Here is a 72089-nt window from a genome sequence, read left to right as displayed (position 1 = left end):
TTAATTTACCATTGAAATTAGAGCTAGTGCAAGCGTTAAATTCGATTCCAAAAGTACTAATTTAGGGAGGAAGTCACTATGTGTGAGGATTCAGGAAAGACGCCCTTGCTACATAAGGAGAACAGTGAGGGTTTATCAGGCTGATTCCTGGGATGGCTGGTCTGCCATATGAGGACAGACTAAGTCAGTTAGGGTTGTATTCACTGGAGTTTAGAAGAGTGAGAGGAGATCTCATAGAAAATTTTAAATTCTAACAGGGTTAGACAGGGTAGGTTCAGAAAGAATGTTCTCGATGGTGGGGGAGTCCAGAACTAGGGGGTCACAGTTTGAGAATAAGGGGTAAAACTTTTAGAACTGTGAGGAGAAATTTATTCACCCAGAGGCTGGGGAATGTGTGGAATTCACTACCGCAGGAGATAGTTGAAGCTAAAACGTTGTCTGATTTCAAGAAGAAATTAGGTATTGCTCTTGGGGCTCAAGGGATCAAGAGATGTGGGACGAAGGGGGGAATCAAGATATTGAATTCAATGATCAACCATGATCAAAATGAATGGTGGAGCAGGCCCGAAGGGCCAAATGGCCTACTCCTGCTTCTAGTTTCTATGTTTCTATGACTCATCAATATATTCGAATGGAAGTGCCCCTTCAAGCCACTCACCATCCTGACTTGGAAATGTATTAATGCTCCTTTACTGCCGTTGGGTCAAAATCTTGGAATGCCCTCCCTAACAGGATTTGTTCATGCCCATTGTTAGCGGCACCAGTTAGCACCAACTGGAGACTGAAGTGGCATCTGTTATATGCATGCTGTGAGCCACTTTGATGAAAGACAAAAAGGAAGCATCCCAAACCCTTGTCTGAAAGAGGTGTCCATTTGTGTTATAAATGAAAGGCTTCTGGTCCCTGCTGTAACTTAATTTGCTCTGAGGCAGCCTGTGCCAGTTCTGACTGCCTCCAGGAAAATCAGTGCTAAACAACACTTAAGTTAAGGAACTAGTTAAGTGTTTACCATAATCACCACTGCCCCTGGTCCTGAAATACGCTTGTCCACTCTGATCACCCCACAATCCCCTCAGGGTCCATATTCCTCACCCTCCAAACCATCGGTCAGATTCCTGAACAGCCTGAATGGTACTCTCAGGGTTTGTGATCTGCCTATCCGATCTCAGACAACAGTGTCGACACCCCCAATTGCACTCGCAGGGCCTGTAATCTTCCCACCTAATCTCCCACTGAACCCCGATCACAGACTCCAAAGCCCAACTTTTCCTCCTCCTACACGCCCTGTTGAACCAGTTCATCGCTTACCTGGAAACTGGAACTCTAGCTGATGCAGGCTCCTGTGTGCATTAGGATGAAGGCCCAGGCCTAAATTCCAGGCGAGGCTCCTTAGGCCAGTCCATTTGAGCACTTAACACTGTGAGGATAAAGCATCTAAGATTGGGTGTGTCAATTGTCTAGGCTGGTATGTTTATAATGATACGAACAATTTCCCCCTTTTTGTTATTTAACAATATCGTAATTGACCCTGAGTTAGAAAAAGTCTTGACAGGGTTTTCCTTCATAGGTAACAAAGAGAAACTGAAATATTAAAGGAGGTGTCAAAAAAAGAGGCTGATCATGCACAAATATTTGATGGTGATTGGGCAGATTAACAAGGCAGTTAATAAAGCACACAACCCTACAAAATAAGAGAAATGGGCCATTTGGCCCCTCAAGCCTGTGTCATTATTGGAGAAGATCTGTTTGTGTTTCAAATTCCACATTCCCAACTACTTCTGATATCCTTTGGTTCCCTTTCCAAACAAGAACCTATCTAAAAATTCGCCTTAAAAATACTGAATGACCCCAGCTCCACCGCCTTCTGAGCTGGAAAGTTCCACAGTTCTGAGAGTAAAAAAATTCTCTTCATCAGTGTAGGGAACAAGCTGCCGGAGGTTGTAGTATGGCGGGTAGAATTTTATCTTTTGAAAAGCATTTAGATAGTTACGATGGGTATAGAGGGATAGGGGCCAAATGCAGGCAATTGAGATTAGCTTGGAGGGTTTAAAAAAATAATAACGGCAGCATGGACAAGTTGGGCGGAAGGGCCTGTTCCCATGTTGTAAACCTCTATGACTCTATGGCTCTATAGGCAATCCTAGGCTTTATCATGTGAGGCATAGAATATAAAAATGAGGGTATCATTTTAACCATGTATGGAACATCAGTTCAACTCCAGGTAGAGTCCTCCTTCTCCTCCTATCATCCCTGAAGAGGATGTTGATGACTATGCAGTTCCATTGGACTGGCCCATGATTATGCTTGGCAAAGTACTGGAATTTGCCATTGCTTTCTACAGTGTGGCTGAAATTGGGACGCCCAATTTAAATAAAAGATATTCCAACCTCTCCATGGACACTGAAACACCCCACGGATATCAGAAACCTTTCCAGCAGACATCAAGACCCCTCCCATGCGCCTTCAAGGGGCCTATATTTATTTACCTTTGCCAAGGTCATCGCAGCTGGTTTTCAATATTGATAATCACTAATGATACACCCTCGTGGGACATGACGTCGGCTAGGTGGGAAATTAGGACGAGAGTGGAAGAAATGGTGTCAAGGCCATTAATTTTCTGTTACTTTACGCAAAGGCTCATGCCTTTCTTGGCTGCAAACTAATTACATCACCGGTGAGGGGCTTGGGGGCACAGGGAAGATTCCATTTTGAGATCTTGCCGATGCAAATCTCGTTTTTGGCCTCTCATGATATTTAGCAGCCATTCCAAGATTTGTGTTCACGGTCACCATCACTGAGATTAGTTTTTATTTCCAGATTTGCGAATTGAATTTAAAATCCTCCAACTGCCACAGTAAGCTTTGAGCCCATGCCTCAGGGCATGAGCCTAGGCCTGCTGGATCATTCATTCTTAGCAGCACATCGGCTTTGAGCCATTCCAGTCAAAGCTAATATTTCAGAGGAAGTTTGCAGACCGATGGGCTGAAACTCGACCACCTGAATGGGGGCGAACGAGATTCCCAGAATGGAAATCTACGTTGGCCTCGGGCGCAGGATTTTACAATCTCGCCCGAAGAAGGCCTTAAGATCCTGCCTATAGAGTTTGATAAATGAGGCATGTGGGTTCTTAACTGGTCTTTTCCACAATCTTAAGTTGTATAAGCATTCATTAACATTTCCGACTAGGTAGGGTTTCTCTTATCCTCCTATTGTGTGTGCACTTGAAGCATTTCCAGGAGCTGGGACATCCTCTGCTGGATTACAATACAAGTCCATTGTAATTTAATGTTTCTTCTGAATGGATATAACTCTGACAAACCTGATGAGCCCAATCTTTGGTCATCTACACTGGAGGAGTACAGTACTTTTGCCCTCTAAGGAATCATGGAATTGTAGATGCAAAGCGTGTGTCCTCCATCTGATATGTCTAAATTGGAAACTTATAACATGCTGAGACGTCTTGACAGGGTGGATATGGAAAGGATGTTTCCTTTTGTCAGGGGACGTTGAATTATGGATCTTTGTTTAAAAAGTAAAGGGTCACCCATTTAAGGCAGAATTTAGGAGAATTTTTTTTGTCTCTGAGGGTCATAAGTCTCTGCAATTCTCCCTCAAAAGGTAGCGGAAGCAGGATCTTTAAATATTTTTTAAGGCAGAGCTAGCTTCTTGATAAGCAATGGGATGAAAGGTTATTGGGTGTAAGTGGGAGCGTGGGATCGAGGTTACAATCTGATCAGCCATCACTTTATTGAATGGTGGAGCAGGCTCAAGGGACTGAGTGGCCTACTCCTGCTCCTGATTCGTATGTTTGTATGTAAAAATAACTGGGCCTACAGGCACGACCGGCACTCTGACTGATCTCTTAATGTACAAGTACATCTGTCTGGCATATCTCCAAGAATGCTTCTTGTTTCCCTCAGATCCTGCAAGTGAAGAAATGTGCCTATAGGCATACATATAGTATTTCTCTTTAAGTAACACACAATGGCCATTCCTGGGAAAAGATAACAGATGCGGTTTCAGTGAGGCTAAGTTTCATTAACTTTGTTTCTCCCACACGCTAGCACAGAAACAGTATGAGCAACTGTTAACAGAGAAATCTGAAGGCCCAACTAAAATTTAGATGGTTCAGTTTAGCTGCCCCACTTCAAATGAGCATCTGGATCACCAACCAGGCACTCCAGGACACTATGGTGACATTCCATAATTTACACAACAATCACGACCTTTTTGAACATGATGTGCATCTAGAGCTTTGAGATTTGAACTCTACAATGCTTATTGTGCTTTGGACTCTCAGAAGGTCTCATTCTGCTTCCTAAAGAAAGGGGAAGCGATGGCCTAGTGGTCGTATTGTTAGACTATTAATCCAGAAACTCAGCTAATGTTCCGGGGACCCTGCTTCGAATCCCACCAAAGCAGATGGTGGAATTTGAATTCAAGAAAAAATATCTGGAATTAAGAATCTACTGATGATCATGAAACCATTATTGATTGTTGGAAAAACCCATTTGATTCACTAATGTCCTTTAGGGAAGGAAATTTGCCTGGCCTGGCCTACATGTGACTCCAGAGCCACAGCAATGAGGTTGACTCTCAATTACCTTCCAAGGGCAATTAGGAATGGGCAATAAATGCTGGCCAGCCAGCGGCGCCCATGTTTCACGAGTGAATAAAAAAATCTAAATGCACCGAGCCAATACATAATGCACTAACAGCACCAAAAATCATTTGGTTAATTCTTTATCCCTGGTTAATATATTTCTCATGCAGTTGTCAGAGATTTCAGGTACAGAATCAGATCGGTTCCATGCAGTCATGGCACTGTCATACCCATTAAAGATAGTTTGGCCCATTATATCCTACAGGACCATACAGCATGGATGCTGAAGATACAATAGTGTTAATGATATATCCAAAGTTTGTCATGGGGCTGGTGGTAATACAAGATGAGTGATATATCCCATTAATTGGTTGTGATGGTGATGTAAGTTCACTAATGTATGAAAATGGAGGCATTAACAACTTTGGATAGGCTTACCAGTGGTTGTCTAACACTAGTTGCAATGTTGCAACAGGGTTACACATGTGTTGTAGTGAAAAGTCAGTTGTATTTCTGGATGATATAGAACAGACATAGGAATGGGTAACCTAATAGAAGGTTAACTCCGTCTTTGGGTGCTTTAGAGGGTATCAGTGGTAGATCTGTATTGAACATATAATTGAGAGAGAGAAAGGTTTACTGTTCTGTATCATAGATAATCATAGAATCATACAGTGCAGAAGGAGGCCGTTCGGCCCATCACCGACCACAATCCCACCCAGGCCTTATCCCATAACCCCATGCATTTATGCTAGCTAGTGCCCCTGACACTAAGGGGCAATTTAGCATAGCCAATCCACCTAACCTGCGCATCTTTGGACTGTGGGAGGAAACCAGAGCACCTGGAGGAATCCTATACAGACATGAGGAGGATGTGCAAACTCCACAAAGACAGTGACCCAAGCTGGGAATTGAACACGGGTCCCTGGTGCTGTGAGGTAGCAGTGCTAACCACTATGCCACCGCACTAGCCTTCATCAGTTTAATGAAGGATTAGCAATATTTAGGGGGTTTATGTCAGCAAGGTAATTACTGGAATACATCTGAGCTGGGGATTGCTAATGTCATGTAAATTAACAATAAAAGTGAACTTGGAACAAGTATGTGAAAAATCAGCCGTGTGTCTGCGATGTAAGGGCTGGTGGATTTTCTTTGGGTAAAGGCAGTGCTGCGGAGATATCAAGAAGCTCTTTAGTGCATTGAATATTGATAGTGTGGTGAGGAGATAAAAAGAGGTCGAGGATGAGAAAGTATTTAAGAATTACATCTGTGTCTGGACTGGGGAAATGAGGAGTGCACCTGTAAGTAAAGCAGTATAAGACATGCCAACAACAAGTGTAATCTATTAGTTCTAAAGCCCTTTGAAATCAGAAGGATGTAAAAGGTGGTATATTAATTATTTCCTTTCTATAATGGAGCACACTGTGTCAGAACTGGGAAAGGTTATTCTTTGGGCTAGGATGTGGAGATGCAGCTTGTGGACTAAGGTGGGCACAGTAAGAAGTCTCACAACACCAGTTAAAATCCAACAGTTCTATTTGGAACCGCAAACTTTCGGAGCGCTGCTCCTTCATCACTCACCGGAGCGCTCCGAAAGCTCGTAATTCCAAATAAACTTGTTGGACTTTAACCTGGCGTTGTGAGACTTCTTACTGCGCCCTTTGGGCTGGGGGTAGAGTGGTGCTTATTGACAGGTTAGTGGGCTGGGTAGCAACAATGCAATAGAGGGTTAACAGTGCACACAGGCTTTGCCTGATACACTATTAATTTGCTTTCAAGTGCGATGCCATGATGAAAGTACAAAATATAAACAGACAAAGTAAATAAGTAGGACTTTAGAAATGCATGCCCAAATATAGCGTTATTTTGAAAAAATAATTAATCTTTGCCAATGGAATGAACATGAAAGAGAGTGTTGTAAAACTTCAGTGTCTTGGTGGAAGGATGTTGTCATCAATAAACTGAAGCCAGGCACCAGCCTGAGATGCTGAATGTGCTTACTTGTTATTTACAGATTGGACATTTGGGATCAAAGTAAATGCAAACATGGCTCCAGACCCTCACTGTTCCATGTTAAATGTGTCTCTTCTGTCTATTGCAACCCGAACCACATCTGAATCTGACCTGGGTCCAAATTAAAGGGGTAAAAAAAATATATTGTTTAAACCTGCGGCTTATGGGATTAAATGTTCTGACACATTCGGCGTGCCCTGTCTCCAATGCCAAAGTAAATCTGACTGTTTTACTTTGTTAAAAAAAAAGTGAAAGAGGGAGAAAAAAAATCACCAGCTGTTGCTTGTATGCCTCAGGAAACAGGCATAAATTATGGCTCCGGGGTTATTTTTGGCTGGAACGGCTGTGGCAGACGGACCACTGGAGAAGTCACTGAGGCCTGTCCACTTGAAGGGTAAAAGCTGTTTCCTGAACCGCCCTTCTTAACCCGTCAGTTCTGACAGTTTTTTTATATATATTGACAACATGTGACTGGGGCCACGGAGTATCTTAAAGCAGTGGGACTCCAGACGGAACAATAAGCTTGTCAATTGCCTCTTCACCCTCCCCGCCAGCCTCCCTCCCCCCCCTCCTCCTCCTCCTCCTCCTGCCTCCCTCCTCCGCCCCCCCCCCCCAGCCTCCCCGCCCGCCAAGGTTTGAAAAGAGGACCAAGGACAATGGGTTCCCAGCTGGGGTCTATGCTGCTCCAGAGTACGCAGCCCACTCTCTGCATAGCGCAGCATTCAAAACCAAATAAATGGTGCCTGCCCTTTTCTTTCCCTGAGTAGCATTACTAAAGGTGTATGTGGGGATGAATGGGACGGAGGGGCGGCGGGGAGGGGAGGGGGAAGTTTTATAAGTGCTGCTCAGGCAGAACTGGCTTTGCATCCCCTTCCTGCCCTCTGCTAAGAACTCCTCAGCCAGCGTGGACATGGGTGAACTAGCTCTACCCATATTGTGCTAATCATATATAAAAAAAACATCCTGCGCATTGATCACTTGCTGAGAGGGACTGTCCATCATACAGGCGCTTTGTCTTGCGGCCAGTCCCATTTGAATTTGACTGACTGAGGAAGCCTGCATTATTTGTAAAGAACAACAAGCCTTTTCATTCATAATTTCAGTAGGGGACAGGGTGCTAATGACTGGGCATGAATACTGGGGAATCTGGTATTCAGGACAGGAAGAAGTCCAACAGGCTGCCAAATGGGGGAAGTCGGTGAAAGTGATGATGTGAGCAAACATACTGACAAAGGGACCATGCATGTATACAAATATCAATCAGGCACTCAAAAGGTGCAAGACTGTCTGGATTATATGTGGAAGGAGTAGAAAGGAGAAATGTATGAAGCTGTCTCCAATTTTGACAAAAATTCAGTTTGCCTCTGTGTTTAAAACTTCCCTCAATTCCACGACTGCGAAACTAGTCGGTGGCTGGCATTGACAGAAATGCTCTAATTGTCAGTTTATCGCTGTTTTTTTCCCTCCTTCCTACATTTCCTTCGGGAATCACGTTACAGCTGCACTGACCCACGGTTGAGTTGTAATACTCGAGATACGTTTTGTATGTCTGCGTCCAGCAAATCCCCTTAAACGTAGCCCGAATGGCCAAGATTGAGTGAAGCCTGTTCTAACTTGGCCTCAAATAAAAGCAGACCCAGTTTGGGATGCAAAACAATGAGGGACAATCCAGAAATTCAGGGGCTAACTAATGTGTAATAGTAAACCCGGTAGGTCAAAGCAGAGAAGTGGTGTCCCAGTCCCACCTACGTTTAGGTAGTTAAAGTTTTGCCACCGAGATTAATTTCAGTGACGTCCAGGCTATGTACTCATAGTCCTGACCTCTGCTCTTTGTTCCTGAGTGGCTGCCAATCACTAAACCAGAAAGCATAGGGGTGAAAAGTGGAGGTCAGCAGCGTGGGTATACAAACTGATCTTCTCAATTCACTGTGAAAGCCTTAAAGAAGTACAGTCTTCCAGTGTGGGGGGGCGGGGGGGGAGGGTTAGGGGGGGAAACATTTGACAAAGCTGATATTGTTGAGGGAGGGGCAGTGGGTAAAGTGGGCCAGAACAAACTTCTGGACTTTATAAACTGACTGATTCAGCTTTGCTTGTTTCAGGTGTGGTGCTTTTCCCTAACTGTCTAAATACACAATATCGCACTGCTGTAGTCGTTAGCTCGTTAGCCCATAACCAGAGATACACGGAGTATGATACAGCATTTGTCACAGGCACAAACAGTCATGCAATCATACAACGCACTAGGAGGCCATTTGACCCATCGTACCTGTGCTCGTTCTATCCAATCACTGTGCAATTAGTCTTACCCACTCGTGACGGAATTTCCCAGTTTCCCATTGTGCAGTTCGCTGGCTGCACAACCCACTTTTCTCGCCAGGTAATGCAGCACTCTGTCCAATATACAATCTGCAGGCATAGCCCACACCGCCACACTGGTAGGGTGGGGCAGGAGAAAGTCGGCGATGTCAAAATTGGGGAGCCCCTTAGTTTAAAATCATTCTATTTTCTCTCACTTTTAGTGCTTTCTAAAAGTTTATTTTGTTAGTTTCACAAGTAGGCTTACATTAACACTGCAATGGAGTTACTGTGAAAATCCCCTAGTCGCCAAACTCTGCTGCCTGTTTGGGTACACGGAGGGAGAATTTAGCATGGGGCCAATGCACTTGATCAGTATGTCTTTCCGACTATGGGAGGAAACTAGAGCACCTGGAAGAACCCCACACGGAGAAAAGGTGCAGGCTCCGCACAGATAGTGACCTCAGCCAGGAATCGAACCTGAGTCCCTGGCACTGTGCCACTTTAAAAATGGGCACACCAATCTCCGATAAGAGACAAAGAAGCCCCCACCCACCCCCGCCCTCTTGCCGCATCACCACCACATAAGTGGAGAGTCCCCGCACACATGCACAAGGGCACATCCCCCCACCCCCACCCCCACCCCCCCAAAACATGGATGTGGGCGTAAAATCATAGCCTTGGTCTTGTCCATAACACTTACTTGCCCTTCAAAGAACTATCCAGTTCCCCTTTGAACGCTTGTATTGAATACATTCCGCCACCCTTGCAGGCAATGCATTCCATCATAGCAACCCTCTGCCTACTTTTTTTTACTCACTCCCTCTTTTTTTAATATAAGGATGACCTCAAATCAGAATTTTGGTTACTAACACAAGAGCAGTGAAAGTGTTTTTTTTGCCTACTTATTAAAATCCATCATACTGTTCAGGTGGCCAGGGTTTTGGTCACTACAAAAGATGCAAACCTGTTTTTGTAAATGAGGTAGAAAGGCTTCGTACATTGATAGGAGATTTAGAGGATGAATTGCGAATGCAAGTCCTATCTCTGGTTCTGATATTGGATAGAGCAAAGGTTGCAAGTTTGGAGCTTTTCCCTAAACAGATACCATTTTGATCACGAGCACAGGAAAATCACTGTGAATCACGTTTGCTGCTGATGACATTGATTGCTGGTGTACAATCCATGTGAACCAGGCAACCTGCTTTATAGATGCCCAAACATGATCTTATTGAGGGTCACATGCAGGGCCATTAATACTGAAATCCGCCTTTCCATAAATATGGATATAGTTCAAGTAGATACTACCCATAGACCTTTATGTCCTGATTTCAGCCACACCCAAATCTTACTTGAAAAGAATCTGCAATTGATGTATCCAAACTCAGTCGTGGTCCTGGTGGCCACGCAGAATGAGTTCTTAGAATATTTCTTGAAAATAAATTGCAAGGGAAGCCCAAGTAGTGAGTCTAAAGTGGGGGCAATGTTCCCATTATAAGTTTTTAACTTTGATTTATCAATCAGAAGTAGGCTTACATTAACAGTGCAATTAAGTTACTGTGAAAATCCCCTAGTCACCACACGCAGTGGTGCCTGTTCTGGTACACTGAGAGAGAATTTAGCATGACCAATGCACCAATTTATGCCTGTGACAAATGCTGTATTATACTCCGTGTATCTTTGGTTATGGGCTGGCAGGCCTAACGAAATAACGGCTACAGCAGTGCGATATTGTGTATTTAGACAGTTAGGGAAAAGCACCACATCTGAAACAAGCATGTCTTTTGGACTGTGAGAAGAAACAGGAGCACCCGCAGGAAACCAACACAGACACGGAGAGAAGTTGCAGACTCCGCATAATGACCCAAGCTGGGAATCCAACCTGGGTCCCTGGTGTTGTAAGGCAGCAGTGCTAACCTCACTGTGTCATTGTGCCGCCCACATGCCACCATGCCTCCCACGGATGGGGCAATGTGGGAGTGGGAGGCAATGCTACCACTATAAGCAGAATGCACCAACACAAATGTTTCCACACAAGGCATGCACAAGTTTGTCCCTTTTGGTTACTGCGCATTAGAAGCCATGCCAGAGGATTTAAAAGGGCCATGCCCTTAACAAATATCCTCCAAAAGAGAATTAAAGGTCATAAATCACAGAGAAAGTTCTCTGATTCAGCACAATCGGCACAAGACAGTAGCACAGTGGCACAGTGGTTAGCACTGCAGCCTCACAGCACAAGGGACCTGGGTTCAGTTCTGGTCTCGGGTCACTGTTTGTATGGAGTTTGTATGTTCTTCTTGTGTCTGCATGGGTGCTCTGGTTTCCCCCCACATTCCAGAGATGTGTAGGTTAGGTTGGTTGGCCATGCTAAATTGCCTGTCAGTGTTAGGGGATTAGCAGGGTAACTATGTGGGGTTACGGGAATAGGGCCTGGGTGGGATTGTGGTCAGTGCACACACGATGGGCGGAATGGCCTCCTTCTGCACTGTAGGGATTCTATGAAGAGTCTGGTTTTCTGAAATGGTGGAAAGTAGGCGATAGCAGATCTGCAGCATATTTATGACCTTCTGGATTTTTATTTTTGCTATTTGCTATCATCCTTTTCCACTATGGCACAGAGTCAAAATCTACCCCTAAGAAAATGGTGACTCAATCCTCAAATTTTTAAGAAACATCTAATTGGGTGTCTCTGGAAGGGTAACACAAGATGGGATAAATTACATTCCCCATTTACAATTGGCTTGTGATCAAATGAATGCTAGAAATCTGAAATAAATGTAGAAGGTACACAACAGTTTAATCAACAGCAGAATGTGGTGATATGTATCCTTTGTAGTTCTGATTAAGGTTCTCAGCCAAAACATTGAAATACTTGGCCTGTTTGGTCAGCAGGCTTTTCTTATTCTTAAATGGAATGCTAGCATCCTTGGTGAGAGCAGCATTCATTGCTCATCCCTACTTCATAGAATCATGATATAATAGAATCTACCGTGCAGAAGGGGGCCATTTGGCTCATCAAGTCTGCACTGACAACAATCCCACCCAGGGCCTATCCCCGCAACCCCACATATTTAACCCTCTAGTCTGCCCCCACCCCGACACTAAGGTATAATGTATCATGGCCAATCACCCTAACCTGCGCATCTTTGGAGTGTGGGAGGAAATTGGAGCACCCAAAGGAAACTCACGTAGACACAGGGAGAATGTGCAAACTCCACACAGGCAGTGACCTTACAGATACTTATTCTTGAGAAAGTGGTGGTAAGCCACCTTCTTGAGCTATTGTAATCCATCAAGAGTAGATACATCCACAGTGTTGCTCGGAAGGGAGTTCCAGGATATTGACCCAGTAATCAAAATGAAGGTATGATGATACAGTGATATCAGAGAAAACATCCTTCCTGGGTGTATCACAGCTTGGTATGGCTCCTGTTCTGTCCAAGACAGGAGAAACTACAAAGGGTCATGAAAGAATCCCAGTCCATCACGCAAGCCAGCTCCTATACATTGACTCTGTCCACACCCCTGTGCTGTGGTCCTTTGAATGGACCTACTTTATGTTAAGTTGATCTTTCTCTACACCCTAACCATGACTGTAACACTACATTCGGCACCATCTCCTTTACTTTTCTATGTATAGTATGCATTGTATAGCATGCAAGAAACAATATTTTTCGCTGTATACTAATACATGTAACAATAATAAATCAAATCAAATCAAATCGGGGACCTGGGTTCAATTTATGCCTTGGGTTTACATATTCTCCCTATGTCTTGCATGGGTTTCCTCCGGGTGCTCTGGTTTCCTCCCACAGTCCAAAGATGTGCAGGTTAGTTTGATTGGCCGTGCTAAATTGCCCCTCCGTGTTCCAGGATGCATTGATTAGGGTAAATCCTGGGGTTACTGGAAAAGGGTGAGGGTAAGATGGTCTGTTGTAGAGTCAATGCAGGCTAGATGGGTTAACTGGCCTCCTTCTGCAATGTAGGAAAGGCAGCACCAATCTTATGAAGCAACCTGATAGAAGGAAATGCGTGCTCCAAAAGGTTTCATCATGGTTTAAGCAGGATATACAACTGCCAGATGTTACATCTGAAATCTGAAATAAATGTAGAAGGTACACAACAGTTCAATCAACAGCAGAATGCGGTTGTATGTGTCCATAAAATGTGTGCTCCTGTTGCCGATATAATCAGATAGGAATACCAGCAGTCAGATATTAATGAGACCTGGCAGTTAAAATACCCAGAAAGTGAAATTTAGCCCAATGCTTTTCTCTGTATAGCTTTGTGCCCATCGGAAACCGGCAATGTGCTAAAATCACTCTCAATTCTTCACCCCTACAGTTTATGGGGGAAAAATTGTTATTTTCTCCCTATAGTTATCTCCTATGCAGCTGCATGGCGTAACACTCATTTTTGTTTGATAACATCAGCTTTGTGAACCACCTTAGGATGTTTCTCTACATGAAAGGCACGATATAAATGCACGTTGTTTTTTCTTGTACTATAGGACACTGAGAACATCATCATCATATACAGTTCTAAACTAGCCCTGGGAAAAAAAACTGAACACAGTAAGAAGTCTTACAACACCAGGTTAAAGTCCATCTGCTTCTTCATCAGGTGAGTGTTCTCCCACTTACCTGATGAAGGGGCAGCGCTCCAAAAGCTCGTGATTCCAAATAAACCTGTTGGATTTTAACCTGGTGTTGTGAGATTTCTTACCATTCCTGTTACAGGAGTTATTTAGAGGGCCTAATATTATGCTTCTCCTAACTCAATAATACCAAACCCAATTCTATTTTCATGGGGTGTGTGCTGTTTTCCTACATTTCAATTTGGATCATTAACATTGCTGCTGACTTAATTGTCAGTTCTCTCTGTGGTTCATTTTTATCATAGAATCCCTACAATGCAGAAAGAGGCTATTCACCCATCGAGCATGCACTGACAACAATCCCAGCCTTAACCCTGGATCCCTACATATTTATCCTGCTAATCTCCCTGACACAGGGCCAATCCACCTAACCCACACATCTTTGGGGTGTGGAAAGAAACTGGAACACCCAGAGAAAACCCTTGCAGACATGGGGAGAATGTGCAAACTTCACACAGTCACCCAAGGCAAGAAGTGAGCAAGCATTTTCTGTTCTTAATAACATCTCTGCTCTGCTCTCCCAACATCTTCTGTCCTTATTTCAGATCTGAAGCACCTGCAGTGCTTTGTTTTTATTTCAGATTAACCCGAGCCTTGGCTGACCACAACGTTGAGAGAGAGCTGCCAGAATTTTCGGGAAGGCCGTGCATTGAGTGTTATTTTCTCGGTCAGTAACTATATGGCTTTGGTGTCCAAATGATAGCAACAGAGTTCACACTGCAGGAAACCAGGCAGCTAAACTGACAAGATGCAAATGCATTAGAAATGTAACATGAAATGCCTGACCATCATTTTCACCACATGCTCTCCTCGATCCCTTCCTGCGAGGCAGACAGTGTTAAAACTAGGCCTACAGTTCTGATCTCAAGAAAATTACATTGACCTGCCCACACTACTTGTCATCTGACTCTGACCTCTGTGATATGGAAATCAGACACCCACTATTCAATGCATCCATGACATGTCATAACACATCCGGGCAAAGGACTAGACCTGGCAATTTAATGCTGAGACGGTCCCATGGGAGTAAGGAGGGAGTTTATTGTTCAGTCTTGACCCCTGCTGTTTTAGAATGCTCTTAAGACCTCAGTAAGCATACTGATGCACAGAACCAGCTGAACAGGTTTTGTAAGCCTCAGCAGATCTCGAGTGCCGCGCGAAATAAAGTCTCTCTGCTTCACTGGCTATGGGATATTGGGTTGTTCAAACTTGCAGATAACATCAACAGCACAAGCAGCCCACTTGCAGATATAGGCAGCCGCCTTAAGATTGTGTACGAATCTTGATACAAATCTATACCAAGCCTAGGGTGGCACAGTGGTTAGCACTGCTGCATCACAGCACCAGTGACCCAGGTTCACTTTACATTATTGCCGTTTTGCATTATCGCTCCATCTAGATCCCCTTGAGTACTGATTTACAACACAGTTTCCAATATAAATAGGGCTAAAAAGCATTGAAACTGCTTCTATATTGCCTCGCTCAAAGTCAATAATAAGGTTTTCTTTGTGCACTAACACAAATGTTTTATCTCTCTTTGTCCTCATCCAACTCTATGTGATACTCAACAATGTTGATCGCGCCATCTTCGCCCATTGTCTTTTTATTGTTGTACTGGCTCCAGAACGACAGGTGGTCCCACACCAACTTACCCTCAGGACATTTTCAACATTTGCCTTTCCTCTCCAAAGTCCTGAGACATATTGTCGCCTTCCAAGCCTATCTTTCCCACATTCTGCCCCAGTTTAGTTTCTATCTGCCACTGCTCTGAAATAGCCTGCAGAAAAGCCACAGATGACATCCTTTTTTACTGTGACCATGGTAAATCATCATTCTTTTTTCTTTTTGACCTCGAACACAGTTAACCACTCCATCCTCCTTCAGTACCTCTCCTCCAATGTTCAGCTGAATGGAAGGGACCTTGCCTGGTTCCATTGTACCACATCTCTAGCTGAAACTAGAGAATCTTTTCCGATGTCTTCCCTTCCGAGCTTCACGTCATTATTTCCAGAGTTCCCTAAGGATTTATCCTTGGCATCCCTTATATTATGATATGGAGATGCCAGCATTGGACGAGAGTAAACGCAGTAAGAAGTCTCACAACACCAGGTTAAAGTCCAACAGGTTTATTTGGTAGCAAAAGCCACTAGCTTTCGGAGTGTTGCTCCTTGGTCAGGTAAGTGGGAGTTCTGTTCACAAACAGGGCGTATAAAGACATAAATTCAATTTACAAACTAATGGTTGGAATGCGAGTCTTTACAGGTAATCAAGTCTTAAATGTATAGACAACGTGAGTGGACAGACTGTTAAGCACAGGTTAAAGTGATGTGTACTGTCTCCAGGCAGAACAGTTAGCGAGATTGTGCAAGCTCAGGCAATTCATGAGTTACGGATAGTTTGACATGAATCCAAGATCCCGATTGAGGCCATCCTCAGGTGTGCAGAACTTGGCTATCAGTTTCTGCTCAGCGACTCTGCGTTGTCGTGTGTCTTGAAGGCCACCTTAGAGAATGCTTATCCGAACATCAGAGGCCGAATGCCCATGACCGCTGAAGTGTTCCTACCAAATTGACACTATTCTCCCCTGAATCTGGCTAAGTTAGGAGTTCCACTCGCAGACACGCAGGGCAGGGTAGGTGTAGGAGGATGCGGCGGCGCAGGCTCGTTGGGCCGAAGGGCCTGTTTCCCGTGCTCTTTGTTCTTTGTTTATCTCCATCAAGGACAGTCACCTCAAGGGGGATCTCCCAACTGCTGGATGTGAATTTATGTATCGTGAACAACCTGCTGTTCCGAGACTGGATCCCTCCCACAAAAAAAACTGGCGGCCTCCATACTGACCAGAGGAGCATCAGCAATCCCTCATCAAAGAGGGGCATTGTTCTCCAGCCACAAATAATAGGTAACACCCTCCCCACATCACACAGGCACAAGGGTAATCTAATCTGTGCCCCCTCCATTCACACCCACCATCCCCCTTAGAGTTCCCACCCAGTCCCCTTTCCCCCTTAGGCTCGAACTCAGGCTCCCTGCTCCCATCAGACTCCCCATTCAGGTGTCCTTCCCCCTTTGACACTCCCCTCTCAGCCCCCTATAGGCCACACACCTGGGCAGTACCAACAACGCACTGCCCCCTGAGACCCTGACACTGACATCCTTATCTGATACCTTGGGCCCCATGTGGGGGTGAGGGAGATAGATCTAGTGGCCATTTGCCTCTCTTGCTGCTGCCAGGCTGCAGAAGAAGGGTCCTGCAAGGATCCTGGGGTTTTGTGGGCTCAGGCTGGGGGGGCAAGGAATTGACCTTGCAACTCTCCACCAGGGTGGGGGTGTCACATGACTGGACTTCCCCTTCTAGCCCTGCAGACCTGAAGCTTACTCCTAACATGATGATTTCAGGGAGACCCTGTGATCAACATCTGCATTCCTGCCTGTCAGCTCTACAAATTCTGAAGTGACCAGGTCTCTTTAATGTCCATGCCCCCTGGTTGCCTAGCACAATTTCTAATTGCAGCAACACTTCATTCTGCAGCAGAGACTTTCCTTTCTGCCTGTCAAAAACTGAACGTGTGAAATCCTTTGACAGAGAGGAGATATCAATTTCACGGGGGGGACGGAGGTTTCAATTTTGCACAGTTGTGCACTCAGCCCCAATGTACGCACTCAGCTTTGATTTGAAGCTACTGAGGTTTCCCAACAAGCTGAAATCATTGAAACCGCTTCCCCTCCACCGCACTTGAAGCCTTTGATCTGTAATAAATTCAAAGTTGGCTGCCTCACAAACGATTCAGCAGCCAGCTCAATGGATTTCCACAATCCTCCAGCCACCTGTGTTTACTTTTATTTCACTTTACAGTAGATTGCACCTCAAGTACCTCATTGATCCTGATAGCAATGTTGACAGAGTCAAAGCATGAATGAAGTCTGGGGTTTAGCATTCTCTTTCGCAAGCCACTTCTGTGGGGTGGGAAATTGAGGTTGGGAACTAATATAAGCATGTGGCTGAAAAGAGGGGTGGGGCAACGTAAATTGTCAAATGTATGCAAAAACATAATTTTTGCAGCTGGTAAAAAGGGGTGGTGAACATACATGTCAGGTGAACATACACTCTGTGACATATGACATTATTTCATGGCTAATTACCTCTTGTGTTATGATTTCAAACTTATGTTATTTCACTCTCACGTACAGTAAGTATATTCTTTCTGTTTTCAAAGGCACAATTAAACACAGGTTGTTTTTGAAAAGGAGAGGTCCATACAGTGGAAAGAATCTGTTGGAATGTCACTGGAATTCATTAATCTGGTCCAGATAGTATACCTGCCAACTATTCCCATTTAATTGGGACAGTCAGACATAAAAGTATTTCCATGATTCTGATTTATATCAGCATTTTCCAGATTTGTAAAATGTGTTGTATTTTTTATGATTTCATTTACTTGACCATTGAGAATTGCTGGAAAACCATCTAATGTTTTGGATTTAAATTCCACATGTATAATAAATAGCATATATGTAACTATATCATCAATACTGTACTGTTTTACCTGTGTTATCTATTATCCGTTAATTCCCTCTAATTTATACATCTTGGGCCACTAAGGGGCAATTTAGCATGGTCAATCCACCTAAGCTGCACATCCGTGGAGTGTGGGAGGAAACTGGAGCACCCGGAGGAAACCCTTACAGACCACACGGGGAGAAGATGCAAACTCTACACAGACAGTGACCCAAGGCCGGAATCGAACCCTAGTCCCTGGAGCTGTGAGGCAGCAGTGCTAACCATTGGGAACTGCCCCTGTCAGAAAACTCCAAAAGACTAATTATTTTGAGGAATAGAATGAATAGCTGTAAGCTATTTTTTTCTGTGCCTCTAAGCTCAAGGTGCTGTTACTTGATAAGTAAGTTTTTAAAATTAATTTATATGGGCTTTACTGGCTTCAAGACATCATCTGTTGCCCATTCTTGATTGCCTTGGAGAAAGTGAGGGTGAGCTTCCTTCTTGAAAGGCTGCAGTCCCTGGGTGTAGGTATATCCACTGTGCTGTTAGGGAGGAAGTTCCAGGATTTCGATCCACTGATAGTGAAGGAACTGCAAAACATTTCCAAGTCAGGATGGTGAGTGACTTGGAGGAGAACTTCTAGATGGTGGTGTTCCCATGTGCTTGGTTCCCTTATTTGTCTAGCTGATAGCAGTCATGGGTTTAAAATGTGCTGTCTAAGGAGCTTTGGTGAATTTCTGCAGTGCATCTTGTGGCAATGGCATGGTGGTATCATCATTGGACCAGTGAACCAGAGACTCAGGGAAATACTTCCATAACCCACCATGACAGGCAGATGTGGAATTTGAATCCAGTAGAAGTCTCCCTATGCTTTGTATCCAATGCAGGGGGGGGGGCATGGTGGCACAGGGGTTAGCACTGCTGCCTCACAGCACCAGGGAACCGGGTTCAATTTCTGGCTTGGGTTGCTGTCTGTGCAGAGTGTGCACATTCTCCCTGTGTCTACATGGGTTTTCTCCAGGTGCTCCAGTTTCCTCCCACAGTCTGAACGACATGCCGGTTAGGTGTATTGATCTGGGTAGGCACTGGAATGTGGCAACTAGGGAAATTTCACAGTAGCTTCATTGCAGTGTTAATGTAAGCCTTACTTGTGACTAATGAATAAACTTTACAATCAATTCATAGCAGCGTGATGCAGCTTTTTCACCAGCATCAGGAATTGGATGCTCGTCCACAGATTTGGTGAAATGTAACGGTATTGATGCTGACAGAAATAAAATCAACTCAGTTCACACCAAAGAACTTCAGAATCATGAAGGCAGCTGAAGAACAACAGGTACACAAAATCAAAGGAATTTAATAAATATTAGTGAAATCCATAAATGTATGTCTCTATTTCCATTTACACATTCCAATAACATCATAACAGCAATCTGTTGGTGGGTTCAATACACACACACACACACACAATCCAAGTGGAAATCCAGTGGGAGAGGAACAGATTTTAGTTACAAAGTTTAAAGTTTACTTTCAGTATCACAAGTAGGCTTGCATTAACACGGCAGTGAAGTTACTGTGAAGTTGGAATGGCAGCTGTAAATAAAACATTCCTTGTCAAAAGAAAAAAGTGGGATTAATCATCTTGGGTGAATCAGGCAAATTGAAATCTTTGCATGTTTCAAAAGCACCTGGAGGCGTAGAAATAGATGTAGACACACCATTCTGTGCCTCTGGCCTAGGAAGTGTATTACAATTCTCATCTCAACATACCACTTTAACTTTAAGTTCTCTAGGTTTCCAATATGGCATTTAGTGGCACTGTACCATCTGCATGAAAATGCACATGGCAACTTTTCACAGATTTACTGAATCCCTACAGTGCAGAAGGAAGTTATTTGGCCCACTGAATCTGCACCGACGCTCTGATAGAGTTTACCCAAGCCCACTCCCCCACCCCATCCCCACAACCCCACATATTTACCATGGCTAATCCCCCTAACCTACACATCTTTGGACACTAAGAGGCAATTTAGCACGGCCAATCCATCAAACTTGCACATCTTTGGACTGTGAAAGGAAACCGGAGCCCAGGAGGAAACCCCCACAGACACAGGGAGAATGTGCAAACCCCACACAGTCACTCGAATTGAACCCGAGTCCCTGGCGCTGTGAGGCAGCATGCTAACCATTGTGTCACTCTAGTGATTTTTTTTAGTGATATAATTCAAAATGTGTGGTTAAGTTTAAAATTTATTTGTTAGTGTCTCGAGTAGGCTTACATTAACACTGCAATGAAATCACTGTGAAAATTCCCCAGCTGCCATATTCTGGTGCCTGTTCGGGTACACTGAAGGAGAATGTAGCATGGCCAATGCACCTAAACAGCGCATCTTTCAGACTGTGGGATGAAACCAGAGAACCCAGTGGAAACCCACGCAGACACAGGGAGAACTTGCAGACTCCACACAGACAGTGACCCAGAGCAACAAAGCTGCCTTTGTCAAAGATGCTCACATCCTATGAATATGGACATCTATCTTTATCGCATGCCCCTATGAAAAAAAAATCACATAGGGGCAGTATGGTAGCACAGTGGTTAGCTGGTTCAAGTCTAGCCTTGGGTCACTGTCTGTAAGGAGCTTGCACGTTCTCCCTGTGTTTGCATGGGTTTCCTCCGGGTGCTCCGGTTTCCTCCCACAATCCAAAGATATGTGGGTTAGGCTGATTGGATATGCTAAATTGTCCCTTAGTATCAGGGGGTCTAGCAAGGTAAATACACGGGGTTTCGGGAATAGGGCCTGGGTGGGATTTCAGTTGGTGCAGACTCGATGGACCAAATGGCCTCCTTCTGCATTGTAAGGATCCTATGGTTCTTTCTAAATAGATTGGGGCATTTTCACCTTTAGCACAAAATGGGCAATAAAGTTGGCAGAGTGATAGCACTTGGAGTAAAGCGATCCAAAGTAATTTAGGTGAATTTGAATACTTTCGGAGGGCTGCAGCACCATTTGTATCAAGCTAAGAAGGATTTGACCAGTTGGAGTACACAGTGGTTTGTGGGTTCAGTTGATCTCTGAGGAAAAAAATCATAAAATCCCTACAGTGCAGAAGGAGGCCATTCGGCCCATTGTGTCTGCACTGACGCTCCAACCAAACTCCTTGCCCAGGCCAAGTCCCCGTAACCTCACATATTTACCCTGCTGATCCCCCTTTGGACCCTAAGGGAACTGTGGAGGAAACAAGAGCGCACGAAGGAAACCCACGCAGACATGGGAGAGCATGCAAACTCCACACTCTCATGTAGGGGTCAACAGTGTACTGAATATGCTTATGATGTGAGAAAGGACTCTAGATCCAGGTGTCTCCACATTGTGACTCTTTAGCAGAGTAGCGTCCTTTAAGGACAGTTTGTTTAGTCATTCATTGCCTGGTACAAGTGAACAGAGTGTGCACGGTGTAGAAGCACTGGGCTACAATAACTAGCGATCAGGGATAACAACAGTAAAGGTGCATTGATAATACAAAGCAGTTCTTACTTGCTGCATGTTTACTCAGGCCCAGGGGAGAACTCCTGCATTCCCAGCTCATGGCCCCTTTGTACCCTCATCATCCCAGAGTCCCCGTAACCACCTGGCCCACACTTGGTTCACACCCTGCTCACTTATTCTTCTAAAATGGGCGGCACGCTAGCGCAGTGGTTTGCACTGCTTCTTCACTGCTCCAGGGACCTGGGTTCGATTCCCGACTCAGGTCACTGTCTGTGTAGAGTCTGCATGTTCTCCTCGTGTCTGCGTGGGTTTCTTTCAGGTGCTCTGTTTCCTCCCCCAGTCCAAAGATGTGTGGGTTAGGTTGATTGGCCATGCTAAAAATTGCCCCTTAGTGTCCCTGAGATGCGTAGATTAGAGGGATTAGCAGGTAAATGTGTAGGGATGTCGGGGTAGGGCCTGGGTGGGATTGTGGTCGGTGCAGACTCAATGGGCCGAATGGCCTCTTTCTGCACTATAGGGTTCTATGATTCTATGAAAATGACAATCAGGGTCTTACAACAAAGCCCATATTTACAAAACAAACAGGCATGTTTCCTGGTGACTTCCTAGTCCGTCTGAAAATTGCTTTAGGCTTCCAAGGGTCACCCTTCCCCTGATTTTCCAAAGTTGGTTAGCCATAATTCAGACGAAAACCAATTGAAAATGCGCCACATTACTGTGTGACGTGTATGTGATATTATCATGACTTTTTGGTGCCACTCTAATGCAATTGCTCCAGATCCTTTTATCCCTGGAAGTAAACAGCCTCTTAAAGTGCAATTCATTGGGAAGCCATTTCCGCCTTTACATCCTAAATAAAATCTTGATGCATTGGAAACGAAAGTGTGCTGGAACTAGACGCAAATGGAAAATTTATATTGGTTTGGCACCACTAAGCAACATTTCCAGTAACCAAATAAAATTGGTTACAATGCCTCGAGACACTACTAGCATTTATGTGAATGTCAATGCACATTTAAATAGTTACATTCAGTGGTGCAGTTATGACATAAGTTCGGATTTTTTTTCCTGCTGCTTTCATTGAAACCACAAAACCTGGCTACTTCAGTCGACGGATTTATTAAATGGCAGGAATAAAAGGCCTAGGGTCATGTGCGCCTGGTCTGGTTTTGAGAAGCCTTTCCAACAAGGTGGTCTTCAGTTAAGGTTTCTTATTTTCACAGTATCACAGAATATCTACAGCGCAGAAGGAGGCCATTCGGCCCATCAAGCCTGCATTGTCTGTACGGAGTCTACACGTTCTTCCCCCAACTGCGTGGGTTTCCTCTGGGTGCTCTGGTTTCCTCCCACAGTCCAAAACGCATACTGGTTAGGTGCATTGGCCATGCTAAATTCTTCCTCAGTATACCCAAACAGGTACCAGAATGTGAAGACTCAGGGACTTTCACAGTAACTTCATTGCAATGCAATGTAAGCTGACTTGTGACACGAATAAATAAAATTAAACATGTATGGGTGTGTGAAGAATAGAAGTCCACAGTGCGTTTTTTTTTGTATTTGTTGTCACAAGTAGGCTTAAGATCGCAATGAAGTTACTGTGAAAATCCCTTAGTCGCCACATTCCAGCACCTGTTGGTGTCCACTAAGGGAGAATTTAGCACAGCCAATGCACCTAACCAGGATGCATTTCGGACTGTGGGAGGAAACTGGAGCACCTGGAGGAAACCCACATAGACACGGCTGAGGAGGTGCAGACTCTCCACAGACATTGAGCCAAGCTGGGAATTGAACCCATGTGAATCATAGAAACGCTACAGTACAGAAAGAGGCCATTTGGCCCATCGAGTCTGCAGCGACCACAATCCCACCCAGTCCCTACCCCCTTAATATTTACCTGTGAATCCCCCTAACCTATGCATCTCAAGACGCTAATGAGCAATTTTTAGCATGGCCAATCAACCTAACCCGCACATCTTTGGACTGTGGGAGGAAACCGGAGCACCCGGAGGAAACCCATGCAGACACGAGGAGAACGTGCAAACTCCACACAGACAGTGACCCAAGCTGGAAATCGAATCTATGTGCCTGGCACTGTGAGGTAACAGTGTTAACCACTGTGTCACCGTGTCATAATATGTTGATTATTAGTGGTTGAAATGAATGGAGCAGCCAAACCCACAGAAGAAAATTTTCACATTACAACAGAACATGGGAAATGCACTCAAAGAAACTTGAGCCTTGATGACAGAAAGTCACCTTTGAGAGCCTGTCCTGAGTTGCAGTCAGGAAGGAGTCGGATGACTTGCAATGTGTTGGCTCCCACCTGAGTCCATTTCAAGCAGTTCCTGCTCACTCTCCCGGTATCATTCACGCCTCCCTGCTTCCTGTCTAACACCCCTTCAAAGACCTTGTGACAGCAGGAGGTCATTGCTTGAAGCAACACATTCCTGTTGACAAATGCTGCAGAGCATAAGGTTCCTGCTTAATAACATGTCCCATATAAAAATAGGTGGCAGGCCAAGATCAAGCACAGCCTTCAGTTTACAGAAAACATGGTGCACAGCTAGCTCTGTAATAAAATCTTCCCAACATATTTAAAGTGAAGTAAAGTTTATTTATTAGTCACAAGTAAGGCTTACATTAATGCTGCGATGAAGATACTGTGAAATTGCCCGATTTAAAATGAATGTGGTGTTAGAGGACATGTTCAAAAGATTATTTCAAATGTGTGCAAGTAAAAAGTGGTGTGAAGGTGTTAGGAACTGTGAACAAATTATTTATCTGCGCTAATCTGAGGACCCTAACTTTCTCAAGAATTAACTGAAAAGCATCAACAACCGATGAGTTAAAAAGAATTACAGCTCAAACTGATTGAAGAGCATTAATGATTAATTCATGCACATTCGTATCCAATAAAACATTATTTCAGAGATGGGGGGGGAGCTGAGTAGGAAAGCCGATGTATATGCAATATATGCCTTCTATTTTTTTTAATATATTCATTCATGGGACATGAGTTAATCGCTGGCTGGCCAGCATTTATTACACATCACTAGTTGCCCAAGGGCAGTTGAGAATCAACCACATCGCTGTGGCTCCAGAGTCACATGAAGGCCACACTAGGTAAGGATGGCAGATTTCCATCCCTAAGCGACACCAGTGAACCAGATGGGTTTTTCCGGCAATCGATAATAGTTTTATGGTCATCAGCAGATACTTAATTCCAGATAATTTTTATTGAATTCAGATTTCACCACCTGCCCTGGTGGGATTGGAATCCGTGTTCCCAGAACTTTAGCTGAGTTTCTAGATTAATAGTCTAGCAATAACACCACCAGGTCATCGCCTCCCTACTTGAGTGCCTAGTAGATGCATCCCCTGTGGTACATATGACTGTAAAAAGTCTGACAACACCAGGTTTTAGTCCAACCGATTTATTTGATAATATACTCACAAGCTTTCGAGGGGACTGCCTCTTCGTCAGGTGAATGGAGAGTTCTGGCCTCAGACAGAGCATATAAAGCACAGACAGTTTAGAGATTACTGATTAAAATGCGGATCCTTACACCTAACCTGCTGTTCAAGACCTGAAGTGGCTGACAATGTGAGTGGAAGGAGCACTGATCACAGGTTACAGAGATGTGTATTGTCTCCAGACAGTACAGTAAGTGAGGTTTTGCAAACCCAGGCAAGTCACGGGGGTTACTGATAGTGCGACATGAACCCAAGATCCCTGTTGAGACCGTCCTCATGTGTGCGGAACTTGGCTATCAGTCCAACACCGGCATTCCCACATCATGACTACTATTGACACCGCAAACTGCCGGATACAAGTGGAGAGGATCTCCAAGAAGATTGCGCATATCGACACAGACATCAAGGTTTTACAGAGATGAAACTGTCTGTGCTTTGTATGCTCTGTCTGAGGCCAGAACTCTCCATTCACCTGACGAAGAGGCAGTCCCCTCGAAAGCTTGTATTATCAAATAAATCGGTTGGACTAAAACCTGGTGTTGTCAGACTTTTTACTGTGTTTACGCCAGTCCAACGCCGGCATTCCCACATCATGTACATATGACTACCACTGATAGGATAACTTAGGGACCTGATGCCTGTTCCTGGGAAAGTTGGCAGATGTCCTGCACTTACACCAGGATGTTCACCCCTGTGAGTTTTCAGTCATTGAGGTTACAGGATGGTGGGGCCTTAGCACCTTACGTTACTGAATGTGGTGACATTGGCATTCCCATTTGGTTACATGCAGCTTTACCAACGCCAAGAGATAAATATTCCCCCTGGCTTTTTCCCCACCAGACCAGCCTGAATAGAATAGGTGCACATGCTTGCCCATACAACACCAAACTGCAGTATGTTATGCTATTCTGATGTACCTATAACAACCATGGAAAATATGAAGGGACACAGTAGCGCAGTGGTATTGTCACTGGACTAGTAACCCAGAGACCCAGGGTAATGCCCTGGGGCCCCAGGTTCGAACCTCACCACAGCAGTTTGTGGGATTGGAATTTAATAATAAAAGATGGAATTGAAAGTCTAACAATGGCCATGACCTGTTGTTAAAAAAGAACCCAATCTAATTCATTAATGTTCTTTAGGGAATGAAATCCATTGCCCTTACCTGATCTCGCCTACATGTGACTCCAGACTCAAAGCAATGTGGTTGACTCCAAAGTGCCCTCTGGGATGGGAAATAAATGCTGGAAGGAAATTTGTAAGTGAACAATGAAATAATTCAAACATAAACTTCACCAAGTAAAGGGTCATCCTTAGGATGTGGTGGATGCCATGGTGTAGGTGTAATATCCAAAGTCCTAGGTAAATGCTTTGGGGACACAGATTAAAACCTCATAGAGGTTTGACTTTAAATTCAATGAAGAAATCTGGAAATTAAAAGCTAATCTCAGCAATGAAAAGCATTGTCAAATGCCATAAAGGCCCATATGGTTCATTCATGCCCTTCAGGGGAGGGAATCTGTCATCCTTGATGGTTTGACCACATGTGACCACAGCAATATGGCCAATCAAGCTGCTAAAAAGCCTCACAGAAATGAAACTGGACGGACCACCCAGCATCAACCAAAGTACAGGAAATGACAATGGCAAACCCAACCCTGCCAAGTCCTCCTTAGTGATATCTAGGACCCTGTGCAAAAAGTGGGAGAGCTGTCTCAGAGACTAGGCAAACAGCGGCTTGACATTGTCATACCTTACAGATCATTCCCAGATACCACCATCACCATCCCTAGGTATGTCCTTTTCCACAAGCAGAACAGACCCACCAGAGGTGGTGGCAGCACAATGGTATGCAATCAGAAGGGAACTTCCCAGGGAGTCCTCAAAACTAACTCTGAACCCCAAGAAATCTCATTGCATCAGTCAAAAATAGGCAAGGGAAACTCCTGTTGATTACCACCTACCACCCACCCTCAGCTGAAGTATCAGTTAGACACCAGTGGAAGAAGCACGAAGGGTGACAAGAACACAGAACATACACTGAGGGGAGGACTTCAAAGTTCATCACAAAGACTGGCTTGGCTGAATCCTAAAAGGTATAATTGTTAGACAAGATTTGCAGCGAGGGAATCAGCAAAAAGGAAATACCTATTTGATCTCATCCTCACCAATCTACTTGTCACAGGTTCATCTGTCCATGACTGTGTTGGTAGGAGTGACGACTTTACAATTCTGGAAGTTTCACTTTCACATTGATGCTGCCCTCCATTGTGCTGTGTGGCACCACCACCATGCTAGATGGATTGATGAACAGATCAAGTGACTCAAAACTGGGCATCCATGAGGCACTGTGGACCATCGGCAGCAACAGGTTTATACTCATACTCACCATCTGCAACCTCAATGTTGAGCATTAAAAATGTAAATTACATGTATTTATTAGTGTCACAAGTAGGCCCACATTAACACTGCAATGCAGTTACTGTCACCACACTCTGGCGCCTGTTTGGATACACTGAGGGAGAATTTAGTACAGCCAATGCACCTAACTAGCATGTCTTTCGGACTGTGGAAGGAAACCGGAGTACCTGGAGGAAACCCACACAGGCACTGGGAGACCGTGTAGACTCCGCACAGACAGTGACCCAAGCCGGAATCAAACACAAGTCCCTGGTGCTGTGAGGCAGCAGTGCTAACCACTGTGCCACCATGCCGCCCCATTTCCCATCCAAAGGCCTTTCCCGCCTCTTGGAAATTCTACCCTGTATCACTGAAAATGCAAGCTAAATACACACTGAAATAATCTCAATAAACCCGCCTGCATAAAGGACTAACAGAAAAATTTAAATTGATATGAAGAGAACAAATAACCTCTATCTCGGGGGAAAAAGGGCAAAGGGTTCACTTGGGACAATATCAGTAATAGCAAAAACTATGTGAAAAGGGAGATCACTCGGGCAAAGGGAAAACCCTATAAAAAGGTGTTGCACCAGATGCTGAATATAGTACAAAAAGTCAATTCCACAGAGGTGAGAGGGCAGAAGAGATAAGAACCATAATAAGTGCAAACAGAACCAAAGCAGAGGATAAGCACAAGATAATCAATATTCTAAAAGATTACTTCCTCAAAGGCAAACATGAGCAGCATGGCCTCTTCTAAGGAGTTTAAATTTATTTATTAGGGTCACATGACTGTTTACATGAACACTGCAATGAAGTTACTGTGAAAATCCCTTAGTTACCACAAACTCTGGCACATATTTGGGTACACTAAGGGAGAATTTAGCACGGCCAATGGACCTAACAAGCATGTCTTTCGGACTGTGGGAGGAAACCGAAGCACCTGGAGGAAACCCATGCAGACACAGGGAGAATGTGCAGACTCCGCACAGAGTGACCTGAGGTCAGAATTGAATCTGGGTCACTAGTACTATGAGGCAGCAGTGCTAATCACTGTGCCACCATGCACAATGTTAACCAAAGTTGAACAAAAGGATCACAATGTAACTGGCAGAGGAACTGGAGACACTAAAAGTAGTAGAGTTGTAGAGCTCTGTGATCAGACTGCACCTTCAATACTTCATCCAGTCCTGCTTAACTCAGTTATAAGGGGGTTATTGAAAGCTGGAGACAGTGGGGTGGTGTCAAAGGTCTAAGATGTGAGGAAAGACTTGAGAAGACTTGGGCTTTTAGTCTGTTAAAGAGGCTCCCAAGGGAACTCATCATCAGAAAATGATTAAGATAGTTGTAATGGGAATCATAGAAGCTTACAGCATGGAAATAGGCCATTCCTTCTATTGAAAGAGCTGTCCAATTTAGCCCCGAACCCCAACTTATCCCCCTTGAACCTGCAATTTAATCCTCTTCAAAAACTTTCCTTTTCAAAATTACCCCAATTTATGAAGGCACCTAAAACGATGGCACTGTGGTTAGCATTGCTGCCTTACAATGCCAAGGACCTGAGTTCAATTCCGGCCTTGGGTGACTGTGCACATTCTCCTGCGTGTGTTTCCTCCCAGTTCTCCAAAGGTGAGCAGATTGGCCATGTTAAATTGTCCCTTAGTGTCCCAAGATGCATAGGTTAGGGGAATTAGTGAGGTAAATACGTGGGGTTATAGGATAGGGCATGGATAAGATGCTCTGTCAGTGAATCAGTGCAGAATCAATGGGCTGAATGGCATCCTTCTGCACTGTAGGGATTCTATGATTCTGTGATGAAAATCACGTGGAAAGCCAGAATATACTTTAAGAAATATTGTGAAGTAGGGTAAGATGGCATTGGTTCAAGCTAGCAAGTAAGCGATAACATTGCAGTGTTATCACAAAGCTCCTCAAAGTGAAAGCAGTGAACACTTGTGGAATGGATTTACGGATGGCAAGATGGAAATGGAATCATCTGGTAACACATATCAGAGGAGGATGGGAGGGGACTTTAGGCTGTCATCCACCCACATGCCATGCCAACAGATCTAGGATGAACTAATATAGGCCAACTTGTATTTTGCCTCTGTCATTGCTTTTTTAGTTTTTTTTAGTTTAATTATTAGTATCACAAGTAGGCTTACATTAACACTGCAATGAAATTGCTGTGAAAATCCTCTTTGGGCAGGTCTTGTAATATATTGAGCTGAATTTGTCACCTAGCTCAGGTTATTGTTTCTTGTAAGAACTGCCCCTTTAATCCACACTCTCTAACGAATGCATTTTTCTTTAATTTCCAGGCATGTAATTCATCAGTGTTGCTTATGCTGACATTTTTAGCCGCTGACAGAGAGGCAATGGACAGGGGCAGGTTGTGCTCCCTCCCATGGTCATATATATAATAACAGCTGAATAATTCACTGGAAGAAAAGAGCTTGTCACACAACAATCGTTTCATTACTTGTAATACCTCAAGAATTGCAAGCAAGTACATAGCTGCATCACAGCTAAACTGAATCTGGCTTTTAAATTGTCCTGATCATAAAACTTCTCACAAAGGGTGGCATGGTAGCACAGTGGTTAGAACTACTGCCTCACAGCGCCAAGGATCCAAGTTCAATTCCGGCCTCTGGTGACTGTGTAAAGTTTGCATGTTCTCTGCGTGGGTTTCCTCTGGGTGCTTAGGTTTCCTTCCACAGTCCAAAGATGTTAGGTTGATCGGCCATGCCGAGTTGTCCCTTAGTGTCAGGGAGATTAGCAGGGTAAATACATGGGGCTATGGGGACAGGGCTTGGGTGGGATTGTGGTCATTGCATACTCAATGGGCCGAATGGCCTCTTTCTGCACTGTAGGGAGTCTACGATTCGATGAAAGGCAACAGGCTGCGACATATTAGTATTTTTAAAGTTCTGGTCTGAAAGTGAATGTAGGATAAGGAAGAATAAAACTCAGGGAAAAAAGTGAAGAAAGCTCATTTTAAATGAAGACCTCAATTTAAGAAAAAACGTTGCCAGTGACAATGAATGGTGTCCACTAGACAACATGATGCACTCAACATTGGCTCTAAGTTTTATTGGTTAAATTGTCAAGTGGGCTCCTCGTCAAGTACAAAGCAAGCCCCATGATGAATTATGTGCATATCCTTTTAAATCATTCTCTGTCACCTAGAATCCAATTCCCATTTGTTATTTTAATACACACCAATTGGTGTTTTAATGCCGCATTGTCTCTTCAACAAGTCGAGTTGAGGCTCCACCCCTCCGTGCAATGTTCTACATAATTCATTGTAAATGAAATCTTGATGACAGCAAGAACAAATTCCAAAACATGTGACCTTCGCAAGCTTTTTTTTTGTCCCGGGGCATGAAAAATTACTTTATTAAAAAGCGTATTTTAAATACCGTTTGAAAGTTGAAAGATTTATGTGTACAAGATGCAGAGCGCATTGCAGCTTTGGGGCCATGCTGGAAGGGATATTACAGCTTTAAATTTTGTTTGAACCTTTTGATCCTGCTGCATGGATTTTCTTATACTCACAGAAAAAGATCAGACACCTTTGAAGGTGCATAGAATCCAGTTGAGCAAGTCTGGAGAATGCACCAGTTAAAAAGACTTTATTTTGGTTCTCTGATTAACTGAGAGATCAAATGCTTTTAAGAACAGCTTAAAAAGTACTTTCAGTTGCGTCATTACTCAGGTCTAGCAAAATATAAACACGGTGACTAATTTGTAGAATCAATGTTTCGAGTGATTTGCGAGGATTAGGGAGTTTTGTATCCGATTATTATTAATCAAGGTGGGGTTGGCATTGAAGTTTTAAAGTTTATTTATTTGTGTCGCATGTAGGCTTACATTAACACTGCAATGAAGTTACTGTGAAAATCCCCTAGTCGCCACACTCCAGTGCCTGTTCGGGTACACTGAGGGAGAATTGGGTAATTCAGACTACTGTGAATTCACATTCTAGCAAGGGAATTGGGAATAAGTTATTCCCAAACTTTCTTCAGGTTTAGAGGGTGCATGTCCCTCCCCCACCCACAGCCCAACACCCAGGCTTTGAAGGTAGCGGAATCACGTCCATAAGGCCTGTGCCACTATATCATGGAGCACATGCACATATTGGATCTGGTCATTTTGAAGCCACTTTCGCCATTATTCCCCAGAGGGACAGCCGACTGGGGAAAGAATTTAGATCTAATTTATTCTCTCGCCTTGCTTTTTTTTGGAACTGAGCTTGAGGTACATGAGATGCGCCTTTTCACAGTGATCTGTGGCTGCTGGAGGATTGGGGAGGGGATGTTCATGGGTGGAGGTTGTGAGAGAATGGGGAGGGGTCATGGGTGAGTGGGGAGGTCACAAATAATCTGGATTTGACGTTTGGGTTTGCAGATTAATTTGATCTGACATCAAGCATGTTCAAACATTATACAGCATCATGGCAAATTGGGAACCAAAAATGGCATGCGATTGCATCCTTAGGGTGGCATGGTGGCACAGTGGTTAGCACTATTGCCTCACAGTGCCAGGTACCAGTTCAATTTCAGCTTTGGGTGACTGTCTGTGTGGAGTTTGCACATCCTCCCCATGTCTCCATGGGTTTCCTCTGGGTGCTCCAGTTTCTTCCCACACTCCAAAGATGTGCGGTTTAGGCCAAAAGGCCGCTCTAAATTGTTTTGTCGTATCCTAAGATGTGTAGATTAGACAGATTAGCAATGGGAAATGAGTGGGGTTACAGGGATAAGGCAGGGGAAGGGGCCTGGGTAAAGTACTCTGTCGGTGCAGATTTGATAGGCCAATTGGCCTCTTCTGCACTGTAGGGATTCTATGATTCTGGAACTGAAGGAAGCATAATCTTACTTCAATTACACCTAAAACTAACTTCTGAGCTAATGCTGTAATGCAACAATGCATTGGAATGACTGCGGTAGGCAGTTGCCTTGTAAATGCTAAAGTTTGTATTTTTCAATAGGGAATGGTTTCACCCATGACAAGACATGAAGTTGGATTCCACAAGCTCATTCTTTCTGTTGTTGAATACAGTGAGACCCAGATTTTACACTGAGAGGCACTCCTGTCCGAAGCGAGATATATTTCCCTCTTGTACATCATGATTTGTCAATCATGGCAAATGGTATCTTGTAAAAACATAAAAAGATTGCAAAACATTTAATAAATAAAACTGCGTAATGTAAAGTTTACACGGACAAAGTGAATAAAATTCAATATTTGAAAGCACTTCTGTCAAAGAATTCGCAATTTTTCTCACACTCTCAGTTTCATTTATTATTACAGTAGATAAAATGATGAACTAAAGGACTGTAAAATTTCACAGAACTTCATTGGGATTTGTTCCCATATTCCTGTCCCTGCTGCCTCCACAGTAAGTAAAGTAAGGAACTTAGTTTTTTGATTTGATTTGATTTAATTTATTATTGTTGCATGTGTTAGTACACAGTGAAAAGTATTGTTTCTTGCGAACTATACAGACAAAGCATTCTGTTCATTAAGAAGGAAAGCAGAGGGTGCAGAATGTGGTGTTACAATCATATAGCTAGGCTGTAGAGAGACTTCAGTTTAATGCAAGGTAGCTCCATTCAAAAGACTGATGGCAGCAGGGAAGAAGCTGTTCTTGAGTCGGTTGGTACGGGCCCCAGGCTTTTGTAAGTTTTCCCCAATGGGAAAAGGTGGAAGAGAGAATGTCAATGGTGCGTGAGGTCCTTGATTATGCTGCTGCTTTTCTGATGCAGCGGGAAATATGGACAGAGTCAATGGGCGGGAGGCTGGTTTGCGTGATGGATAGGACTACATTCAAACTACTTCTGTAGTTTTGGCAGCAATCTCCATTTGTTTCTTCAAACACCATAGAGTGCGTGAAAAAAACACTGGCGGCAGTCGTTCACAAAACAATCTCAAGTGGAAGCAAAGAGCTTAATGCCAACTACAGGTGAGCACACTCAGCGCCCACCCCACAGCACAATCCATGGCACAGAATGACTTGGTGTGTGCCATCTACCACAGTGAACCATTAGCTTTCCATTTTGTGGCCTGTTGAAACAGGTGCATCAGCACCTAATTTCTACTGTATCATAGAATCCCTACAGCACAAAAGGAAGCCATTTGGTCCATCGAGCCTGCACCAACAACAATCCCATCCTATTCCAGTAACCCCACATATTTACCCTGTTCTTCCCCCACCCTCCTGAAACTAGGATCAATTTAGCACTGTCAATCAACCTAACCTGCACATCTTTGGAGTGTAGGAGGAAACCGGAACACTCAGAGGAAACCCATGCAGGCACGAGGAGAATGTGCAAACTCCATACAGACAGTGACCCAAGCTGGGAATCGAACCTGGGTCCCCGGTGCTGTAAGGCAGCAGTGCTAACCACTGTGCCATAATGCCATCCATGTAAATTGTTTGATTACATCCCCTTCTAATTATCAGCATCTAGCTGTAAAGGCTTGACAATATCTGTGATAATTTTGATCATATATTCAACTATAATTAGAAAAGCAGGGTTTACTTAAGATCTCTATGATAATCTTAGATGGTTTAAAACTTCTTCACAACTGTTAGGGCAGCGCGGTGACACAGTGGTTAGCACTGCTGCCTCACAGTGCCAGGGACCCATGTTTGATTCATGGCTTGGGTCACTATCTGCGCAGAGTCTGCATGTTCTCCCCATGTCTGCATGTATTTCCTCCAGATGCTCCAGTTTCCTCCCAGAGTCCAAAAGACATGCTGGTTAGGTGTATTGGCTATGCTAAATTCTCCCTCAGTGTACTTGAACAGGTGCTGGAGTGTGGCAACTAGGGGATTTTCACAGTAACTTCATCGCAGTGATACTGTAAACCTACTTGTCACATTAATAAATAAACTTTAAACTTAATATTGAATTTGATTTGGAAGGTCCTCCTTCAGTAGCAACTTCCGAACTCACAACTGCTACCATCTAAAAAGATAAGGGCAGCAGATACCTGGGAACACCACCACCTGGAAGTTATCCTCCAAGCCACCCACTATTCTGAATTGGAAATATATCGCCATTCCTTCACTGTGGTTGGGTCAAAATTCTGGAACTCCCTCCGTAACAGCACTGCAATGGTTCAAGAAGGCAGTTCACCGCAACTTTATCAAGAGCAACGAGAGATGGGCAATAAATGCTGGCCCAGCCAACGACGTCCACATCCTGTGAATTAATTTTCTAAAAATATTGTCAAGGATATCCTGCAAAATTATGCGTGTTGGGAATTTCCCTGTGTAAATGGAGTTTACGCTGAAGCAACAGTGATGGAAAGGAAGAGGCTTGAGAAAATTTTACTCCTTAGATGAAGCAGTTTGTCTCTTCAGTTGTGGGTGAAGTTTTAAAGGGCAAATCTACATATGTTATCATCCACTCATCCGCCACAAACTCAGCGCAATCTCTGCAGAAATCTTGGAAAGTCGAAGTTTATATGCCTCTTCCATCAAACATGCTGGAAACAAGCAGGAATACCTCAACAATGCACCTCCTCATACCCCTCCACCCACCATGCTCCCCCTCTGTCGCTCCACCCTGCCTTAGAACTCATCAACTGAGAGAAAATCAGCAAGAACGTAAAAGTGCGTGAGTTAGTTAAGGCCTGGTAGCATGCATTTGACAAGTACTCAATTGGATAGATAAAGAAAATGCAGATATATGGATTAGCGGATTCCACAAGGTATCCCACAAGAGGCACATTAGAAAAACTCAGATGCATGTTTCAAGAGGAAGTGTAGCAGCATGGATGGCAGACAGCAAACAAAGGAGGTCATTTTAACTTCAGCCGCTAGTTTAAAAGGGTGATGTCAGATTGACCACTGTTTTCTGAATTTTGTTTCTATTGAAGGGACAATGGGCAACTGACCTAATGTCACCCGTTTTGTACTACTGCCCAAATAAGTTTAAAGTTTTGTTTATTAGTCTCACAAATCGGCTTATCTTAACACTGCAATGAAGTTACTGTGAGAATCCCCTTGTCCGCACATGTTAAGTTGATCTTTCTCTACACCCTAGCTAATACTACATTCTGCACCCTCTCCTTTCCTTTTTCATGTGCAGTGTGCCTTGTCTGTATAGCACACAAGAAACAATACTTTTCACTGTATGCTAACACATGTTACAATAATAAGTCAAATCAAAATCCGGCGCCTGCTCGAATACACTTAGGGAGAATTTAGCGTGGCCAATGCACCTTACCTGCACATCTTTTGGACTATGGGAGGAAATTGGAGCACCTGGAGGAAACCCACGTAGATAACGTGTAGACTTCCACAGACAGTGACCCAAGCCGGAAATCGAACCGGGTCCCTGACGCTGTGAGACAGCAGTGCTAACCAATGTGCTACCGTGCCACCCAAATTTAAATACACCCTTAAGTGTTGGGGTAAAATGGGTGCTGCTGGCACTGAAAGAAAGGTAGGAAATCTTGAACGTCAGGTATCATCCATTTTCATTCCTGCGTACATACATGGTTTAGCGGTTGGGGCTATTGTATCAGAGAATAAGAACATTTACTGGTGATGCAAAAAAGTTTGGGCAATAAAGCAAGGAAGACATTGACGGGATATCAGAATGGGCAGCCTAAGGCGGATACAACTTAAAACTACTAATTATGATGTAATATATTTTTGGAGGATAAACATGAAATGAGACTGAAATACACTGAAAAGGAAAAGTGTTGAGGAACAGAGAAATTTGTGTTCAAATGCATAATTCACTAAAAGTACAGGTACAGGTGGACAAAGCCACAAAGGATAGGATTTGGTTTAATATTATTGCTATAGGGCTAAACTTTCCAAAAAAATGGCAAAGTGTTGTTTCTGGCAGGGAAAATTGTCTGGCTGTGCCCCTCGTCCTTCTTGAAAGTTAACCCATGGAAAGCGACTGGCCCAGATGGGGTCCCTGGCTGAACACTCAGATCCTGCATGAACCAGCTGGCTGGGGTATTCACAGACATCTTTGAGGTCTCCTTACTCTGATCTGTTGAACATGGAGATAATAGTTTGGAATTTCCATTAGTTGTTCCCCCTAAAGCATTTTTGTCTATTTCTATACAAGCTACTTGTGAAATCACTTTATAAAACTAACATCTGTTTGGGGCAAAGACACATCTTTTGCATCCAAATGGATTGCTACTTCACTGATATATATTCTGCAACTTTTCATCATGTGTGTCAGAATTCAAACATATTAAAATTCAAATAATCTTAGGAACGCTAATCAGAGCACTAATCTCCCCAGCAAAGTGCAGATATCTTTCAGCTTCTGATTTCATAGAATAGAATCTCCACAATGCAGAAGGAGGCCATTCAGCCCATTGAGCCTGCACTGACAACAATCCCACCCAGGCTCCCGTAACTTCACATATTTAGCCCACTAATCCCTCTAACACTGAGCAGCAATTTTAGCGTGGCCAATCAACCTAACCAGCACATCATTATTGGAACAATCAATGGGTTTCTTCCTTTATTTCCCACTTCGCTTTAAGTCAATGACTCCTGCTTATGTGTATATTCCTTCAAGCGCCACTATCTGAAATACCATATCCTTTGCTATGTTGCATTGTGTGGTTGTTTGGTCATCAGGAAGGATCTCAGCAAAGCTTGAAATGTGCTTTACCTGGCATTCTCATAGATATACTTTCCAATGGGATCATTGGGTAGTCAACATTTTATCCATTACTTTATAGAGACAGGCAAATCAATCATATTATCTTCTCTGTTGCACTAAATGAAATCTATTGTCTGGGCTTACACCAGGGAACAAGCTTGGAATCTTCCACCTCTGCCTTTCAGGGAATTTGTTAACTAATTGAACTATCAAGGAGTCCCAGTCAAAGTTCATTTATTAGTGACTTTCATTAACACTGCAATGAAGTTACTGTGAAAAGCCCCTAGTCGCCACACCCCAGTGCCTGTTCGGGAGAATGTAGCATGGCTAATGCACCTAACCAGCATGTCTTTCAGATCATGGGAAGAAAACAGAGCACCCGAAGGAAACCCACGCAGGCATGGGGAGAACATGCAGTAACCCAAGCAATGAATCGAACCTGGGTCCCTGCAGCTGTGAGGCAGCAGTGTTGACCACTGTGCCACCATGCTGCCACAAAAGGTTTCCTGAAGTAAGTAAACAAGTGGAAGTTACAGGCGAGATCTTCAAGCTGTATATGACCCTAATCTGCTTCTCATTTCATATCACCCATCCGCAGGAAAAGAGGCAGTTTTCCTTTTGACATCACTAAATTACATAGGATTAGATCGGATAAATGGCACTGAAATATGCCATTTAGTCCAACCAGTCCAAGCCAGTGTTTATCCTCCAGTTAAGCCTCCTCCCATCTTTTCTCATCTAAATCTACCATTATAACGAGCTATTCGCTTCTCCCACAAATGCTTGTCTAGTTTCCCCTTAAATAGATCCATTCTATTCACTTCAACCACTCCCTGTGGTAGCAGGTTCCATATTCTTAACACTCTTCAGGTCAAAACATTCCTTCTGAATTCATTTCTTGGTGTCTATTCTATACTGATGGCCTCTAGTTATGCTTCTTCCCACGAGGGGAAACATTCTCAGAGGCAATTCTGTCAAAATCTTTCACAATTTTTATAATTGTTTCCAATATTTCAATCTTCAAACTGTGGGTAACTGTGTTCCTTGTTATAGAGTAAATCAGCTGAGGACTAATTGATGGCCTAACTTCTTCTTATGTTCTAACTTCTTTATTAATACTGAACACCTTTTTACCAATGCCTCTGATTTACATCTTACTCTTCCTGCTTATCATTGCCAGGAATAGGATTCATTTCAAATTCTGTGTATGTGTGTAAAGTCAAATGTGCACACATCTGTAGCATACAACAGAGAACTTTATTATTTTTAATTTACAATCATTCAGCAGAGTTGCTAACTGGAATAACCAGTCCACTAAATTAGTCCACAGAGATTTACATGGTTTAGATCTCAGCATAAATAGGGAATTATCCAAATGGAGTGAATCTTATAGAAATTAACACTTGCCTTGATTAAGATGCATCATTGATTGAGTTGGACGAATTCAAAAAAGAACTAAGATTAGAATGTGATACACAGGCAACCCAGATCCAAACATAATCATTGGCACAGTGGTTAGCACAGCTGCCGCACAGCGCCAGGGACCCAGATTTGATTCCCGGATTCCCGTTCATAGAGAAGGGGAGTGAGTGCAGAATGTAGTATTACATTCGTAGCTAGGGTGTAGAGAAAGATCAACTTAGTGTGAGATACCTCACATATCATGATGATGGTGAGGAAGTGGCCACCACATTCCCCAGCCATTTTGCACCTCCATGTTGTCCTAATCTCTTTCGTCCCATTGGCTTGGGTCACTGCCTGTGTGGAGTCTGCATGTTCTTCCCGTATCTGTGTGGGTTTCCTCCAGGTGCTCTGGTTTCCTCCCACAGTCCATGATATGTGCTGGTTAGGTGCACTGGCCATGCTAAATTCTCCCTCAGTGTAACCCGAACAGGTGCCAGAGTGTGGCAACTTGGGGATTTTCACAGTAACTTAATTGCAGTGTTAATGTAAGTCTACTTACGACACTAAATATACTTTAACTTTACAATCCAACTTTAAAATGCATTGCATCAGCTACCCATGGATATTCAATAATCCTAGCTGAAGAAAGCAACATTTTGTTAAGTGCTTACAGTTAAGTAGGGAAGTTTCTTGGTAAAACCTGTTCAAATGTCTTACAAGCATATATTTTTCCCCCAAAACAAAAGTGAAAGCAACAATGTTTTATAAAGTAAGTGTGCCAATAGTTACATTTGTGATAAATAGCTTCCAATTTATTATTCAGCTATGCATTTCTGATTACATAAGCTATAAAATTGAAGCTTTTACTGCTAAATAAACAAATGACATCCTACACGACTGTGGCAAAGGTAAACTATCCCTCTTGATCTTTCTTGTCAACAGCTTTTGACATAGTTAACCACACTATCCTCCTTCAATGCCTCTCCTGGGTTATCCAGCTGGGTGGGACTGTACTCACCTGTTTTTTTTCAGATCTATCTCATTGTATCCAGATTATTTGCAATGGCTTGTCTTGCTGCTTCTGTTCCTTTATCCCTAGTGTTCCCCAAGGAACTATCACAGGTCCCTTCTTATTTCTCACTTACATGCTGCCCCTGATCATTTGAAAACATTCTTTAAGATTTCATATGGACATTGATAACATACAGGTCTTGCCATTACCTCACTCTAACATTTTCTCCATTGTTGCTAAATTATCAGACTGCTCATCTGACACCCAATAGAATCCCTACAGTGCAGAAGGAGGCCACTCAGCTCATTGAGTCTGCACCAACCACAATCCTACCCAGACTCTAATCATGTAACCTCACATATTGACCCTAGGTCAACACTGACACTAGGTCAACTCAGCATGGCCAATCAACTTAGCCAGCACATCTTTGGACTGTGGGAGGAAACCGGAGCACCTGGAGGAAACCCACACAGATGTAGGGAGAAACGGCACACAGGCAGCGATCCGAGTCCAGAATCGAACCCAGGTCCCTGGCGCTGTGAGGCAGTACTACTAACCACTGTGCCACCGTGCTGCCGTATACTGCATAAGCAGAAACCTCTCTCAATTAAATATTGGGAACACCAAAGACAGTGGGCAGGATTTTCCAGCCGCACTTGCCCCAAGACCAAAACTTTCCGCCCGAATTGAATGGATCTTTGCATGGTCTACCTCAGCCCCGATTCCTGTGGCAGGCGGGACAGGAGAATTCCACCCACTGGGTGAAATTCTTCCATGTTGAGACTAAGCGCTATGGTTTGGTAGGGTTGGTGGGTTGGGAGTGTGGGGTGGAGTGTTTTCCGCTATGGCAGTTGGTGGGAAAACAGGTCAAATCTTCCAGCCCTGACTTCATTAATTATGCACCTGGGTTCTTTACACCGTATTCAGTGGTGGGCCAGGCCTGGACAGCACAGACTCCACCATCATATCTGCATGCCATATTGAAGAGGCACCCAATAGCAGAGAGAACGTGGACCTCTTGAAAATGAACATAGATCTCTGGGAACACTCTAAGACCAGAAAAAGGATCGCCTAAGAATGAAGTTAGATCTCCAGGAACATCCTGAGGCTGGAAGATGGACCCGCTCGTGGACAGTGAACCTGGAAGCTCCATCTGCAGATGCTCCCCCCATCACGGCTGTGATGTTCCAGGGTCACGGGCAGCCTCCATCCCAAACTCTGGGGCCAGTTCCAAGCATTGTTCAGGTGAGTCCCAACTTCTGCATAAGAACATAAGAAATAGGAGCAGGAGTAGGCCATCTAGCCCTTCGAGCCTGCCCCACCATTCAATAAGATCATGGCTGATCTGTCGTGGCTCAGTTCCACTTTCCCGCCCTCTCCCCATAGCCCTTAATCCCCTCTCCTATCAAAAACCCATCAACCCGCGTCTTAAAAATATTTAGCGAGGCAGCCTCCACCACTCCAACGGGCAGAGAATTCCAGAGATTCACCACCCTTTGAGTGAAGAAGTTCCTCCTCAACTCCGTTCTAAACCGCCCCCCCTTTATCTTGAGGCTGTGCCCCCTAGTCCTACTGTCTTTTTTGAGCGGGAAGAGTCTCTCCACCTCTATCCTATCCATCCCATTCATCATCTTATACGTCTCAATGAGATCTCCCCTCATTCTTCTAAACTCTAACGAGTACAAGCCTAGTTTATTCAGCCTCTCCTCATAGCTCAATCCCCTCAACTCCGGTATCAGCCTAGTAAACCTCCTCTGCACTCCCTCCAAGGCCAAAATATCCTTGTGTAAGTACGGCGCCCAAAACTGCACACAGTACTCCAGCTGCGGCCTCACCAATGCTCTATACAGCCGCAGCAAGACCTCCCTACTTTTATATTCAATCCCCCTCGCTATGAAGGCCAGCATCCCATTTGCCTTCCTGGCCACCTGCTGCACCTGCAAGCTGGGTTTTTGCGATTCATGCACAAGGACCCCGAGGTCCCTCTGCACCGTCGCCTGCTGCAGTTTTTCGCCACGTAAGTAATAGTCCTTCCTACCATTATTCCTACCAAAGTGGACCACCTCACACTTGCCAACATTAAATTCCATTTGCCATTTCCTGGCCCATTCGCCCAGCCTATCTAGATCCTTCTGCAGACTCTCCACACCCTCCGCACAATTTGCCGTTCCCCCAATCTTGGTGTCATCAGCAAATTTCGACACCCTACACTCGGTTCCCTCCTCCCTCCCTCATCTATATAAATGGCACCGACCCCTGGGGCACTCCACTCCATGCCAAGTGGTACAAATGTGTTTCACGGCAGAGTATTTTCCCATTGGCATTGCCGGGACTCTGATGTGGGGGTGTCGGGCCTTCATCTTTAATGGGATGCAAATGAGGTTCATGTTGGCCTCTGGTGGGTTTTCTGATCTACCATGGTGCACACCAATGGATAATCCCATGGGAAATTTACACTAGTGTGAAACCCACCATAATCTCCAATCATGCCCACCATCCAACACACCAATGGGGGCTTGGGAGAATTCTGCCCATTGTCTTCAATTCCTGCCACAAACTCTGCTTCCTCTGCCTGGCTACGGCCCGAGATTGACCAGGCCGTTCGCAACCTTGGTGTCAAATTTGACCTCAGGATGGACTTCCGGCCAGGTATCCCAACCATCAGTAAAACCACCCATTTTCATCTCGGAACATCACTCAACTTCGCCCCATCATTATCTGCTGTTGAAACCTTCATCAATGGCTTTATTTCTTCTAGACTTGACTATTCCAATGCTATTTACCATTTATATAGATGATCTGGAGGAGGGAACCGAGTGCAGGGTGTCGAAATTTGCTGATGACACCAAGATTGGGGGAAAGGCAAATTGTGCGGAGGGTGTGGAGAGTCTGCAGAAGGATCTAGATAGGCTGGGCGAATGGGCCAGGAAATGGCAAATGGAATTTAATGTTGGCAAGTGTGAGGTGGTCCACTTTGGTAGGAAGAATGGTAGGAAGGACTATTACTTACGTGGCGAAAAACTGCAGCAGGCGACGGTGCAGAGGGACCTCGGGGTCCTTGTGCATGAGTTGCAAAAACCCAGCTTGCAGGTGCAGCAGGTGGTCAGGAAGGCGAATGGGATGCTGGCCTTCATAGCGAGGGGGATTGAATATAAAAGTAGGGAGGTCTTGCTGCAGCTGTATAGGGCATTGGTGAGGCCGCAGCTGGAGTACTGTGTGCAGTTTTGGGCGCCGCACCTGCGCAAGGATATTTTGGCCCTGGAGGGAGTGCAGAGGAGGTTTACTAGGCTGATACCGGAGTTGAGGGGATTGAGCTATGAGGAGAGGCTGAATAAACTAGGCTTGTACTCGTTAGAGTTTAGAAGAATGAGGGGAGATCTCATTGAGACGTATAAGATGATGAATGGGATGGATAGGATAGAGGTGGAGAGACTCTTCCCGCTCAAAAAAGACAGTAGGACTAGGGGGCACAGCCTCAAGATAAAGGGGAGGCGGTTTAGAACAGAGTTGAGGAGGAACTTCTTCACTCAAAGGGTGGTGAATCTCTGGAATTCTCTGCCCGTTGAAGTGGTGGAGGCTGCCTCGCTAAATATTTTTAAGAAGCGGGTTGATGGGTTCTTGATAAGAGAGGGGATTAAGGGTTATGGGGAGAGGGCGGGAAAGTGGAACTGAGCCACAACAGATCAGCCATGATCTTATTGAATGGCGGGGCAGGCTCGAAGGGCTAGATGGCCTACTCCTGCTCCTATTTCTTATGTTCTTATGTTCTTATTCCTGGTTGGTCTACCACATTCTGACCTCCGTAAACGTAACAGGAATGATTCTCCCAGCCTGTTGTGTTGCTTTTGTAGAGCAGAGGGCCGGGAGTCTCAAGCGGAGGCCATTACGTGGACGCCACGACCTCCGTACATCTCCAGTAGCCGGATTTCTGCTGCCGTCAGCTCCATGCTGGAAACTGATGCAAAGCTGCATCATTTATTTAAATACTCATTTTACTATGATTTAAATATGATTAGTGGGTCCAGGACTGAAATCTCTGGGCCCACTAGCCTCTCCCCCCACTCCCTTCCCACCAGGAGTGGTTCACTCCAGTGGGGTTTAGTATCCCTCCCCACTTACGGGAGTTGGTGGCCCGATTCCTCCGGAGTGAAGGGGGGGACAATTGAAGCCACCCAGAGGGCCAGGGGTCGGGGTGGGTCCTCTAGGCATTGCCATCTTGGCAGTGCGAGCCTGGGCACTCTTGCACTGCCCAAGGGGAAAAGTGCAAATGCATAGGGGATATCTTGGTACTGCCCACCAAGCACAGGGCAGTGCCAAGAAGGTGGGACCTAATGGGGAGAAAGGGCCTGTTGAGAGCAGTGTCTCTGGGAGATGTTTAATGGGGATAGGGGGTCCCGCTGCCACTCTGCCTTATCCCTGCAACCCCATGTAGTTACCCTGCTAATCCCCGCGACACCAAGGGCAATTTAGTATGGCCAATCCTCTTAATCGGCACATCTTTGGACTGTGGGAGGAAACTGGAGTACCCGGAGGAAACCCACGTAGACACAGAGAGAGTGTGCAAACTCCACACAAACAGAGACCTGAGGCCGGGTCTATTGCCTGTTTATGCCATCAGATCCCACCCCCTCAATACATTAATCACCCTAAGCCACTGGTTTGTCCGACACTGCACCCCTTGCCACCCTAGGCAAACTTGATCTTATTTTAAACTTTGTGACCAAAGTCATTGTCCGTTTGTTTGCCAGATTGCAGTGGCTCCTAAGTCTAAGTGAATCCACATCCAGTACTTTGTCCTCATCAATTATCTCCACGACCTTGTTCCACCTTATCTGCATGATGTTTTCCAGACATATATCAATCCATGTGCCTTTCAGAATCCAGACTTACAACTCCAGGTTGCTATTTTTCTCCATGAATGTTCACAGAATCCCTGCAGCGCAGAAGGAGGCCATTCGGCCCCTTGAGTCTGCACTGACCACAATCACCCCCAACTCCTAACCCTGTAGCCCCATATATTTACCCTGCCAGTACCCCTGACACTGAAGGGAATGGCCGATCAACCTAACCCACACATCTTTGGAGTGTGGGAGGAAACCGGAGCACCGGGAGGAAACCCACGCAGACACAGGGAGACTGTGCAGACACCACAGAGAGAATGACCCGAGCCAGGAATCGAACCCAGATCCCTGGTGCCATGAAGCAGCAGTGGCAATCTCTGTGCCACCGTAGCGCCCATTATTGTTGTATTTTAGCCACCAGGAAGCTGCTGTTTGGAATTTACTTACAAAACAATTTGTCTGCTGCATTCCATCCTCCTTTCCACCACCCCCACACAATCTTTGACCATCTGTTCCCCCCCCCCCACCCCCGCAACCCTGGTCTGTCCTCCTTTGATTTGCCTTCCGTTAAGCTGCTTTCCCTTGTTGCTTGCAAATTAACGCAAGTGGCTGTTTCCACCAAAGTAAATACTTGTCGGCTCCAACGCACATTTCCTACACAAGTGCAAGTCATTTAAAACTAGGGGTTGCCAAATCCGGGTTTAGAAACCTTGGCTTAAAGTTTATTTATTAGTCAGAGGTAGGGCTAACATGAACATTGCAATGAAGTTACTGTGAAATTCCCCTAGTCGCCATACTCCGGCGCAACAGGTCCAGGCAGCGGGCGATCGGGGGCGGGGGGGGGGGCTGTCCGTCCCGACTGTCTGCCCCTCTACCGTGGCTCCGTTCGCGGCCGGGTGTCCCTGGAGAGGGAGCATGCGGTGTCTGCGGGCACAGTCGACGCCTTCCGTGCCCGTTGGGCACCGCAGGGGCTGAGGTGCCTTATGGACCCCGACAATCACATTTTGATTTGACGTGCCTTAAGTTTCCTTTGTACTTTTTATTTTTGTTTGGGCCGTTCCCCCTCCTTTTGGGGAGCTGCCCCCTTTTTCTTTGTCCGAACGTAATTTAAGTTAGTTTACTTGGTTTGACTCAAAAGACCGACCCGAAAGACCGACCCGAAAGACTTGACCCGAAAGAACACCCCCCCCACCCGTCACACTCCGGCGCCTGTTTGGGTCAATGCGCCTAGCCAGCACGTCTTTCAGACTGTAGGAGGAAACCGGAGCACCCGGAGGAAACCCACGCAGAAACGGGGAGAACGCGCAAACTCCACACAGACAGTGACCCCGAGCGGGGAATCGAACCCGGGTCCCTGGCATGGCAAAGCAGCTATGCCTACCACTGCTGCCGTGCCACCCAAAACACAAATAGCAGAGAATGGTTTGAAAGAGGGATTAGTGCCAATTGACCTCCGCGGAGTTTGTTCTGCCCCCGTCCATTGCTGTGGGGTGAGTGCGGTGTGTGTGGTGGGGGGGCATTTCCAGGCTGGATTCCATTCGCACCCCTAAAGGGTTAATCCAGTCGCAAGGGCACCGAAGAACAATTTGTGTTTGGCGACTGGAAAATTCTACCCGGTGCGTGGGTATTAAAATTCAGATCTGGTCTAGATTCCAGAGCAAGGTTATTAAGATTCAGACGCAGTGAGCCTTTAACACAAAAAGGAAAGCCTTAAACACAAGCAGGCTGGGAAAGAAAACTGGAGGCTGATGTGTAGATTGCAGTTTAAAAGTGGTCTGTTCTGTGCTTGCATGTTGGAGCAGTGCTGGACTCTGTGATTCCTGGCACATACTGAATGTTCTCTCCTCCTCCTCCTCCACCACCACCCCCCCATCCCTCTCATTCCTCACTCACTCTAATGAATTTGAGGCCCAGGACCAATCAGCAGAGACCGGATGCAATATATCCTCTGGGACAACAAATGCTCTATTCGATCCCATGCAGATGACGCCATTTACCCATCAGCTACCTCTGGAGAACTTAATAGCAGCTCTGCTAAATCTGCTTCTTCTAGCGGGGAGGGGAAGGGAAGGGAGGAGGTGGTGGTGGTGGCTGGGTGGGGGGAGGTGGTGTTAAAAAAAAGAAGCAACTCTTTACAAACTTCACATGTGTGGGAAGGATCGGAGGAGAGCGTGAAGAAAGAGGACCGTGTGCAAGAGGCAAAAGGAGCCACTTGTGAATGAAGAGCCTGAATTCGCTGCTGCAGAGAGAGAAAAAGTTGCAACCTTGACAATTTTCTTCCCTTTTTTTTGCAGAGTGGAGTGTGTGTGTGTGTGTGTGTGAGAGAGAGAGAGAGAGAGAGGAGTGCGGATCCGCCCTCGTGTCAGTTTCTGCTGCCTTTTCATTCAAGAAAAAAAAGGATTTTGTTTTACTCTGTCTTCCCCCCCCTCCTCCTTTTTCCCTCTCCCTTTAACACAACAACTGCTGATCGCTCTGCTGCTGTGATCAGACAGATCCTGTTGCTTCTCCCCCCCACTGTATACCCCCTCTCCCCATTCCTCCTCCTCCCCACCACTCCCCCCTCCTCCCTGACCCTCGCCTCTTGTCGGATGCTTTCACAGATAGCCCGAGCAGATCTCCGCTGGAATTTTGGATCGGCGGCTGTGTGTTTCTTCCCCTCTCTCGCTCTCTTTCTCTCTCTCTCTCACTCACTCACTCCACTCACTCTCTGCTGGAGGAGGCTTTTTTTTCTGCTGCCGCTTCTGTCCGCAGACATAAACCCACGGAGAGGAGCGCCGCGACCACGGTAAGTTTTAATGGGAACTTTTCAACTTGTGGGAAGGAAAAGACATGGGGAGGGGAGGGGAGGGGAGGGGGGGGGGAGCGACTCGTAACTTGGCATTGGGGCACTTTCTTTCTTTCGCGATGATTGGGGGCAACCCTATAAAAAGTATTGGGGGCAACCCTATGGAGTGTATTGGGGGCACCCATTGACAAGTGTTTGAGGTCTAACCCTTTCACGTGTACTGGGGACAATTTTTTTGAAAGTGATTTGAGGACTATATAGATATGTATTGAATATACTTAATCTCAAAGGCAAATACACGTTCATTAGTGGGTTACATTGTTTAGTACGTTAACTTGTGTTCAGAGAGGACTAAACGGTAAATGGTAACAAAATCAATCTGACTGATAGCACTGAGCTCCCCCTGTTGTAATGGGTAAATGGGGGGGTACAGTCGAAATATGGTAGGAAGGGTTTTTTATTATTTCCCTCTCTGTTTAAAAACATTGCTGTACAGAGTTATTTTTTTTCCCAAAAATAACATTCTCTGTGTGTGTGTGTGTGTTTAGAAGGAGATGGTTGTAAAGGAAGGTGCTGCAAGTTAAAATCAGGAGCTGATGTTGTAGCAATTTAACAGGATTTGGTTTTGATGGCAGTGTGGACAAAAATCTAGTTTGTGTTCTGTCTTAACGAGGTAAAAATGGTTAAGGAAGCGGTTTGGAACTTACGATGCTCTGTTTGGTGGTCATGTGCTGAGAGGAGGAGTGCACCGGCCACTCGGCCCTGTCCATACTGCCCCTCTCTCCTTTGCTGCTTCGTTCTGCCCCTTCCCTTTGTCTGATGCCCTTCTGCCCCCTCCCTTCCTCTAATGCCCTTCTCATCACCCCCTATCCTTAGTGCCCTGCTCCTCCTCCAGTAGTGCCCTACTGCCCCTGTTCTTTAGTGCCTATCTGCCCTCCCTTGCCCCCTTCTGCCCGACTCTCTTTCCTTAGATCCTTCTGCCCCTTCCCTTGCTGTCTTCTGCCCCCCCATTCTGCCCCCTCTCTTTCCTTAGACTCTTCTGCCCCCTCCTTTGCTCCCTTGCCAGCAGCGCCTCGGTATATAATGCGAGGAGAGGAGCTCCTCCAGCAATTCCTCCTTGGGATTGGAGCTGGAGTGCGATTCCACGCCACAGTCTTTCCCACTCCCCCTCCCCCTTTAACCAGACCCTTATCCGGTTGCTTGTTTGCAAAAGGAGCGGGTCCTGCTCCAACTTTCCACGTGTTTGATGTTATTTATTATGAAGAGGAAAAGGGAAGGAAGTCGGGCAGAACCAAAAAAAAAGTCGTGTTTCAAGAGATTTTTTTTTGCAAAAAAAAACTTCACCTCAAGTCAAGGGAACTGAATGAGTTGGCGCAAGTGGCGGATTGTAATCCCATTTGCAGCCTCCTCTCTGCAGTAGTTGCATATGGAAGTTGTCACGATTTTCTATTCATGGTGAATGATCCGTGCTTAAAACCTCACCCACAATATACATATTGTCCCGGGTTTGACGTGGCTGACAGATTTTGATAAAGATGAGTGTGATAAGAATGCATTTTTTTTGCAGATGGATCTCCCAAGTTAAATCTTGAGACATTAAACTTTTTTCTCTCTTACTCCCACTCCCCCTCCCCCACTGCAAATCCTTAAAAATGAAGGCATTGTGAAGTGAAACAACATTTGAATATCTTCACTAGAAGCACACAGTATTCAGAAAATGTCATTTCTCAATGTAGTCATTTGAAATATAACTTCGTGCGAAGGCCAGCTCAGTATAATTTATACCAATTGCTTCTCAGTTTTATAATGTGGCCAAATGTTTCAGCAGTCCTGAGACCCCCCTATCCAGATTACTGAGTCTCTGTCAACGTTATAAGATTTACAGTTCCAGTTTAGTTGGCTCTCATTTTGTCACTTAATTTTCGTTGAATCTTGTTTGTCTTTGATACATTATTTTCCCTTGAAAGGAGCCCAGTGGTTAGCACTGCTGCCTCTCAGCTCCAGGGGCCTATGTTCGATTCTTGGCATGGGTCTCTGTCAGCGTGGAGTTTGCACATTCTCCCCGTGTCTGCGTGGGTTTCCTCCGGTTTCTTCCCACAGTCCAAAGATGTGCAGGTTAGGTGGATTGGCCATGCTAAATTAATTGCCCCTTGGTGTCAGAGGGACCAGCTTGGGTAAATGCATGGGGTTAAGGGGATAGAGCCTGGGTGGGATTGTGGTCAATGCAGACTCAGTGGGCCAAATGGTCTCCTTCTGCACTGTAGGAATTCTATGAAAAGTTTTGGGCTCCTGTTTCAAATTATTTAGATTTGGAGATGATGAAACTGAACATGCAATTTTGATAGATCATTGGCCACAAACCTCTGGAAGAACCTCACCAACAACAAAGTGCAACACGTCCCATGAAGATTAGGTAGCGGCTACATTGACTGCAGCGGAAGGGTTTTGGCTGCTATACTTAGCTCGCAAGTTAGACTTAATTGCACCCCCCCCCCCCCCACCCCCCCACCCCGTTTGACTTCATGGCTCCATAAAAGGAAATGTTGTTTCCTCTTTTGTTTTTTTTTCTTGTGTCCATGTTATGGGGTCCATACTCTTCACCTGGTAGTTTCCCTCCTATTATTGTGGACTGGAGGCTGTACCTATACTGAAGTGCACCTCCCAAAGGGCAGTGATGGCCCTCTCTATGAATGGAAATGACTTCGCATAGTCCAGTAAATGGTTTTAAGGCCTCTAGGGAAATTGCTGAAATCAGCAGCAAGGCAAAGTGGCACGAGGGGCAGAACTGAGGTAGGAGCCAACTGCCTGAGGTAACCATTTTTGGCAGTTCACAGGAGGAGGTGCTAGAGGGAAAGTTGTATTTTTTAAAAAAAATATTGCTGAAACCTAAAAGGCCAAAGCCACCTTGTCAATAATTTGACTCCCAGGACAAAGAACATTGCATATCTCCCTTGTGTTAATTGTGCATTGTGGGCAACATTGTACGTCTTGACTTTTTTAAAAAAAATCTCCAACCTACGAAACAGATGTGTTGTGCTGAACCTTGTGCTTGCTGTGGTACTCTCGAGGTCCTTTCCTACAGGAGTTGTGTTTTTAATTAGCTCTGGTAGAGCTCCAGACTCTGCACACTGGCATGGCATTAAGCATGGAAAAAAAAAAGCATTTTTGGCCAGTTCCTTTTCGAGTGGACGAATCAAACTGCTATCTTGTTGCAGAAAGCGAGATTGAGAATCGTGCTCTAATCTATCTACGACTGCTGCTCTGTGTTCCAGCTATCAGAACCAAAGTGAAAGGCAACTGAAGTTTGTAGTTTTCATAGTAGCGCAACATACTTGGTCCCAAAAAACACACACCTTTAAAAACAGCCAGTTGACAGTTCTAACAGTGTCTGTAGACTGAAAAGTTTGTAATAATCTTGTTGAGTTGGCAGGCAGCTCATATTTTTGGCATGTGTTGCCTGGGCTGGTTTTGGCTCTTTCCCTGTCTTTAAGTGTCAATGATGTTAAGATGCAGAAATCCAGTAAATCAATGGCACTTGTTATTCAGGGCAGGGGGAGGTGGAGTGGAGGGGGAAATCATGAAATTGCTGAGGGGTAAACATACAAATGTCACAACATGCCCAGCCTTATTTATTCAACTCTGCTGCATGTACGGATGAAAATGCCTATCATTTACTTTTAATCTTGGTGTAGTAGCAATGAGGAAATGATGTTTATTTCAGTTTTTACATGGGATACTGAATATTTATGCGTAACACGTACTGAATATTTTTCTCCCTTTCCTTTTAATGGCAGGACTTCAGATGTGTTCTAAGCCTGGTGGGGTGATCACTTTTCAGTGTACAAATGGATACGCGAACTCAAACCGGCAGTGGTTCTCCAGCCCTGCCACAGTTGCTGCGTGACAGCGGAAGGCAACACCTGGAACCTGACCCCAGGGATGTACAGCCACAGCAGGTTCAAGTGTTGTCGCTCGATCAGATCCGAGTTATAAGAGCCACTAATGAGTACACAGAGGGACCTACTGTTGCTCCAAGGCCCGGGAGCAAGTCTGTGCACCGACCGCCCTCGCAACACAAAAATCAGAGGATGTCTGGATTAACCGATCAAGAGCATCAGCGGTTTAACAGCCGCAGTCAGCATCATCACGTGCATTCTTCATCGAGGGTACCTTTAACCCGGTCAACCAGCACTGTGAGTAGTGGCTCTCGGAATAGCACAAGGACAAGTACAAGCAGTACATCTTCTGACCAGAGACTTCTAGGACGTTCGTCCTCTCCAGACCATGTCTCTGATCAGATCATCAGGGTACAGCCCAAGTCGGAATTTAAATCTGATGAACTGAAGCCTGTGGGGAAAGAGGAGCTGGGCAAGCACATCTACCGATGTGAGGACTGTGGGAAGTGTAAGTGTCAGGAGTGCACTTATCCAAGGACTCTACCTTCCTATTGGCTCTGCGACAAGCGGTGCGTCTGCTCTGCGCAAAATGCGGTGGAGTATGGGACTTGCGTCTGCTTTGTGAAGGGCGTCTTTTACCACTGCTCGAACTATGACGATGAAGACAGCTGTGCGGATAATCCGTGCTCCTGCAGCCAGTCACATTGCTGTGTCCGGTGGTCAGCCATGGGCCTTATGTCCCTCTTTATGCCCTGCCTGTGGTGTTACCTGCCTGCCAAGTGCTGCCTTAAGTTGTGCCAGGGGTGCTACGATAGGATCAACCGTCCTGGGTGCCGTTGTAAAAATACAAACACCGTTTGCTGCAAGGTTCCCAGTTTACCTCCTCGGAACCTTGAAAAACCCTCCTAGCTGAAAAGGAAAGAGAATGCTACTTTCAGTGTTAGTTCTCAACGGTTTCACTCTGTACATTTGTAATATGGGAGAAGAAACACATTTGCAATGCTAGCACTGAGCACAATGCTGGATACTTTTTTTAATATCTGGCTGCCTTAATAAATAATACACCACACAATCTACAGCCATTAAGATAGTCTTACATTTAAAAATAAACAGGGAAAAGGTATCTCCCATTGTGCTTGGGCCTGTTTTCTAGTTGACCAGCATGGCCTACCCAACAATTTTTGTGTGTAATAGTGGCACTGCAACTCCCTGGAGTTTGGGAGGAGTATTGAGGTTTGCAGTGATAATGCTGTTGACCCTATTTTCTCTCAACTGACACACATGCACACACGAGAGGATAGAAACCATCCAATCAGTGCGTTCACGTAGGATGCTCCGTAACCATTGTTGAATCAGCATAAGCTAGACCGACAGGTAACACGATGACACTCCCTGACCTTTCCATATTGTATGTGAATACTTGCTGAATATGTAAATTAGCAAATTGCTCATTTTTTTGCTGCCAGAGTTAATTTGTTATATTTTTGTATATACAATAATATTAAGACTGTGAAAATGGTGCCATATAAATGGCAGATTTACAAATATTATACTAATATGTTGTACATTCAGTCAAATGTGAATCAGTCAATCAATATGTTTAGGCTATATTTTACTTTACATTGCTCAGCATTATGTCACTCTTGATACCCCTGACATCATGTATATTGTACAGTTACCATAAATTCAGTCTTTATTTTCTAATTTTTCAACATATTGTTTAGTGTAAAGAATATTTATTTGAAGTTTTATTATTTTATAAAATATTTATTTTAAAAGGCATCTTACAAATTCACCCCCTTTTTAAAAAAAATAAATAAATGGGAACATCATAGTTACTGAAAATGAGGGTGATACAAATCAGATGCATATGTTCACTATAAAATAGAAAATATATTAACGTTTTGAAATCAAACTGCGTTTTTTTTTGCTCTTTCTTTATTCCTGTGGTACCAGACAAAGTCGTTGCTAAATATATTTGGGATCCTCACTGCAGTAATCAGTAAAATGAGCCACATGTCCTCCAGGTTTACAAATGTATTTCCACTGTAGGTAGCCACAGGTGCAATGGCCTTTTCAGAAGTCTGCTTTACACATTTGTACATTGCCACACTAAGGAACCTTAGCCACTCTGATTATAGGACTGTTTGCTCTCAGTGCAGAAACCTCTGCAATACAGAAAGTTTCCTGTTGTACAGGAGGAAATTCTCTCTTTGGCTAGATGAGGTATATGAAACCTGCACAGTCTTAACGCCTTAGCAGCTGTATGGCAGGAATCATGGAATTGTGAACTCAACGTTGAATCAAAATGGGAATTTATAAAATTCATTACTATTTTTAGCATCTTTCCTCCTTCCTGCCCATCCCTGTTATTTTAATTTTTCTCCTCTTGCTCCTTTCCTGAAGGGGGCGACTTGTGCTAGATACTGTTCCACAGGCAGCAACATCCTTCTGGTGTTTTGCTCAAGTGACTTAACTTTAGTGAGCTTAGTGAACAGTAAATGTCAGTGACTCTCGGGGTACGTCACAGTGCTGAATCCTGCCTTTGCTTAAAGAGGTGCATTTTCCAATAGGGATCCATGAACAATGAATAGCGGTGGGATTACTGATCAGTTACTGTACTAATCTGGAGCACAGAGACAGTGGGATCTCAATGCTGCCTCAGCTGAGATCGGGAATTGGTCCTAATCTGTGTGGATCAGCCGCACTTCTGAGTCATCGGAGGACAAAACTAACGAGAGAATTATTTTATTTTTAATTGGAACTGTTGCCTTCTAATTTTATTTTTAGAAGAGATGTTTTGATTTTTACACAGAAGTTTAATTAATGGCTTCTGAATGCCACATATGATCTGTAATTGACAACATGTTTCACAGTACCCTGCTTTTCATTATGATCATATCCCATATATTAGAACTTGTAATATTTTAATCATGCTGTATAAATCAGTTTTGATAGTAAGACATCGTTTTTAAAAATAACATCACTTGAGCTGAACCTTAAACGCCTCCATATTTGTTCCTCGTGACACCTAATTAGACTAGCTTGTGTTGATAACTGTTACACCTTGCCACCAGCTATGATACACTTTCTACATAAAATCATGAATTTTATTTTCATGGTTAAAGTAAATCCAGCTGTTGGCAGTATTTCAACTTGTGAAGCTTTCCTATGGTTAGTACATTTCCTAAAATATCAGTACACCCCTATCACAAAGAATGTCTTTGTTAATGTGAAAGCTATTAGCGCAGCAGAAATACCAAAAATATCAAGTATCAAAAATTAATAGCCTCCATTGTAACTTTGAATTTTAATCTCCACGGCTGTAGTGGCTGAACTAAAGTGATTTTCATGTGTTTGGCTGTGTAACATCAGTGGAAGATTAGACATAATCTTGTGTAGAGGTTCTGGCAGCAGTCTTTATCTGTACTGAAAGCATTTCTGAAACATTTCAGACCTGTTCCTGAAGGCACTGTTAGCACAGTATCAGACCTTGGTACTGGAATCACTGTTGTCATTGTCCTTTTTTTGCTAATTATCAAGCAGTGGGGTGCATATAGTATGATACAGTATGGTGGTGGGAAATGATTTAAAATAAGTAGACTGCCTTGTGTAAATGAAACACAGTTTGGGCAAAGCTGTCCCAAGCGTTTCTGATAACTATTCAATTTGATTTATTAAAAGGGACATGTGGACAAAGGATGGGAATAGAGGGATATGGTCCCCAGAAGGGTAAGGGGTTTTAGTTCAGAAGGGCAGCATGGTCGGTGCAGGCTTGGAGGTCCGAAGGGCCTGTTCCTGTGCTGTAATTTTCTTTGTTCTATATTATTGGAGTAATCAGATTTAGTTAGAAATGTGAAATCTTGCAGCTTTCTCTTCAGTAAAGAGAAAGTCTCTGTGTTACAATTTAGAATAAATGTTGCTTTATTAATTTGGGTGGATTGGATATTATGTTGAAACAGCTGATAGCCTTATGAGGCAGAGTAATTGAAAACACTGAAATATACAATTGGTCAGTCAGCATCTGTGAAGAGAAAACATACAGGGTTGTGTTTTGATTCATACTATTGCCCCTCCTGCTCCTCAGCCCCCAAACTATGTTGCACAAAACATCAACCCTACTTGTGTGTCTACAGGTGCTGACTTGAGTTCCTCTGCAGTGGATGCAAATTCTGCTTTTGATTCTGATTTCCAGCTTTAGAAGTTTATTTGTAATACTGATGGCTAACTGGGGAATTGGGCTTAAGGAATTCTCGATGTCCAGCGATGAGGGAACAGAATTGACAATCAGGGAAAACACAAATGTTAAAACGTGCGGTCTGAAAGTTAACATTTAGCGGCTTCACATTCTTACTCGTTTTATAAGCCAGTAGGCTGACTATTATTTACCTCGACTGTTTTGATTTATGCACCAGGGTCCTGTTGCTGAGACTTCTTGTTTAATCAAGCATCTTATTCTGCGTTTTGACCAGAAGTGTTTCACGATCGGACTGGCCAAGCACAGCTGTACTTGTAACTTCTTTCAGAAAGAATGTCCTGCATTAACGTGATTGGAGTATTTATTTTATTGCAGCACAGAAAACTATTTGACAACATGCTCCAGGGATCCAGTGAGTAGGATAATATAGTGTTATAAAGAGACATGGACATTCACCAGCTCTGAAATGGTTTGATGGTTGTCATATCAGCTTTTGTTTTCATTTTGGCAAGTTAGAATTATGCATTTCACCACGACAGAACCAAAGTTTGCTTTCTTCCTCCCTCCTTGCACTCCAGCCAATTGCAGAAATCCGGGGGAAAATTCTACTCTCACATCTGGAAGTTGTACAATGCTGAATGATTTTGCAGGCTTGCATGGAATAGATTTGAACACAGGGGCACCATATGTTTCACTTGGATTGTGTGCCATGACTGAACTCACAGTACTGTATACCAGATGTTCGCTGTGCACACAAGCAAACCCAACTAGTTCATTCTGGAATGCATCACCACCACAAATCTTTATTGTCTGAAAAATCCTTGCACGTAATGATAGTTTTTTTTTAAGAGTTATTTTTCAAATTATGAGACCCAAAGATAATCTAAAAGTATAGTGGTATGCCAAGCATTGTGGCTTATCCCAGCAATGTGAGCTGAAGCAGATAAATGTCAGTGAAATTGGAATGTTTTATGTTCATGCAATCTGGCTGTCATTCTCTGATGTACTTCATATAGTCCAGCACACTGTGAATTTTGACAATTATTGCACTTCTTTATCGCTAATATCTATTAAATCATCCTCAAGTACTTTTACTTCTAGTAGGCTATGTACTTTTCCCTGATTTTTAATTTGAGCAATGTTTCCACATGGCTGCTTGCTAAGGAACAGGGTTAGAGGCAATCCTTCTGGGAAATTATAAGTGCTACTGTAACTGCTGCTTTCTGCTCTCATAATCGATTGTGAGTGCATGTATTTACATTTAGATTTTACAAAGGAAATTCACTTCCTCTCCACCATCCTTCCATTTGGTTGTCTTTCTTTTTTGGCTTTGCTTTTGTGTCAACACCACTGTAAATTGATCTGTCAATATTTCCCGTGCAGTTTGGCTATGTCAATCGCTACAAGGCAATTTCAGGCTCTGATTACTAAGTGGCTTCTGTGGAATGAGTTGCAGAGGCTTTCTTAACTTTTTTGTTTTATATGTGAAGAAAGTCATTCACTTCCAGGAGTTTCTCTGTTTCTGGATGTATGACTGGGGGAAACTGCGCTCACTTGTCTGCCATTGCCCTGACCGTTGTCCAACTCCTGAGGACAATATTACTTGTATAGTAGTGTGGGACTCAACTGTTTACCTGGGCCCCCCCACATAGAGACTGGAATGTGAACGACACCTCAAACTCAGCAAATGAGGAACTTGCAAGGGTGAGTGGGGCCGTCAAGATTCAGAAGGAGCTTGACTGGATGCGGGGTTGGGGAATCTAAAACACTGGGGGAGGGGGCACAGTCTAAGGGTAAGAGGATGGAACTGAGATGAGGGGAAATAGCTTCACTCAAAGGGCTGCAAACCTTTGCAATTCTCTACCCCAGAAGGTTGTATATGTTCCACTGTTGAATATATTTAAGGTTGAGATAAACATTTGGGATTGGATTTTACAGCCTTGCTCAGCCTGAAACACCCTAGGTCTATGGACCTTCCCATGCTCTGTCCCTCCCTGCTCCAATTCCTGTAAGGGCAGGCTGGTAAAATTCCAGTCCTGGTCTCAGGGAATCAAGAAATATGGGGAGTGGGCAGAAAAGTGGAAGTGAAGCTATGTTGAATGGTAGAACAGGCTCGATGGGCTGCTTCATCTACTCCTGATCCTATTGTTTTTTTTTTGACAAACCAGCATGTTCTTAAGTGTTGGAAACTAATTCTAGTTGGTCCTGTGGTGTTGTGCCCTTCAAGTTCCATGATGGTTATTTGTAAGTGTTATTGTGGGACCCATTTACCACATCGCTGTGCTTGCTTTGTGTACTTTTCAGCACATTACGCATTCACTTCACAAAGCTGGTGGGAAGTCTAGTGGAACCTGACGTTTTGCCAGTCTTGCCTCTAAATATGACAGCAAGGCCTTGGAACGAGGGAAGGTGCAAAAATGTTTTATTCCAAATTTCCATCCTTAATCTCGTATACTTAAAACAGGCAGGAATTTTTAAGCTTCCACATTCCATCACCTGCTCAACAACAACTTTATACATATTGAGGGGTCAGTTAGCTCAGATGGCTGGTTTACAATACAGAGTGATGCCAACAGTGTGGGTTCAATTCCCATAATGGCCCCCATCTTCTCAACCTTGCCCCTCACCTGAGGTGTGGTGATCCTCAGATTAAATCACCAACAATCTCTCCTTTGAAGGGTGAAGTCATTTGGGATAATGGTGACTTGACCTTTATTATATAGATGCATAAATGTACATTCTTTGAGAGCAAAATTGTCAAGAGCAGTCCTGGCATGAGCAGTAATTCATCACTGGTTTGACTTTTTAAAAAAACTTGTCTCCTTAATTCATGCTAGCTGCTTTCCCCTCCGTTTGCTAATTAGAAATAGTAAGACCTTTGAAAGTGGGTATTGTGAAGGTGTGTGACAATATATTTAAATGAAATTTGCATCGTATGGAAAATCTCTTTATCATAGTCTCTCCATAGGATCCAATGAGAAATGGATAGTGATTCAATGGTGGAACTCCCAACTGTTTTAAGGCTCTGGGCTATTTCCTAAAGAAAATCATTGCTGAATTTTAATGTACAAGCTACTTGCCAGTTAGTCAACTGTTTCAAATGAGCTGTGAAGCAGATAACGTTTTAATTTGTCCCCACAAGATAAGAAACGGTGTGAACTTTTACCTTCTGGAAGAGTTGATGTAAAATGTGCGAAAGAGAATGTGATGAATTGCATTGTCTTTGCAAGTGAATGATGGTGAGCTGGATGAAAGTGGTTTATGAACAATTTAAAACAATAGCAACAATCTGATCCTGTTAGATTCTTTGAAGTTTGTTACAATGATGCGGACTTCGGTGAGAGCAAAGGTGGGGTTGTTGTCAAAATACATCTTGTGGAAGCCAAGCATGTGACACACATTTACTGGCTTTCAGTTATGCATCAGTAACTGGCAAATGCAATTTGCAACAAGAAGAATCGATCCTAAAAAGAAACACAAGCAAGACATGTAAGCCTCTACCCTCCAAGCTCATAATGGTGTTCCATTCACGAAATTGGAATGACACATTTCCCAGATAAACCCAAGTTGTTTATATTGCAAGTCTTTTAAATATATATTTGAGCAGGAATTAGCCAACATTTAATGCCCAGGCTTGCATGAGGGGTGCAGTTACCATGGTCCGCTGATAAGTAAGGGAATGTAGCTAGCACAGGAACTTCACGACTTTCCCTCCTCCCTCTCTTTTTGTTTTAGTTCCAAATTTTTTTTGTGTGTGTGTGTCTTTTTTCTTTCTCCCCTCTTTGGGCTTGTCTGTTTTCCGCCTCTCCTGGATCTACATGCCTCTAATTAGTATTCCCAAGGAGTTGCCCCAGTTTGTATGTTTCGTATTTGTGTGTTAATAGGGGGGATGAGTTGGCTGCTGAAGAGAACAAGGAAGAACTGAATAATGGTGGTTGGTTGGGTGGGGGGGGGGGAGGTGGTGGGGGTTGGTAGCGAGTTTTGGTAATGAATCGCCTTTCTGCAGCTTTCTCACAAAGCCCTGCTGATTATATGGGAAAATGACACCCGGTGAATGGCTGCCTGTTTATACACACCTTTTGAGCAAACAGAATTAGCAAATCTCTGAAAGCTCCGGGGGCAGCAGCTTACTTCACATGATTATGTGTCAGTTACTGTGAAAAATGTGGGAGAGCTCACTCAGAGGAAGTGAAGCTAGGGGAGTTGTCACCGGTTAGCCGGCTTTTGTTAACTTCTTTCTCGGGTCCTCCAACAGCAGGCAGAGTTTATTTTTTTTTAAAAAGAAAAGCAACCCAGAAGAGTCTTTACACACCTTGGAGTGACCTGAAGTTGCAATGCAGTTAAACCCTTTGAAGGTGCAACTGCCGTAGTGCTTTCAATTTAGTTAGGAACAGCACAGCAAGATTTTAGTCATCAGAATGTCCATAATGCTGCCTCAGTAAACACTGCAACAGCACTGATTTAAATTAACCGGTGAGAATGATCACAAATGGCAAGGTGGCACAGTGGTTAGCACTGCTGCCTCACATCACCAGAGGCCTTGGTCTATTCCCAGCTTGGGTCACTGTCTATGCGGTGTCCGCATGTTCTCCCTGTGTCTGCGTGGGTTTCCTACAGATGCTCCGGTTTCTTCCCACAGTCCAAAAGATGGGACGGTTAGGCGCATTGGTCATGCTAAATTCTCTCTCAGTGTACCTGAACAGGTGCCAGAGTGTGGCGACTAGGGAATTTTCACAATAACTTCATTGCAGTGTTAATGTCAGCCTACTTGTAACACTAATAAATAAATTTTAAAAAACTTTATTTACGAGTAACTGAGGTCGATATTGAATATTTTTAAGCAGGCTCTCTGTTGCTTCCATTGACTATTTCACTTCCACTAAAAACAATCGGAATGCCAAGAGTTTTATAAGTTTATTTATTAGTATCACAAGTAGGCTACATTAACATTGAAATGAAGTTACTGTGAAAATCCCCCAGGGTTTCATTGTCCCTGCAGGTACTGCCATTTGGGAGGAATTCCTTAAAAATTCTGCCTGTATCCTTTAAATTTCTGTGTCTCCCAATAGTTTTTTCTCTGTTATACACACACACACACACACACACCTGTTGAGGTTCTCTTCTATCCACAGGCTGTGCTTAGATTTTGTGTTGTCTCTATCCCTCCTTCCTACCCCCACCCCCCTCGCAATGAAAATAAAACACCCACACTGGTTTGTCCTGGGGGTGCTAGTTGGAAAATGCCCCAGCATTGCCTCTTTGTTGATTTTAGCCGTGGCGGAGTCCGGTGTTACCGTGAAGCGGCAGTGGTATTGAATCTGCTCACTGAGGCAGAACATTGAACAGGAAGGAAGGAAGCAGCCATTCTTTCTGCTCCTATTGTCTGACCACCAGGCTTAAGCAATCAAACAACTATGCAGACTGGGGCTGCAGCTCCGTTCCAGACCAGCCTTCTTGCTGGTGGGGGGATGGACTGCTGTTTCCTCCTAATCTGTTTCAGCTTTTTAACTTTGTCAACATGCTTCAACATCCTTTCTGGTCCATTCAGCCTTTTGTACTTTGTTTGCGGTTATCATTTTTAAAGCTCACTTTTTTGAGCTGCTAAATATAGTTTTTTTTAAAAAAAAGTCATCTGCAATCACATGCGTTAGAAAAGAGCCAAGTCAGTCAGTCAGTGTGAGCTTTGAGTTATTATGTAGCAAGTTAGATGTGCCTCACTGAAAAGACTCTCAGTGTACGTAGACTTTATTGTCTGTATATTCTTTATCCCATGAAAATGTAACCCTAATCCTGCTTCTTGTTTAACAGACATCTACCTTGTTCATTTATTTTTAAATCAAAACTGTTCAGGAGAACACTGACAGGGAGGATAAAAGTGATGATTACCAGTGTCCTGTTTCTGCTCTGTTGCCATTTCAGAAAGGGAGGGATTTTTTTTTTGAAAACACAAAATATTTTCAATTATACACCTCACTGCAAATGCTTTCTGTGATTAAACCTCTTCGTTTGTCTACCCTTTGGTCTACTCCAGACTAATCTGAGTTTCTATTTTAAGCCATCCCCAACCTTGATATGGTACACTAACTTTTTTGTGTGGCCAGGAGGTAATGAAAAAGCCTTGGTGACTTCCTATGCTTAGTATTCTGTTGTGTGGCACACATACAGGAGGTGGGAAACTAGAGCAGATGGGCTCTGACTTGAAGGGGATTTGATTATAACCAGCAGTTAATGGATGGCAGGGAAACTAGAATTGTTTGGTTCGATTCCTGCAGGTTTCCTCAGTTCAGTTTAACTCTATATAAAACCTAAAACAGCGGCACAGTGGTTAACACTGATGCTTCACAGCGCCAGAGACACATGTTTGGTTCCCAGCTTGGGTCACTGTCTATGCACAATCCCCATGTTCTTGCCGTGTCTGCATGGGTTTCCTCTGGGTACTCCGGTTTCCTCCCACTGTCCAAAAGATGTGCTGGTTTGGTGCATTAGCCATGGTAAATTCTCCCTCAGTGTACCTGAACCCACACACCCCGGACATTCTCTCTTCCACCTTTTTACATGGGGAAAAAGATACAAAAGTCTGAGGTCACATACCAACCGACTCAAGGACATGTTTCTTCGCTGCTGCCATCAGACTTTTGAATGGACCTACCTCTGATCTTTCTCTACACCCTAGCTATAACTGCAACATTACATTCTGCACTCTCTCCTTTCCTTTTCTATGAACATTATGTTTGTCTGTATAGCATGCAAGAAAAAATACTTTTCACTGTATACAAACACATGTGACAATAATAAATCAAATCAAAGAACAGGTGCCAGAGTGTGGCAACTAGGGAATTTTCACAGTAACTTCATTGCAGTGTTAATGTAAGCCAAATTGTGACAATAATGAATAAATAAATGTAAAGACAAAGACTGCTATTGGTTATACATCAGTGGTTCTCAACCTGTGGTCCGCAAGGGTACTGCAGGTGGCCGTGGAAAGCTAACACCCATACCTCATATGCATCATAATCAATGTTACATTATTATTCGCAGTGGGATTGATTGGTCACAATGTGTAGGTACAAATTAATATATTCAAAGACTGACTTAGATTAATGCAGTGGCAGCCTGCTTTCCCGAGTGATGATCTGTGCTCTGATGGTCAGTCCTGTCCCTGCGCTGTGTTAATATTCTGCAGTGAACCTGGAATGTCCTCTTCAGGGTAGATACCTGGGCAACATTTATATTGTAACACAGGAGCAGAATATATCCCAAAAGGGCAAGAGCTCTACTTGCTAAATAAAACAGCCACGTTTCATAAAATATGTGTTTTAACAAAACTAAAGAGAAAAAAATACAGAAGTGCAAAGAGCAGCATAGATAGAGGGGATTGAAGGGAAATACAGAACATCAAATGAAGTCAAAGATATAGTAGTAAGTTTATTTATTAGTCACACATAAGCTTACATGCACAAAGCAATAAAGTTACTGTAAAAATCCCTGTGAAATTATAAAAATACTGTGAAAATAGTAATAGATGTATTGGTGAAATACCAAGGGTCATTTCTCCACATCTCATAATCTTGCGCTTTCATCTTTGGTTGCTCTTAGAAGACTCTCGTTTTCAAATTTGATGAAACTATAACTGGGAAAAGATCACAAGATGGTTTCCTGTTGCTTTCTCCAGTGTGAGTGTGTAATCTAGATGCGGTGGCACAGTGGTTAGCACTGCTGCCTCACACGTCAGGGGCCCAGGTTCAATTCCAGACTCGGGGCACTGCCTGTGTGGAGTTTGCTCATTCTCCCCTTGTCTGCGTGTGTTTTCTTCAGGTACTCCAGTGTCCTCCTACAGTTCAAAGCTGTGCAGGTTAGGTAGATTGGCCATGCTAAATTGCCTCTTAGTGTCCCAAGATATGTAGGTTAGATGGGATTGTCAATGATAAAATGTGTGTGGTTCCAGGGTTGGGGCAGGAAAGAGAGCCTACCTGGTGCAGACTGAGTGGCCTCCTTCTGCACTGGAGGGATTCTAAGATTCAACGATCCTACATCTGTAAGCAGCTATTGTTCCTTGAAGTTGGAGCTCTTCCGTCGTCATCACCAAAAATTTGGTTGGTTGGCCGCAGCACATAACCCTAAGCATGTGAATGTTAGCCTGGATTGGGGGGTGACTCACAAAAGGGCAGAAATGACTGCTCCCTGAGGTCTCAAAACTGCAAAATAAAATGCGCAAGAGTTATGAGTTACATGTAACAGTTATGTTAGGAGATGAAGTTTGGCCAAGAGATAAATGCCCTTACAGTCTTTACAGGAAAGGAAAAGGATAATATATCTGACATTCCAAGAAAAATAACAGTGAATCGAAGTGTGGAACTCACTGAAGTTAATGTAGCAAGAAATCAAAAAGAAACAAAGTCCTGGCAAGTTCCCTGCGCCACCTGACGGATTCCACCCCAGGCTTTCAAAGGAAGCAGATGAGAAAATTGCAGATGCTTTGTCCAGAATCTTCCAAAGCCCTTTCAATCCAGGAATTGTTCCTTCTGGAAAATTGCAAATGTAACATCATCCACTGGAAACAAAAGTGATAAATTACAAACTTGCGAGTGTAACATCATCCACTGGAAACGAAAGTGAAAAATTACAAACTTGCGAGTCTAAAATCTGTTGTGGGGAAGTTATTGAAATCTACAGAGTGAACGAACAAATAAGGATCAGAAAAGGCCATTCAGCCCCTCCACTGTTTAGTAAGAGCGTCTGATAAGCTCATCTGATTATAACTGCAAATCTGTATTCTGCTTATCCCAGATAACCAATCACCCCCTGGCATACCAAGAATCTATCCACTTCTGCCTTAAAAATATTTAAAGATACTGCTACCTCTTCCTTCTCAAGAAGGAGATCCCCAAAGACGCTCAACCCTCTGACAAAGAAAAAAAATCACCTAAAATCTGTTTTAAATGGGTGACACTTATTTTTTAAACAGGCCTGAATCATTCACTTTGTTTTGTGAATGTATTGCCGCAATAAGATATAGATAATCTATTATCCAAAATTCCCATTGAAACAAAGGTTGGTGGCATATTTTATAAGAATAGATAAGAGAAAAAAATTACAAAAAGGCAAAGTAGTACATTAAGTGAAATGAGAAAAAGACTGTAAAATGTATATCAATATAGGCAATATTGAGGCATCCATTTTGGACCGGAAGGATAGAACGTAGAACAGTACAGCACAGTACAGGCCCTACGGCCCTTGATGTTGTGCTGAGCTATGTCTGAACCCCAGATCAAGCTATCCCACTCCCTATCATTCTGGTGTGCTCTATGTGCCTATCCAATAACCGCTTGAAAGTTCTTAAAGTGTCCGACTCCACAATCACAGCAGGCAGTGCATTCCACACCCCAACCACTCTCTGAGTAAAGAAGCTATCTTGGACATCCCTCCTATATCTCCCACCATAAAACTTGTAGTTACGCCCCCTAGTACAGCTACGTCCACCCGAGGAAATAGTCTCTGCACATCCACTCTATCTATCCCCCTCATCATCTTATAAACCTCTATTAAGTCGCCTCTTATCCTCCTCCGCTCTAAAGAGAAAAGCTTCATTTCCCTCGACCTTTCCTCATAAGACCTACCCAACAAACCAGGCAGCACCCTGATGAATCTCCTCTGCACTTTCTCCAATGCTTCCACATCCTTCTTATAGTGAGGTGACCAGAACTGCACACAATATTCCAAATGTAAATTGTGGAATAAACTTGGATAGATCCAAGTGTTTCTTGAATGGTAAAAAGCAAGGAACAGTGGAGATTCAAAGAAATGTAGGTGTCCAAGGCTGGCACAGCGGCACAGTTGCACTGCTGCCTCCCAGCACCAGGGAACTGGATACAATTCCGGCCTCAGGTCACTGCCTGTGTGGAGTTTGCATGTTCTCCCCATGTCTGCATGAGTTTCCTCCGGGTTCTCCCGTTTCTTCCCACAGTCCAAAGATGTGCAGGTTAGGTTGATTGGCTATGCTAAATTGTCCCTTAGTGTCAGGGGGACTAACAGCATAAATACGTAGGGTCTGGGTAGGATTGTTGTCAGTGCAGCCTCAATGGACCGGATAGTCTCCTTCCTCATTGTAGGGATTCTATGATTATATCTAGAAATGTACTTGATAAATCTTTTTAAAAAATCAAAAAGGCTAATGAAATTAATAAAAAAAAGGAGCTAAAATAGAATATGAAGGGGTGCACTTTTCTAAAGCTATTGAAAGTCCTGGTTAGATCTGGTGTATTTTGAACAGTTCTGTACAAAATATACATTTAATTTGGAAGGTATGCAATGCCGATTCACCACAATGTTACTAGGGTTCCACGGATCAAGTTCTGAAGAGAGATTGCATCAACTAGTCATGTATTCCCTGGAATATAGAATGTTAATGGGACGATTTTGATTGAAGAAGCTTTTCTGATTTGGAAAGGAATTGAATGAGTTGTTAGAAACCTTTACCACTGCTGGGAAGATCCCAGGACAAAGACAAGAGATTTAGTCACACAGAAGAAATGTTTCTTCGAATGAAGGATGGTAGCAGCGTGGAACTCTCTCTTCTGTAAATTGAATTTTAAATCTGAAATCGATAGGCTTTGCAAGCCAAAGGTGTTAAGGGAGGTGGAGCCAAGGTGGGGAGATGGAGTTAGGTCCCAAATCAGCCATTATCTCGTTGCTTTGGAGATGCTGATTTGGAGGCCAGAGGTTATGGCAGCATTCAAAAATTTGTCTGCCATAGTCTAGATATCTTCCTTCATGTGGGCAGCTGGAGCACAGTCATCTGCAAAGAGAAGCTCCCTGAATACTGCCCCTGTGACTTTGGTGGAGGCTCACAGTCTGGAGATGAAGGGTTCCCCTGAATGAAACCTTATGTTGATGCCTGCAGGCATGCCTCTGGTGGCTTCCTTAGACATTGCAGCATAGGAAGAGATTGAGGAGCTGGATAGCCTTGCAAGCTCTTGCATTGCAGACCACTTCTCTTAAGAAGGTAAAAAACAGGGGCAGGAATTTTGTCCCTCTGATCTGATTGTGGATTTAGCTCCACTTTTCTGCCTGCAGAGCTCCTTCCTATAATCCCTGACTCCATTATCAATGAAGAATCTGTCTAATTCAGCCTTGAATATATTCAATGACCCAGTCTCCACTGCTCACTGGGCAAGAGAATTCCAAACACCTTCTGAGAAAAATTCCTCCTCATCTCCATCTGAAGTGGAAGATCCCTCACTTTGAGACAGTGGCCCCTAACTCCAAATTCCCTCATCAGGGGAAACTTCCTGTCATCATCCTGTGAAACCGCTGGAGCCCAACCGACACACAGGGAGGCAAGCACTGAAATCTGGTTCAGTATGTTTCAAGGATCTTCTGTGCCAAACTCGCAACATCTGACATGCCCCAGAGAAAGGCAAGAAATATCTGACGTGCCCCAGAGAAAGGCGAGAGGTGGCACAACATCTGACATGCCCCAGAAAAAGGCAAGAGGTGGCACAGCTGCAGAAGTTCCAATCCCCTCCCCAATCCACCTCCTCCTGCAAGTGCCAACAACAAAAATATGAACTGCCTGTTCTGCGGTTATTCCTGCTGATCCTGCATTGTACTCCTTAGTCTTTGATTCGATTTATTATTGTCATATCCATTGATATACATGTGTGAAAAGTATTGTGTCTTGCGCGCTTTACAGCCAAAACATACAGTTCATAGAGTACATAGGGGAGAAGGAAAGGAGACGGTGCAGAATATAATGTTACGGTCTTAGCTAGGGTGTAGAGAAAGATCAGCTTAATATATGGTAGGTCCATTCAAAAATCTGTTGCCACAAGAGAAGAAGTTGTTCTTGAGTTAGTTGTTACGTGATCTCAGACTTTTGTATCTCTTTCCCGACAGAAGAAGGTGGAAGAGAGCATGTCTGGTGTCCTTGATTATGCTGGCTGCTTTTCCAAGGCAGCGGGAAGTGTAGACAGAGCCAATGGATGGGAGGCTGGTTTGTGTGATGGACTGGGCTGCATTCACAACCCTTTGTAGTTTCTTGCGGTCTTGGACAGAACAGGAGCCATACCTAGCTGGAATACAACCAGAAGGGATATGTTCTGTGGTGCATCTGTAAAAATTGCTGAGAGTTGTAGTGGACATGAGATGATTCAAGGAGGATGATGAAATTATTGCAGCTTGAATATACGTGAACATCAAGGAGTTTACCATGACAATCTCATTAAATGGTGGAACATGCTGGTAGGTGACACTGTTGTTGGGGGGGGGGGGGGGAGGTCTGACTGTCTCCTCCAATCCCTATGTTCCCATTTAGTACTTTTCCTTTATACATGCATTGCATGCTGACCAATAAACAGAATGTTGGAGGGGAATTTGTCAAAGTTTTAGTATGAATTTCAGAGTTAGCACTGCTGCCTCACAGCGCCAGGGACCCGAGCTCAATTCTGGCCTCAAGTGACTGTCTGTGTGGAGTTTGCACATTGTCCCCATGTCTGCATGGGTTTCCTTCGGGTGCTCCGATTTCCTCCTACAGTCTAAAGATGTGCGGGTTAGGTTGATTGGCCATGCTATAATGTCCTTAGTGCCAGGGGTAAATATGTGGGGTTACAGGAATAGGGTCTGGGTGGGATTGTGGCCGGGCAGACTCAATTGGCCGAATGATCTTCTGCATTGGAGGGATTCTATGATTCTGTAGGGATTCTAAACATATCGGATTCTGTAAGAATATGATCTCTGCCTGGTGTTTCAGGTTGAAGAAATTGATACTTTCACAAGCAGCAGATATTTGCCATCACTGCAAGCACATTGTTATAATTCGCTAAATTATGTTTTATGTTGCTACATCATTCAGCATGAGAATTCCACCAGATTTTAGCCTGCCCTTTGAATGAGCCCTACACTCTTTATGAAATGGCAAACGTATTTCATTTCCTTTCCGCTATTACGTTCTACAGAATGAAATCAAAAAAGTGTCAGTGATTGTAATTCCATTTTTCCTCATGACCATTGCTTACTGAAGTAAAAGGATTTGTCAACCCGTTCTGATGTAGCAACTTATTCGTGAGTTGCAGGGACTTAGAAAGAAGTTGTGGAAACTTGCAAGTATCTTAGAATAATCACCTCAAGCAAACGTGGATTCCATTGAGGTTCGGAGAAAGTTCACACTGTCTTATTCTGAATGAACATCTTCAATTTTACAAAATGCATCACAAGCTTACAATCCATTAACAAAGCCTTGCGATTACGAAGCATTTCCATATTAGGTAGAATATGTATTTATGTAGTACATAATCACATCCTTAGGACGTACCAAAGCACTTAGAATCACAGAATCCCTACAGTGAAGAAGGAGGCCATTCAGCCCATCAAATCCACACTGACTGTCCGACAGTGCATCTTACCTAGGCCCACACCCCTGTCCTATTCCCAATCTCTCCCTTATTTACCCCACTAATCCACATTACAGACACACCTTTCATGGGAGGGAACTGGAGCACCTGGACGAAACCCACGTAGACACAGAGAGAAAGTGCAAACTCCACACAGACAGTGACCCAAGGCTGGAACCCAAGCCATGTCTCTGGTGCCGGGAGGCAGCGGTGCTAGGATTGTGCCACCGTGCCGCCCATCACAAACAATGGATTACTTAAGCGCAGTAATTATTGCTAGGTAGGCCATGGCAGCAAGTGACATGTGCACAATATTGTCTCGTAAACAGCAAATAAATAAATTACCAAGTTGTCGCTTCTCATTGTTGTTGAGTGAATATGTTTGTGTGTGTGTGTGTTTAGGGGAGGGTAGATGCTGATTCGGCTATGAGAGAATTCCCTGTTCTTCTTCAAACAGCAAACTGGAAATGTGATTTCCACCTGAACAGGAAGGCAAGGCATTCGTTTACATTTTAACTGAACAGTGGCACATGTGATGATGCCATCCTCCCCAAATACCATTCCGTACAATACCATTCTATGTCCTGTCCTATAATAGAGCGAGGGGAAGCAAGGGATGGGGGAGTGAGGGAAGGAAATAACCTCTCCTTTTCCAAATAAGGAGCTCTATAATTGAAATGGTAACAGGCCTGGTTGCTCCAGAGATGCCCCTCAGCCCAGAGACCACTCAGCCTGCTCAGTGCTTCCAGCATTTCCTGTTTCTGGTTCAGAATTTCCCATGCCCATGGCTGTTTCTTTTAGTTTTGGTGCCGTTGGCTGACAATGTCATCCAGTTGAAAGTCAAAATGCCACCAGCTCTTTGAATCACCAGGACCCTTTGAATCTGAAAGAAGCAAAAGTTTATTTTATTAATAACAGCAGAAACAGTACCAGTAACCCTCATTTTGGAGATCTAATCAGAAAAAGAATGAGCAACAAGACAAACTCAGAGATGGAAGGTGAGATGTAAAGAGAGAGGTTATAAAGAAGGAGATGGCAGTTGAGAAGTTTTGAGATTCATTCGTAACCTGTGAGTCCGAGGTGACTGAAGGGCATGACCCTCCCTCCTTCACCTTGATGTGGGCCAAAGGGAGGAAGATGCACTAAAGATTGAGGTCACCTGGAATTAAAACCTTATCTCAGTAAGGATGACCATTCAATTATCATCAATTGCCATAAAAAGCTATCTGTTTTATTAATGTCCTTTAGGGAAGGAAATCTGCCATGCTTACCTGGTCTGGCTCACAAGTGATCCAGGCCCACAGCAATGTGGTTGTCTCTTAACTGCCCCCTGAAATAGCCATGGAACCCGTTCAGTTTCAGGGCAGTTAGGGATGGACAGCAAATACTGGCTGAGATACCAGGAAAGGTAAAATATATTTTTAAAATAGTCAAGTATATGGAAGTGCTAATGGCATAGTTGAGTGTTTCAGGAGGAGCTGTTGTGAAGGCAGAATTTATGATAAGGTGGATGGAAGTTCAGAAACTCAGTTTGAGGTTGAATGGGGCATTGAGATTGTGGACAATCTGGTTCTGCATGAGACAGTATCTATGGAAAGATTGAATTCAGTGTCAATTCGGTTGTGATTGGCAGGGGGGGTTGGGGGAATGGGTCATTGAAGAATATGTCCTTCCAATGTAAAACATGTTTATTAGCTCAATGCAAAATATGTTACTTTTTAAATCTGAGCACCTGTGGGTGGCACGGTGCCAAGGTGGTTAGCGCTGTTCTCTCAGAGTGCCAGGGTCCGTGTTCAATTCTAGCCTCAGGTGAATGTCTGTGTGAAGTTTGCAAGTTTTCCCCATGTCTGCGTGGGTTTCCTCTGGGTGCTGTGGTTTTCACCCACGGTCCAAAGATCTCACAGGGACTCACTTTAAGAACATAGAACCCTACAGTGCAGAAAGAGGCCCTTCAGCCCATCGAGTCTGCACCGAACACAATCCCACCCAGGCCCTACCCCCATATCCCTGCATATTATACCCACTAATCCCTCTAACCTACACATCCCTGGACACTAAGGGGCAATTTCTTAGCACGGCCAATCAACCTAACCCGCACATCTTTCTGTTAAAGAGCCTGCCAACCCCTCTCACCCTCTCAACCTAATCAAGAAAAGTCCAGAAAAATCAAATATTTCTACTGATAATAGTTTATTGAAACAGAACATGGTTAAAAAAATGACTTGAGGATCAAAGACAACCTGAATGAAAGGATGTTCACAATGTTCTGGACACTCTAGCTCCTCTCTACCCTGTTCCCGTGACTCCCTGCTTTGGACACAGGGGCACTGAACCCTGGGGGGGGTCACATCACCATCAGCGCCCTCCTGTGCCCCGAGTGTTGACGAGTGTCGACGAGCAGAGAGATCTCGGTGCACATGTGCATAGCTCCCTGAAAGTTGGTACCCAGGTTGATAAGGTTGTTAAGAAGGTGTGTTAGCTTTTATGTGCGGGTTTGGTTGATTGGCCATGCTAAATTGACTCTTAGTGTCAGGGGGACTAGTAGCGTAAATACGTGGAGTTACGGGGATAGGGCCTGGGTGGGATTGTTACTGGTGGAAGTCAATGGACTGATTGGCCTCCTCCTTCACTGTTGAGTTTTTGTGATTCTATTGCCAGAATCGGAGTGGGCAAGTGGCGGACAATGGATATGTCCATTGACCTTGGGCAGGATATTCCAGTCTCATGTTGAGCGAGGCCATAAACTCCCACCCTATGTATTTGTTCTTGGGACTTGGTCAACATATCTAATGACCTGAGGGCATTCATGGTCAACTACATGGTATGCAGGCCAGGCCAAGAAGAGGTGGCAAGTTCCCTTTTCTGAAGGATATTGGAGTGTTCTCTGATAATACAAGTGGCACAGAGCTTAACCTGATGGCAAAACAGAGATCAATAAGAGTTCCTTCTGGTCACTACTTAATTTATTTACTTCATAGCAGAATTGTCACAGTTGCCTGTGGAAATTGGAAAAAATCTTGACCCCTTATTACAGTAAGCAGCAAAGGTGGGTGAAAGGCTGAAAAAGTGGGTTCTTGTCCTCATTAGAGTCTTCAGTGTTGTACCATGCTGATATACAATCAAATTCGGAATATTGAAACCTCATTAGACCACAGAATGAAAACATTTCCTGGTGCTGGACTCAATAAAAGCTAAAGCTAAAGAGGTTAGGAGACACAATGGGAATGGTCTCTATATGACATTGAAAAGAAACAGAAATTAGTGCCTGTCTCCACACTGTCTGCTATCTAAGCAACTCCAGCTGCGTAATTTTGCATTTCACTCATCTGCTGCACCCATTGCTCATTAGCACGCTTGTCAAGTTTTTATTTTTGGCCTCCAGCACCCAAACTGTTTTGTTTCAATATATGGGAGCTCAAGCTCACTTGCCAAGTGTCCTAGGTTCAAGCATACATTGACTGTGCATATCATGCGGATCAGACTT

General features: G+C 44.1%; 1 protein-coding gene across 1 annotated transcript; it reads left to right on the top strand.

The window, feature by feature from the left end:
* Positions 1 to 46417: 46417 nt before the first annotated feature.
* On the top strand, positions 46418 to 52934 carry spry2 (sprouty RTK signaling antagonist 2). The gene is made up of 2 exons (XM_080198136.1): positions 46418 to 47123; positions 50918 to 52934. Exon 2 carries the CDS (start codon positions 50969 to 50971, stop codon positions 51926 to 51928), a length of 960 nt encoding a protein of 319 aa, XP_080054262.1. The 5' UTR covers positions 46418 to 47123; positions 50918 to 50968; the 3' UTR covers positions 51929 to 52934.
* Positions 52935 to 72089: the final 19155 nt, after the last annotated feature.

This window comes from Carcharhinus amblyrhynchos, chromosome 10, assembly GCF_965287045.1.
Source record: "Carcharhinus amblyrhynchos chromosome 10, sCarAmb.v2.hapA, whole genome shotgun sequence".
NCBI classification, from domain to species: domain Eukaryota; kingdom Metazoa; phylum Chordata; class Chondrichthyes; order Carcharhiniformes; family Carcharhinidae; genus Carcharhinus; species Carcharhinus amblyrhynchos.
Note: the sequence above shows the minus strand (reverse complement) of the source record. Positions and strands in the feature narration are given on the sequence as shown.

Excerpts from the sequence above, each read along its gene's own strand:
- spry2 (XM_080198136.1), top strand. The coding sequence starts at position 50,969 with ATGGATACGCGAACTCAAACCGGCAGTGGTTCTCCAGCCCTGCCACAG.